This window comes from Eschrichtius robustus, chromosome 2 (assembly GCF_028021215.1).
Source record: "Eschrichtius robustus isolate mEscRob2 chromosome 2, mEscRob2.pri, whole genome shotgun sequence".
Lineage (NCBI taxonomy): Eukaryota > Metazoa > Chordata > Mammalia > Artiodactyla > Eschrichtiidae > Eschrichtius > Eschrichtius robustus.
In genome coordinates, this window is record NC_090825.1 from 162005918 (window position 1) to 162066865 (window position 60948).

The 60948-nt window shown below is 57.7% G+C and overlaps 1 protein-coding gene across 1 annotated transcript; it reads right to left on the reverse strand.

Moving 5' to 3' along the window:
- Nucleotides 1–34227: 34227 nt before the first annotated feature.
- Nucleotides 34228–60717, reverse strand: WNT9A (Wnt family member 9A). Its single transcript, XM_068536550.1, has 4 exons — nt 60554–60717; nt 41104–41360; nt 39744–40006; nt 34228–37457 (listed from the first exon to the last, which is right to left on the reverse strand). Exons 1-4 carry the CDS (start codon nt 60646–60648, stop codon nt 36975–36977), a joined length of 1098 nt encoding a protein of 365 aa, XP_068392651.1. The 5' UTR covers nt 60649–60717; the 3' UTR covers nt 34228–36974.
- Between the last annotated feature and the right edge of the window lie 231 nt (nt 60718–60948).

The following is a 60948-nucleotide window of genomic DNA, read 5'->3' on the forward strand; positions in this document are numbered from 1 at the left end:
GGAAGAGGGAAAAGGGGGGGGAGAAGGGAACAGAGAGAGGAAGAAAAGGGGAGAAGAGGGGAAAGGAGGGGGGCAGAAGAGAGAATGGGGCAGGGAGGAGGGTCATCAGAACCAGCTCCCACCCCTGTGTGGTCTGTCTCTAGGGGCTAGGGGAAGCAGAGGCTGCCCAGGTACAGATAAAAGAGAGTGATGAAAAGGTTAGAGGTCAGGAACCTGCTCAGGGTTGGGAGCTGCTGGGGCAGCATGCGGGGCGTGGGGGGGTGCAGGCCCAGGTCTCAAAGTGGAGCGACACAGGTCTCTCCAGGACTTTCTGGCCCGTGATGACTAAGTTAAGCTACCTCTTCCCCTCAGGTCCATCAAAATCAAGGATTTGAGTCCTCATGGTGTACCACCAACCCCAAAACGCAAAGCTGGACAAGCCAGAGGACCAGATAAAGTCTTGTGTCCTGCCCGTACTTACTGAGCAAGTCAAGGGTCCTGGTCACGTTGCAGCCAGAGTGCTTCTTGACCACCATCCTCACACCTTCCAGACATGGCCACTGGGAAAGTTCTGGGCCCCAGACCAGGCCAGGAGCCAAGCTGTGGGCAGGTGGGCCACCTGGGTGTGGCAGGGAGCTTGCCCAATTCTAGCTGGACACATAGTGTCTAAGTGTTCCATGACCATGCAGGTGCCGGGACAAAAACAGGCTTCCCCTGCACAGATGGGGTGGGAGAATTGCAGTCTGAAGGCTCCTCTGCAAGGCTGCACATGATGCGGAGAGGGGGCGCTACAAGGTGGGAGGAAGGGGAGGGGATCTGAGTCCACCCCTCCCTCTCTCTCCAGCACCACCTCCACTGTGGCCCAGGTTGACAGCTCGGCCTCTGAGCCTGTTATCCACGTGTCTGGTGGGGATGTGTGGAGAGCATCTGGTGTCAGGAGCCTGGGGTAGTGATAACTGCTGACCCCTTGCTCCCCTCCCAGGTTCTGCATCTCACACAGTAGTGTCGAAGTTTTGGAGGGGGGGGCAGTCAGCAAGACTCTTGTTCCTCAGAAGTTCTCACAGCTCAACAGAAGGGATGCTCTCAGGCCCTCAGATCCCAAAAGTCAGACAGCCCTCCCATCCCCCAACAAAGACCTAGCATTCAACTTGACGAATGACACAGCCCCACGTGCCAGCCTTGCCTGCACACACTTGCATCCTCACAGCCATGGCTCTGCAGGCCACCTGCCCATACTTCACAGGTGAGGAGACCCCACAGGGAGCCTGAACCTGGTTTTGTCCCTACCTGGGTGTAATGAGCTATTTTAACCTTTCTGAGGTTGTTTTCTCACCTGTGAGATGGATCATAACAGGCTGCCCTCCTGAACAGCATTCAAAGCCAGTGTCCGTGGGTGGTGCCCCTCCCCAGCCCCCGCCTGCTGAGCCCCGAACCAGGAAGGGCCTGGCAGGTACCTGGGACAGATGTGTCCTTCCTGGAGGGCCAATGCCCAGATGGACAAGCAAGTGAGGGGACAGAGCAGGAAACAAGAACAGGAGGTCTACTCTGGCCCAGCACAACCCCTCTCCACAGAACAGCCCGTGAAGGCCCTCCATCAGGCCCAAGGGTTCAGCAGGGACAATACCTGCCAGCTGTACCTGGGTCAGGGAGAAGGCTGTGCCCCACCAACCTCAGGGTCAAGGCTATGACCTCATGGGGAGGCGTCACCCCTTCCCCGCCTGCTCAGTGATAAGTGTCCAGGCCAGGCCTGCTCCTGCCCCTGGCTGGAGACAGGAGGGTCATACAGACCTTGCCAACACAGACCCCAGTCTGTCCCTTTGGTTGTGCTACCTGTCTAGGATTCCATCATGGCAGTCCCCTCCTGGAGTCATTCCTGAGACAAGGGTCATTTGATCTCCTGCAGGGCCCCTCACTTCTGAGTGGATGGTTCCTCAGGCCAGTTCAACTGCGGTTCCTGGAAGGGGCTGAGGTCTCTGGTACCCCCACCCAGGCAGGATCTGGGGCATGGGATGGCAGCCCCTACGAGGAGAGCTCCAGGGCACAGAAGCCCTTTCCCCTCCGCATTAAGCAGGACATTTGTTGTTGGGCCTGGGAGACGACCTCCCAGCCCCACCACAAGCCCCTCCTCTTCCAGGGTCTCCAGGGGCCCCTGATCTTCGAGGCAAAGGACCCCTGCCCTGCAGCTCAGCGCTGAACTGGCAGGCCGGGCCGGGCTGCGGCCCCACCCCTACACCGCGTCCCAACGTACCGCAGAGAATATTTGAACCCTGGCAACCAGTCCCACTCCCGCCCCTGGCGCTCTGCGGTGGCCACCGCTGCTTCTCAGGTCACCTCTGGGCTTGCGGGAGCCTCCGCCCCTTCCCCTTCTTGGAACCCACCCCACTCCCCTCTGAAATCCCCTCTCCTCGCCCGGCCCCTTTCCCAGGACTCTCCCCCAAGCCCCTCCCCTTGTCCCACCCCTCCCTCTTCTGGGGACTTCAACCCTCTGACAGCACCTCGTCTCACCCCGCCCCCTCCGGGGGGACTCCCCACCACCACCAAAGGTTTTTCCCTTTCTCCTTCCCTTTCAGGCTCTCCCAGGCCAGTTCCGTTGTGAGCTGCCGGCTCCCTGCTCCAGGGATGTGGGACAGAGAGGATGCGGTTGCTGTGAGCAGGGTAGGCCTGGAGCTGCAGATTTAAATTTAATGTATGTCTCTGTGCAAACCGCAGGTGGAGTGCCTGCTGCTGTGGTCGCATTCTCCTGCCAGCCCTTATGCTGAGGAACTCTGTCCCAGAAAGGCGCCTGTACGCTCCAAGGCATGCACCCTCTCCCCATCTGTGAGTTAACAAGCGGGAATGCAAACCAGGACGCTGTCTTAGACCCCGCCCATTCACCCAAGGACCTCTCCCACTTCTCCTTCCTCCCCCTCTTCATTACTGGGTGCTGCATACTGTCAGTGCTTAATAAGTGCTGGGGACTGACACCCCACTGTGGCCTCCGGAGGGGTGGGAGTAAAGATCTTCACCCCAGGAAACGGGTGGAGGGGGCAGCAGGGTCCCCTCACCTACCCACTGTGCCTGGAATCCCCACCCCACCCCTTCTACCCTTGACTGTCCCAGAGCTTCAAGAGAGAGGCCCACTTTAAGTGCTGCACCCCCAGGCTATGTCCTGGTCAGGCCGGCCCCCTAATCCACAGCCCAAGGTCTCGCTGACCACTGAGTCCTCAGGAACCCCAGGGAGGGTGGGGCAGTTGAACCACCCCCTAATCCCCCAGCCCCAATCCTAGCTGCTCTCTACCCTTCTGCCTGGCCCATGTCCCCAAGGGCAAAGAGAAGACCCAACTGGACAGGCGCTGTGGGGGTCATGGGAATGTGGGCTGCTCTGAGCTCCCACCCCACCCACCCAGGCCTCAAGGTCGGGGGACGCTCTCAGGCTCCTCTTCCCCAGTGATCCAGGCACACACAGGCCCTGGTGATCACGAAAACAGCACTTCACCCGCCCCATGTTCCCCACCCCCCCTCTACAACTCTCCACATAGCTTAATGCCCAAAACAGACTGAGGCCACGGGTGCTTGGAGGCTGGGGCCACGACAGAACCCAAGAGCGGATCACACAGTGTTCCTTCCCTCCATCTCCATCTCAGAGAGCTATGAGTCAGCTGGGGTGGCCCTGATGGAGGTGGGGGGCTGTTCTCATGTGCCACCATCTCCCCAGCCCTGGCCAGAGCTGGCAAATATACATACATACATGCAATCTTTAAGAAAGCAGCCGATATTTCTGTATGGAATTACAGCATCAGCTCCCAGCTCCCCCCACCCCACGAAGATCTCTGGGATGCTCTCCCAGGACAGAATGAGCCCAGCCCCTCTCCCTCCAGGAACAGGAGAGAACTTCTCTCCTGTGAAGGCCTGGGAAGGGAGGGGACTAGGGAGGGCTGTTCTGCAGCAGCAGGGAGCATGTGTAGGATGGGAAGAAGCGGGGTGGAGGCCTGTGGATATCCAGATCTGAGGAGAGGCTGACTGGATCCCCTACAGGACCCTTCTCCCCAGGAAGCCCTTCCCCAGAATCCCCCTCCCCCAGGACACCCCTCCTCTAGAACCCCCTCCCCCAGAAGTCCTGCCTAAGCCTCCCTCTCCCTGACTGGGGAGCCAGCCCAGCTCTCAGCTCCTAAGTGGGGCTCTCGGTTCTTTATGAGTCTCCTACCCCATAAAAGGATCACCGCTGTGCACAGTCCAGAACCTCTGGAAATAGCTGACAGAAGCCCTGCAGGCCCTGCCAGGCCCCTGGCAGCCCTGGGTTGGGCGGGTGGGAGAGGGGCTGCTCTGAGCGTGGGAAGTATGGGCTCACGACCCACAGAAGCACTACGGTTGCTTTGTCTCAGGTCTCGGTCTCTCAGCGGGCCTGGTTCTGGTCTCTGTGTCCTGGGGAGCTGCAGCCAACCTGGCCTTGAACGTGGGACAGCTGCAGCCCTGCCCTGCCTCAAGCCCTCCCACTGACCGAGGCCCAGGCCCCTCCCAGGAATGTCCAGAGGGACCAGGTGGGGACTGACAGCAAATGCCTCCGATTAATAAAAGGTTTGATGGGAATTTCATATGTTGATGTGGATCCTAAACATTTTCCAGGAACATCTGGCAGAGGTGGAGCCCTGTTTATGCTCACAATGAGAGTGTTTTTTTCCAGGTCCTCAGCCTGTCTCCTTCCCTGGGCCCCAGTGGGGTCTCTGGGTTGCCACCCACTGCCTCGGCCTGAGCCCACCCCTTACCCGGGAGCAGAGAGTCACTGGAATGGGAGCCAGAATCCAGGCCCACCCCTGGGAGGGGCCTCAAGTCTGATTCTTCCCACTCACCTCTGCCTGCCTCCTTCCTCCTCCTACCAGTACAGGAGAAGAGTCCTTCCTGGACGCCATCAGCCCTGCAGGTGCACAACCTGGGGAGGGGGGCAGCCAGGAGGGGGCTCCAAGCCTCTGCAGTATGGGTTGGGTTGGGTTGTGGCCCCCTCTGGCCCTTACCCACGGTGGCTGGCTCCAGCCTACACTCACACACACACGCACATGCACACACACGCGCACGCGCGCGCACACACACACACACACACACACACACACACACACACACACACACACCAGGACCTGGGGCTTCTGCGGTCCCTGTGGGAAGGCTCCAGAAAAGACAGGGCAAAGCAAACCAGGGTCTGTCTGAGGTGGTGACAGGAGAGAGCTGCACTCCAGGGGTAGGTTGGGCCCAGGGTAGACCTGGAGATGAGAGGTGGGGTGAGGGGTACCCAGGGCAGATCTGGAGGTGACAGGTCAGGGGCGGGTCCCTGCAGGGGTCAGCACCACCCCAACGCCGCTGTTTGACAGGCTCCGTGGCTGCCGGCGTCCTCAGCAAAGACCTCATTTGAGGCTTTGTGGGGCTCAAACAGATCTCGTGACAAGTCAGGCTCCAACCAGAACTATGCCAAGGGGGTAAGGGCCAGGCGAGACTCGTCCCCTAACCTCCCTCGGCCTTAGTCCTTAATCCCAGGGCAGCAGGTAGACAGTGAGCGTGGAGTCCTGGACTGAGGCCAGTGGGACTCATAGGTACTAATCCCACCCCTAGGCCCCCCGTGGGGGTTGGGAGCCAACGTCATGGGGTGGGGGGGCTCCTGTCAGCGGGGCACAGCCTGTGCCCCCGGTTCCCCCAGCTGCCTCATGCCATCTGTGTGGCCCTTGTAGGGGCCACTGTTTATCTGTTTTCTTCTCTCTTTTTTTCTAATAAAATGCAGCGGAGTGGCGGCAGACGCCACATCCTATCCCCTTATAAAATGCATGTGTATGTGCTGCGGGCCCGTGGGCAGCTCCAGCCCAGCAAACTGCCCCCACTGCCCTGGGTCCCAGTGGATCTCAGGGCCGGCCCTGGAGACCCCCAGACACTTGCACATGGAGGCTGGGTCGGCTGGAGAGCAGACCTGACTAGGAGGGTATGGGTGGCGAGGTCCCCCTCCACTTTGGGCAGCCTGAAGGACAGCCCTGGGCACCCGAAAGCAAGATGGGGCCCACCGTCCTGGGCCCTGACAAGGTGCCCCTGGGGCCTGGGAGCACAGGCCCACGCTTTGGCACTGGGGCTCAGGGATTATTCCTGCTTCCCGTGGGAGTGACTAGATGGGGAAGGGGACTGTTCTCTATCCCCTACTGCTGGGCTTGCGGTGTGGAGTGAGAGGGGCATGTGTGGGCCTGTGTGAGGGTGCCCGGCTGCTGTGGGGCGTGGTGGGAGCGTGAGGCCTCCCTCAGGTTGGGGCGGGACCCCATCTAAGCCTCAGCACCAAACATTTGCTGCAAATCACAGCCAGTGTGTCTCTTAATGTTTTATGCTTTTCCTACAGAGCTAATCTCTGCTACCTGCAACACCCACCAGACAGACACCCTCAGCCAATCCTGTGTGAATAGGCCCAGCCCAGCCCTCCTGGTCGGGGCCCGGGGGACATGCCACCCCCACCAAACCACAGTGGCGCCTGGACTAGGTAGACGCATGAGATCACCTTAGGCCCAGATGTTCCAGGCCCCAGGTGTCCGCAACCCAGATGGCCATGACCCAGATGATGCCCACAGCCCAAAGAACAGGAGGGTGGAGGATCTGGGGCCAGCTCTCCGTCTCCACCTCAGCCCAGCAGCAGGGCTGCGTTATCAGGTGTCACCTTCGGCTGCCTGCCCCTACCTACCCGGGAGCCTGTCCTTCTGCCCGCACTGATAGGACCTCCTCTCCAGCACTCGGCGCAGGTAGCTTACCTGTCAGCCCAGTGCCCCCCACCTGCCTGCATGGCCCCACATGCCAAGGAGCCTGGGAAGGTGGGGCCTGCCCTCAGCACCTCATGTGGGGGACCTGCTCCCATCACCTCCTCTCTGTACCCACCCACCCTGGGGCCCAGCCAAGCTGCCCCTGAGGCTGGCTGTGTCCTGGCCACTCTCCTGCCAGCTGGGCCAGAAGCCACTTCCCTCCCCACTTTCCCCTCAGCCATCAACCCTCAGGGCCAGCACCTGTCAAAGAGGCCCCTCCCAGGACCCCCACTCAGGAAAGGCGCCTCCCAGCTTCCAGCTCTCACCCCAGAACTGTCCAGCCATACACCCCCCGGCCTCCCTCCAGCCGGCAAGCCCCCTACAGTCCCCGCCTGGGCCTGCCTATTAGGTCTCAGAATCCCCACCTCCATCCTGCTCTGTTTACCTCTACGCTCCCCTCCCCAAGGGCACTGGAAGTTGCCCTCCTTCTGTTACCTCCAAGCTCAGCAAGCTCCTGCCCTGCCCCAGGTTCAGCCACACTCACCTAAGGTTTCCTAGAAATGTCATCCCAACCACTCTGCTGCCCCCTGGGTGGAGGTGGAGGGAGTTGGCTGTTTCTGCTACCCAGAACGGCTTCTGTCTACTTCCTTCTCGTCCTCAGGAAGGACCTCTGACTCCACCCCTATCCTTCGGAGAGTATCTGGGAGTGGGCTGTCCCTGGGCCCTCCCCCAAGCCCCTCAGCATCTCTCAGAGGCATTGGTCAGCGCCTCTTGGCAAGAATCCTCCAAGGACACCTTAATCCGCGGCCTGGTTTCCGAGGCCAAAGGCCCCAAAGTGCCTCCCTTGCATTCCAGATGAAGGTCAGTGACCCCAGGAGGGAGGGAGGGTAGGGAAAGGAAGGACCCACAAAGGGTGGGGGCACAGACGGGATGCAGCTGGACCCCGCACCCTACGATGCAGCAGGGGGTTATCTCCATAGGAAGGTATCTTCAACATTTCCTTCCGTGGGCCCCAGCCACTCCATGTCTGTCCGTCAGTCTGTCCTCTGTACTGGGCCTGGGGCTTCCATCTGCCCTGCCTGGGGTCAGGGTCACGACTGGGAAGAAATGAAACCTTTTCTAGGAGACTGCAGCTTACCTGGCCCTGAGTCACAGACCATGCTCAGCATCCCCTTGGTGTCAGTTGCCTGCTATTTTCGCTAAGCCATCTATAACGAGCCTTCTCCCGTGTGAATGCAGCCATTCTCAAGATGGACCTCCGGGCCTTCATGCCCTTGGGGGTTATTTTAACTGTGAGCTAAGGGTAGCTGTGCAACCAAGCAGCTCCTAAGTGAGGTGAGCACTGCCGAGGCCCCTGGACCACCTGCTCTGGGGACAACCACCACTGTGTCGCTCAATCAGCACTGTGGAGAGACCCTCATGAGAGACACTGAGGCCTTGGCCACCAGCCTTCTCCAGCCCAGCAGTCACAAGTCAGCCCTCTTGGAGGACAGCTGCTAGTGAGAGGCCTCAAGCCAGAATGGCCGGACAGACTCCAAAAAGAGGCAGTAAATGATTGTTGATTATTTTGTTGGTCACTCAGTTTGGGGCTATTTCTTATGCAACCAGAACACATTCCCCCTAAAGCCACTGCCGGGTGGTTTTCCGGGTGTCCATGTGTGTGATCTGCCATCCTGAGGGTGAGTCATGCCAGGCCCACCAAGGCATGCAGCACATGTGTGCCCACAGAGCTGCTAGGTCCCAGAGCTCCCGGTATTGTACCCAATCGCCCCCTGACTGTCAGTAGGGATATCTGTCCATGTGTGTCATGGCCAGGGTGTGACATGAGGGCCCCTAAAGGGTGCAAGAGAGCTGTTTCCCAGGCAGATGGAAGAGGGAGGACGAGGATGCACCCACTGGGGCAGGAGGCCTAGGACCCAACACTGGATGCCATGGCTCCTGACCCCCAGGAGCCCATAGAAGGTGCAGAGGCAGGCAGGACCATGGCAGTCAGCTGCCCTGCCCTGGGGCCTCGGCCTGATGCAGTGGATCCCCGGGTAACCTACAAAGTCCACAGTTGGGGGGCAGGTAAGGAAGGCCCGAGGCCCTGACCTGTCATGTGCACCACCCGTGAGGAAGGCCCAGTCATTCTCAGGGCCCCTCCCCTGACAAAGCCGCACATCCATCCCTGTCTACCTCTCCAGCATGGCTTCTCCAGGCTCCTGGTTCAGAAACGGGGCATTATTCCCTACCCATCCCCCCTTACCTCACCCACCCAATGCCAGAGCCAGTCCTGTGTGCAGATAGAGAAACTGAGGCCCAGAGGGCTAGTGAGGAGAGCCTGACTCAGTATGGTCCCCTGGGACCAGAAGTCACCCCAGCGCTTTGGGGAGCTTCCGTCCATCTGTCTGTGCAGGGGAAAGCCTGTGGCCATGACCCTGGGAGCTGGGGGCTACCCTGAGGGTCTGGGGGCTTTGTCCAGGTGGGCCAGGAGGAGAAGGCCAGTCCTGGCCCATACAGGCAGAAGGCAAGGCGTGCAGAGCTGTGAAGGCTGGCCTGGAGTGAATGGAGGAGCCAGGCCTTTGTTCAGCCACACTTGCACACACACACTTGCACACTCACACACTCATGCTCACATATGCACACAGCCCCAGGAGAATGCACACACAGAGTGTACACTCGTATTGATATATGCATGCACAAACTCCCAGAAGAATACACACCCCCCCCCAGGAGAACACACACACTCACATACACACCCAGGAGCATGCACACTGGCACACGCAGGCGTGCATGACTGCCAAGTGCACCATGGGCGTTCCCTCAATTTCTGGCCTGGAGCTGGTTAAGGCTGTCACCAGCTGCCCCCCCCCCACCCCGCCCTGCTCCTGTACTCAGGGAAGCTTTATAGGAGGCAAGGTGGAGGCAGCCATCAGCTGGACCCTACACCAGGCCCAAGGATCTCAAGTGCCAGCCCAAAGGCCTGGCTCCCGGGAGGCGGCCGCCGGGTCAGAGCACCTGTGAGAGGTGCGGGTGGTGCCCTGCGTGTGCACATGATGGACCCAGGGGCTTGATTTACGATGGGGCTCCCGCACATAAAGGCGCCGTGTTAAGCACCGGCATAAAAATAATATATAGGTTACCGCAACATTTTTATGACCTTCCCCGGCCCTGCCCTGGAATGCTGGGATCCAGCAGGTGAAATAACACACATGTCAGTGGCTATGCGGAGCTGAGTGCATGGGGAGCCTGGGCAGCCAGGACGCTGAATCTGGGCCCTAGTCCTCCTGGGGAGGCAGAACCAGGATGGTGTCGGGCACGCCTCTGAACTCCAGAGAACCCGCAGCTTGGACCAGGGTGGTGCAGGGGCATGCTACAAGAGGGGATGCCCTTCACGTACTGTGGGCAGGCTGCAGAGGAAGACTGCACTAGAAGAGCCTGTAAGGGCTTGCAGCCACTGTGGGGACCAGAGAAGGGTGAACCAATGCAGGTAGCCTTGTGACAGGGAAACAGGACCCTTGCATTCATGACAACCTCTGGCTGCAACAGGGACAGAGAGCGATGTGGGTGGTAGGACAGCAGCAGACATCCCCCCCATAGGGGAGGGGCATCCCCCCGGGGACACTTTCCTTGTCTGTGAGACAGGAAGTTGCAGAGTCTGTGAGCAAAGCCCTGTAAAACACCTGGTCCTGCACAAATCTCACAACATCGTCTGTCTTGGTGTGCAGGCCAGCCCAGGTCTTGGAGCCAACAGGAATTGCCCTTTCCCTCCAGGGCCAGGAGAGCCTGAAGACCTGAACTGACAGTTGATAGGGTAGCCAGCCCATGTGCCCACAGCCCATGCTCCCGAGTCCACTCACCCACCTGCACACCGTACCTCTCCGGGCCTGGGGGCCCCTCCTCTGAAGCCTTCCTGAGCTGACCACATAGATGCCAGGCTGCAGCCTCTGTGGCCACAAGCAGACTCTGCTCAGCTCCAGCCAGTTGTCCTGAGCTCCCAATGGCCAGCAGAACCTGAATTTGGAGACCTGCCAGGCTGGCGGGAGAATGTGGCCAGCAGGGGCAGGTGAGGCTCAAGAGGCTGCCCCTCACCCTGCCCCAGGACCTCTAGCACCCCAAGCCTCCCCACTGGGGCTGGTTGCAGATGGGCAGAGTCCAGGCTCAGGCCTCTAGCTGGGAGGGCCCTGGCTTGGCGTGGCCCTGGGGACTGGAGACCGATCCTGGAGAGCCCCCCATGAGATGTCCCTGACACACGTCCAGTCCCTGGGGCCGTGGCAGCCTGGGGCCACACACTACAAGGCCCCAGAATTGCCCTGGTGTCCTCCATCCCTGGTGTCCTTCAACCTCTGCCTGTTGAGGGGCTCCAGGTGGGGGAGGCCTGAGTGTGAGGCGCCATTAAGGAGGCTGGGAAGGGAGGTGGGGTCAGCCTGCCCCAGGCCACAATGGACTTTTTGAGGGGGGCCTCCATGGGGCTCCCGAGCACCCCAGGGCCCGGGGGACCAGGAGTGGGGGGACCTGTGGGCAAGGCAGGCATAGTCCGGGAGTCTGCACACCAGGACAGGGGTCCATAAAAGTGGCTACGGGAGGGCCTTGGAGGGAGTCCACAGAAACACACATGTCCCTGCAAGAAGCAGAAAATGCCAAACCCCCCCCGCCCCCGGGATGGCCCCTCACTTGAGCAACCTGGGCCACCGTGGGCCCCACAGCTGCTCACCAAGCCCTCATCCATGCCAGACCTGCTGGGGTCCTGGGACTGCAGTGGTGACAAAGCCAACTGGAACTTCAGCCAAGATGGGGTGGGGCCGGCCGGGCCAGTCGGGGGTCAAACAGCAGACAAATATGGAATTTTTATAGGACATCAAATAAATGCCAAGAAGAAAAAACCAGGACCCCGACAGAAAATACTGGGACAGTACCCTCCAAGGGTGGGTTGGCTGGGACAGGACCCTCCAAGGACAAAAGAACAGAACTGCCTACGAGGCCCCTGCTACAGAGTGGGACAGAAAAGACAAGTATGAAGGGCATAAAGGTCAAGGAAACCCAGCAGAGCTTACCCTGGGAGCAGGGTCTCTACTGCAAGAGGGGGTGCAGGCAACAGGATTTCGTGGTGTGGAAACTGAGAGGCCAGGTGCGGTGTGTCTTTGCACCCACTTTGCCCATTGAGTTTTCCACAAATACCACCACGATATTATAAGCTCTACACACTGTGCTAGACCCTTGCATACCCCTGCCAGGAAATGGGGGCTCTCCCGTCAGAGCTGGGGACTGTGTGATCGCTTGGACGTGGATGTGGGTGCTCAGAGTGACCTCCAAGATCAGGCACTGAAGGGGACACGGCCTCCACCTGGAGCCCGTGCTCTCTCACTCTCCCTCTGCCAGGACCCCAGCCCCACCCACGCCATGCTGTGAGGAAGCCCAGGAGTGGATGCGCCCCACAGGTCCCAGCCTGGCTTTCCAGCCCCTGTGGCCGAAGGGAGCGGGGATTAGCTGTCCACCAGCTCCTGCCCAGTCGAGAGCCCGGAGTAGGACAAGTGCTGCTGCTGGCAGCAGCTGTGTCTCCGGGGTGGGGGTCATGTAGCCCCCACCCTGGACCGGATGGCCAGCAACAGGTGCTGGGCTCTGAGAAGACTATGGGCACCACTTAGGGAGCTGGTCTGGACCTGAGCCTGGAGGCCACAGGGCAAGGACTCAGAGAGAAGTGCTGTGGTTCTGGATCACACCCAGCCAAAAAGGAGATCGAGAAGGAATTCTGGGAATTCACGGGGAGATGGGGATGAAAGGGGGTGGGGGGAGAAGGAGGCAGAGGGCGCCATAGGACTCTGGCGTGGGTTTTCTGGGTACTCCAGACTCCCCAAGGAGGCTGTACAGGACTTACCTTTTTTCTGCTTTTCTGAAGTCCACAAGAGCTTGCGTCACATTTATGAGCAGAAAAAAATTATTAACCCCTTAATGGCTCCCTGCCCTCAGGCTAAGGCCAGACTCCTGGTCTGCTCCCAGAGCACTGTGGCTGCTGCCGCCCCCAGGCTTCCTCTCTGTCCTTGCCCACGTCTTGTCCCTCCTCCCCAAAGCCTCCCCGCACTGGCCTCCAGGCAGTGCCCCCCATCCAGGTCCACAGGGAAGCAGGAGAATGGGGGTAGGACCCTCACAGAGGCCTGGTGAGGGAGAAGTCTTGCCCCAGAAGACGTGAGACTCAAGCATCAGGCAAACAGCCAGCATCCAGGTGCAAAGGTGAGACAGGACAGGCAACCCAAGGCCACATCTCAGGGTCCAAGGGCAAGTCTGTGGGGCCAGGACCCACATCCAGGGTCAGGGATGCTCTTGGCGGCTAGCTCAACAAGTTACACCACAGAGTCTGGAGAGGGCAGTGGGCCCAAGGGCCATCAGAAGTCTCAGGGCTGTCCCCTGGAACCAAGGAAGGACCTCGGTGACTCTTAGTTCCTGAGCATGGCTTCTGGGTAGCTATGTTGCCCCAGGACCCTCGGGGCCCAGGAAGGAGAGAGTGATGTCCAGGAGACACACAGCTGGGGGGCGGAGGTTGGGGGTATCCTTCCCTGCAGAGACCAAGTGGTTGCAAAGCCAAGACCTCACGCAGCACGCATGTGCCATCATGAGGGAGATCAGGCCCCTCTGGGGTTTGATACCACGGGAGGAAGGTGGGTGTGCAGGGTGTGCTCTCAGACCTGGGAGAACAGAACAGGGGGGGCATTGCCCCCCACCCAAAAGGCCATGGGCTGCCTCCCAGTGGTCCTGTCCTCCCAGGTTGGTGGGCAGTGGTTTGGCTTCAGCCCTGCCAGGTGGTGAGCCCATAAAGCTGGGAGAAGGGAGGAAGCCATATCCTGGCCTTGCTGCCCTTTCCCCCAGGTGAGCCTCCCTGAGCACATGCAGGCTCAGGGTGAAAGCCTGAGCAGAGGTGACCCTGGCCAGAGCTCCGGCCTCAGCCACAAAAGCCTCCACAGGAGCAGGAGATGCCATCAGCACGGGAGCCCTGAGGAAGGTGTGCGAAGAACCCGCGGAGAGTAACGCAGGGGCAGCAGGGGGTGAGCCTTGAGCCTCCCAGTCTGGCATTTGGGGCCTTCCAAGGATCGCTCCTCTCGGCCATGCTAACCTCCACAAACCCAGGGGGCATTGTCCCAGCCCAGCCAGCACCTCCCCCTGCGGGAACTTCCCTGGCCACTCACTTCTTCCTTAGAGCAGCCACCCAGAGGTGGGGAGACACCAGTGGGGGTGCAGGGAGATTCTACAATATAGAGCCCTGGGGGCGGGGTGAGGCCAACCTAAGAGCCAGTCCATGTTGGGGCATGTAGGGGGTCCCCAAATGCCCACCCTTGCAGCCACAGTCCAGGGGTCCTCCAGCATCAGGGGTGCTGGTGCTGGTCCCCCCCCGCCCCAGCCTCTCCACCCACCCCGCCCCACCCCAGCTCTCAAACATTCACAATCTGGAAACAGCAAAGACAAAACAGACAAAACACAAAAACAAGGCAAAAGAAACCACTTGTCCCCTGGAGCATCTTGGACATGTTTCTCCTGGACATTAATAAAATAAACCTATGCCTTTGAAACATGGCTTGGGGAGTGAAATTCTTCCCCGTAAGAAGGGGAGAAAGTGGTTAGGGTTAGGCAGAGCAGCTACAGCCTAGAGGCTCAGGACAGAGCACGAGCCAGAGAGCCTGGGAGCACAGACACCGGTGCCAGCACACGGGACGCATCCAGGGTGCCCGGCACCCACGATCCACTCAGGAGACACTGCACCCACACGCACACATCTGCTCCCACGGGTTGCAGAGCCTGCAGCTGCGTGCACACATATGAGGCCCTTCTCTCTGCTAATTGGGAAGGGAGCACAGTCCCCTCCCTGCTCATGACACATGGGCACACAGAAGTCCTCCTGGAGCCCACGCCAGCCACCTCAGCGACATGGGGGACCCCAGGAGCCTGGAGGGCAGGAGAACCTTGAGGACCCCTGGACCACTCTCAGCTCCAAGGGCAGTAGACCGGGCTGCAAAGCACTCCAAGCAGGGCCTGAGGCTCGCCCCCACAGCCCCTTGGATTCCTGGATCTCAACTTTCTCCAGTCTCAGCTGCCTTTCCCGGGAGGGACTCTGTGGGCAGTGGTGGGCACGTGGGGCCCATAAGGAGAACCAGCCCAGGACTCCAAGCCTTTGGCCCCTCTGCAGTCTCAGCTCTGGAGTATGGCTGGCCGGGAGGGCGAAGTCCAGCTGGGTCTCCAAGCCCTCATTTCTTACGTTCTATGCAAGGGCCAGATCTGATAGGCAGGATTCTTCTCACTGAGTGCCCCTGGGCCAGCCACTGGTCCTTGCTGGGAGTCTCACTGGGCAAAGGAACTCGGTGTCTAGCTGCCCCCCCTAAGCCAAGTACCCCGGGAACAGTGTCTGAGCTGTCAGCCAGCAGAAAGGAGAGGATGAAATATGTTTGTCTGTGGGTTGAGGTGAGAGGAAGGGCATGGAAGGATTCTGCGTAGCCTCAGCCTGCTCTCTCCCCTGTCAAAGCCTCAGTTTCCCCACCTGGATGTCCTCCTGGCATCCATCGGCTCAGCGATTCGTTCATTCACTCAATGGTTCATTCACTCGACCCCTGCCAGGCCCTTGGGGCTGGGACCCCAGCCTCCCCTGGAGGACCCACAGTCAGGCCAACCAGCAGGGGGCAGTGGGGGCCGACCAGGGTGGAGCAGTGTCCAGGGACCTATCAGCATCTAGCGGCGAGAGTCTGCCCTCCCTCCAGGGAGTGTAGTCAGGGCAGGTAGCCCAGGCAAAATGCATTTGAGGTGGGCTTTGCAGTGCAAATAGGAGTTCACAAAGCCGGAGGGGTGCTCTGGGCAGTGGGGGACTTGAAGGAGGGTGGTGCCTGCGGGCCGGGGGCTCTAGGGTCCTATGGCTGAAATCTGAGCCTGGGAAAAACGAGCAGGGCAGAATAAGGGCCAGAAGGGTTCGGGCAGGTCCTGAGGGTGGTGAGAAGGGCAGGGTCTGTTCGACTCCATTAGAAATAATCCTTCCTCCTCCTCCAAAGCCGTGGCCCCTGTCGCACCCACCCACAAACCCCACATGGGCCAGCCCTCACCGTAGCCCACGGGGGACACAAAGATGCTGCCCGGTGTCTTGACCCTGCCCCACACAGCCTGTCCCAGGGGGTCCTCCCACATCACCCCTTCAAGAGGAAGAGGGCTTCTGCTCAAGGACGGGCCTGGGGACCACTGGAGTTCAGGTGGTCCTTCTTGGCCTTTGGGGCAGCTTCAGGGATCCCAGCTGCTCACAGAGCCCCCCACTGCCCTCGAGGGAGGCCAAGCAGAGCTCTGAGTCCCACCTGCACAGCCTGTCCCTTGGAGCCCCCCTCACCCTGAAAGCTTCAATGTCCTCACCCAGGAAATGGGTAAATGAAGGCCACCACACAGGACTGCAGCAAGGGCGACATGAGGCGCTGGGTGTGAGGTCCGTGCCCCTTCCATGTCCACCCTCCCTCCAGGGGCCCAAGCCCTCCTAGGAGGGTGGATGCACATGCGGGGGCCCTAAACTGCTCAAAGTCAAGAAGAAGCAGAGCCAGCTCCGAGCTCACACTCCGTTTTCATTTATTCCCTTTGGATTCATGTTAGCACTTAGAACAACTCCAATTCTCAAGTATTCATGAACTACATTAATTTTTTTCTTTAAAAAGTACTGGAATTGGATTCTTAAAATCTCCCTTACACAGTGGGACTAGAAGGAAGCAGAAAGTCCTGATTCACGGGGGCAGCACATCCCCGTGAAGGATCTCCAATAGAGCACCCATCCTCCACAGGCTAGGAATGACGCAGAAGACAGACCACAGAGCTCTCTGCGACCCCCACCCTGGGCCTTTGTCAAAAGACAGATTCTGACCCAGCAGGTGTGGGGGGAGCTGAGAGCCTGCTGAGGGTGATGTGCAGCCCACACTCTGAGCAGCAGGGGCCACAGCAACACACATCCAGTCTCGCTAGAGAGGATGGAGGTGGCTACTATGCCAGGCCAGGCGGGGCCCAGGTCAGTGCAATAGTTTAGCCCTCTCCTCATGGTCCGAAGATGGCTGCTGCCCTCTGAGTCTCATGTCTCTGTCCCAGGCCAGAAGAAGGGAATGAGGACAAGCGCCAGAATGGACCACAGGGCCTTTCTTCTCTCATAGAAGCTTCACCCAGGCAGGTGAGCAGGCCTCCTCCCAACACCTGCCTTCATCTCTTTGGCCACAGGGACTCCACCAGGGGCCTCATGGCCCAAGGTGGGGTGGATGGGACAGTGTCACTCCTCAGTGAGGCCCGGGGCAGACCAGGGCCAGGACTCAGAATGACACTGGGGTTTGGGAAAACGTCCCTGAGAAGACGACACCTGAGGGAAGGATCAAAGTGGGTGCTCAGGGGGAATCGAACCAGGCCTCATCCTAGGGAGTCTTTGGGGCCACAGACCTGGCGGAGTACTGTAGAGTCCCAGGTGGGAGCTGTGCGAGGGCATGATGACCTGGATTTGAATGGTGCAAGAGCTGGGGGTGGGGGGGCTTCATCAAGTGGCCAAGAGGAAGGGGCATTCCGGGGTGGGCAGGCGGGGTCCACCTGAACAAGAGTTTGGCAAAACTACCCACTGTGTGCCTGAGGCCAAGACAGACACCCTAGTTGTAACGTGTGCTTTTTCTGCCAATATGCTGCACAGGAAGCTGGACCCCAGGCTCCAGAGGGGGAACAGGCAGCAGGAAGCCGGGCCTTGTCCAGGCCCTGAGGCACCCACTGAGGTCCCAAGTGGCTGGAGCCAGGACCTGGGAGGAGTGAAGGAAGCAGGCCAGGGTCTGACCATGCAGGGCCAATGCTAGTGCAGACATCCTTCTGCAGGCTCAGAGGCCCGAGGCTGGAGCAGACGAGCCAGGGGTCAGAGCAGTATATGCCCACAGGGTCCTCATCCCAATGTGCAGGGGAGAGAGGGTCACAGTGCTGGACCCTGCTCTGAGCACACAGCCCTGCGGTTTGAAGAGGGGGCGCTGGCCACACATATCCCCTCCGCAGGTTTCCCCAGCCAGCCTTGGAGGCCAAGGGTGATGCACGCCTGCCCTGGCAGGTCCCCGTGCTGCCACTCAGGGCCAGCCAGATGCTGGGGATGAGGGCCTGCCAGCTACTGACAGGTTATAAACCATCTGCCGTGCAGTGGGAAATCCCTTACTTCCTGGGCTCAGGAGTGAGGGGCTGAGAGCAAGGAGAGGAAGTGGGGGCCCTTGGGTGGGGACACACAGATGGATTGGGGTGTGGGCTCAGCCGAGGACTCTGTGTCCAGCTGACCCTACCCAGAGATCCCTGCAGTGTCCTCAGCCATGGGGAGCTCCTTACTTCCCAGAGCAACCCACAGTTCTGGGGGAACCATCCCCCACTTCAGCTCTGCCAGGACTAGACCCACACAGTGAGCCTCAGATGGAAACAGGGCCACGTCCTTCCTCCAGGCTGAGTGGCCCCCCACCCTGGCTGTTCCCTCAGTGTCAGCCTCATAGCAATCTAGAGGATGAATGAATGAGTAGATGAATAAATGAGTGGGTGAAAAAATGAATGAATGAAAGAATGGATCCATGGATGGATGGATGAATGAACAAATGAGCAGATGAATGAATGATTGAATGAACAAATGAATGAAGAAATGAAGCACCTGCTCAGTGGGGAATGAAACATCTGTTCCTTAGCAAATACCTCCCGGGACAAGGGGTCAGGGTGGCTAACAGGTGCGGGCCAGCAGGAAGCCCAGCTTCTTTTCTCGGGAGCACCCAGGGACACGTCCTGCAGGAAATCTGAGGCCCCGCCTGCAGCCCGGCCCACCCTCCTCCCAGCCCTGGACGCTCATGCATGCCCATGGGTCTCCTTCCTCACCTGTTAACCCCGAAGTGGGTGGGGTGGCAGGAGGTAGCAGAGCCAGCCATCACCACCCCTGGGACTTCATGCGTCACAAACCTCCTGGTGCCTTAGTTTCCCTACCTGTGAAGTGGGTCCAAGTAACTGTCCTCCTCTGGGGTCGCCTAACGGGGGTAGTATACACACACAGCCATGCAGCCACACATAGAATCATGAAACTACACACAGAACTACAGATGCACACTTGGAACCACAAAACCACACACGGAAACATGAAGCCACGCACGGAAACCACACATGGAACCAGGCAGCCACATACAAAACCATAACACTGCACACAATCACACCTTTTGTCAGTCACGAGAACCTTGCACACAAACCACACTCTCGCACGCACACACGTCAGAGAACTCAGGGTTTCTTCTGCAGCTCCCAGAGCAGGGACCCAACAGGTCCCAAAGAGTGTGGTCAAGCCTCCTATGGTGTCCTCAAATCTAGCCTGACCCAGCCAGTTCCTTCTGCCACGCCTTTCTGGGGCTCACCCCTCTGTGAAGCTGTTCCCTCCTCCGGGAAGCAGTCTCTGAAGGCCCAAGAGGAAGTGAGATCTGGGCCTCCCAGATGTAGATGGTGGCAGTAAGCAGCAAGGGAACTGGGGCAATGAACACGCCCCTCTGAGCTTCCTTGTCCTGTGTGCACAATGGGCTGTGCAAGCATTCACCAAGGTACCCTGCCACCCACAGCTCCATGGCTCTGCCCCAGGTGTGCAGAACTGCCCTGTGCCCTCATGCAAGGTGGGCGAGGGGGGTTCCCAGGGGCCAGGATGCTGGACCAAGCAGCGTGTGGCCACTTGCTCTCTGAAGCAGACTGAGATCTCAGACCTCATGGCCTGTTCCCCCAGAATCTCGGGATTTGAACCCCCTCAAAGAGCCCTCCCCAACCTCTAGGCCCACAACCAAGACAGGGCATCCCAAGTTTCTAGCCTCTCCCAGGACCTCTCATCTCTCTAGTACCCTCCCCCAGAAGCATCACAGGAGGCCGCCAGGCCAAGGGGGATACTGGTTGAGCAGAGGCCCAGCTTATCTGGGGAGCCTATCATCTGAGGGAGGGAGAGCCCTGAGGTGACAGGAGAGACACTGAGGCCGCCACGCTGGGGGGAAAGGTGTCCTTGAGCAGGAGGATGAAAACATTAGGAGCAAGACCCTTCCAGCACGGAGCTAAGGAGCAGCACGGAGCACCAGCCTGCATGGAGCCTGTGACAGAGGCCTCTCTGTCTGCAGTCAGCCCAGATCCACTGACCACATCCTGGGTCCCACAGCAAGCCAGGTCTGGGCGCTGAACGGAGGATAGATGGATTGTCAGGTGGACTAGTGGGGTGATGAAGGCTTAGTGTCTGTATGGCCAAGTGTAGATGACTAGGGTGGGTGGAGGTGTGGACTGGTGGGGTGGCTGGGGGTGGGAGCTGGGTAAGGGGGTGGGGGTGAGGATGGGGAGGGGGGGTGGACAGATGGAAAATGGACTGATGCGGACTGTTGGGGGTTCCCACCCTCTGGGAGACCACAGAGCATCAAAGCTTCCACAGGAGGCTGGCTGGGTGGGCAGGGGCACAGAGGCCCCTCCTTGTCTTCCCCACGGGCACAGACGTGCTTGCCATCTCCCACTTTGTTTGCCTCCAGCTCCCTTCAAAGCTTTTGGTCCCATATCAGTATCTGACTCACACTGTTGTGTGCATGTCGGCTCCTGTAGCACGTGCACATGCTCACACACACACACACGCTCCCCGTCCATCTCAGCTCACCACACTGCTCCCAGACCCAGCCTCTTCGCCTGTCACCCCCTCTGCCTGCCTTGGGCACCCCCCACCCCGCCTGCCCAGCAAACTCTACGAGCATCTATTATGCTAACTTCTGTGCCAGTTCTCCTTTTACTGACTCTAGTGAGTGGGATGGGGTGGGAGAGCAGGAGAGGGGGACACAGAGACTCACAGGGGAGGGACCAGGCAGGGGGAGGCTGCCGGTCTTCAACTCCCACATGCTGCATGAACAGCTGGATCATAGGACAGCACCACCCCGGCCTGAGCTGCTGACGCAGGGAGACAGGTTGGGGGATACAAGGACCCAGTCCTGGTGGGAAGAGCACAGGCCCCAGGTCTCCCAGACACCCCTCTACACACAGCAGCTCCCACTAGGCCCAAGAGTGATGGACAGACCCTCACCCGACTCAACTCTCCCCAACCGACCTCCTTGGGGCCCCTCCCCACATCTCGATGAGGACCAGGCCATTGTCACCACCCTGTCACCTCAGCTTCCCCTGGTTATGCTTCCTGGGTCAGCAACACCTGACACACATTGCTTGCTTGCTAGGTCTGTCTGACCCTGTCTCTCTGTCTCTCCCTCTCTCTCTGTCCGTCTCCTAAAATTCTTCTCCCCGCCGAGGGTGCGGGGAGGGGTGACGAGTTGTAGCCAGCAGCTCCCACAACTGATGCTCTGTTGTTGCAAACGTCCCTTCAGGCAGGGCCCAGACGCCAGGGGTTCAGCACAGGCGTAGGGCACAGTCTGCTACCCATCATGCCCTGGACATGAGAAACCCAAATTCCACTCCAACAATCCACCCACGGCTGTGGAGAGGAGAGCCCCTCCGTGGTTCCCCCACACTGAGGCCACCCTGCCCGACTGTGGGCTCCGTGCCACCTGAGAGCACAAACCTAACAGCCATATACATGGAGTGCTCATGGGGTGACCACACGTCCCCGATTCCCCCATCCCAAGTGTCCTCGTGCATGTGAGGTGACCAGCCTTCTCCATTCTTGACATTTTTCTCGGGTTACTTATTCCTTTGCTCCTGGGTCCCAGTCACTGTCTAGAACATTCTCCCCTGAGGTTGGCTGGTACCCATGGCTGGGGCTGGCATGAGGTTAGTTATCTGGTCTCCCCTCCACTGAGTTGCCCTCAGCTGATCACCGTGGTCTTCATCCAGTCGCGTGCCTATGTGGCGTTGGGCCTCAGTTTTCACCTCTACAAAATGGGAACAGAAACCTCTGATCTGCAGCCTTGAAAAGGCCCGTCAGCAGCCAGGCAGTAAGAAACATGTGCCCTGGCGGGTGTGGCCAAGTCGTGGGTGGCCTCAGGCCCCAGGCCCCTCCTGGCCCCTTCCCAGCACCAGAGCCTCGTTACTCACACCGCCAGCCTTCTCACTGCATCAGCATTGAGGTCCCTCACCAGTTCGCTCACTCATTCATCCTTGTGCAGTTGTGGAGCACCAACAACATGCAGGTCCCTCCCTCTGGGCTCACAGTCTCCTAGAAAAGAACCAAATCACACAGGAGGCTGAGTGGGCCCGGAGCGGGCAGCAGGGCCTCGGCCACCCTGGTGAGCGACCCTCTCTCCTACAGGCTGTGGGAGAAGGTCTTGGGCCAGGGAAGGGGCAGGTAGAGACCCCCACCCTCCTGGTCCCTCTCTGTCCTGATGTCCCCGTTGCAGGCTGCCTCTGTGTGTTTTCTTCTCTAGTTCTGCCTCTGGCACTCCAGGTGCACCAATGCTTCCCTTGCTGGACCCCATTCAGGGTGAGCCTGGTCCAATCCCGGCCCCTCCCCAGCCCTCCTGGCCAGCTCTGCTCCCCCCAGCTAGAGGAGGATGACTTCACCCTGCCAGAATCCAACAGCACGCAGTATTTACATAAACATTCCCCCACCCCTGGAACTGGAGTGCGGAAAGGCAGGCGGGCGATCTGTGGGGCTGCTCAGCCCCCTACACACTCTGAGCTCCAGGCAGCCAGCCCAAACTGCTGTCCCTCTCTGAAGCTGCTTCTCAGGCTGTAAATGGGACCAAGGAGGCTTCCCCCATGCACAAGCCCAACTGGAGAGGCACCTTGATGGGCAGGAAGCCAGGATTCCCGTCGCCCCCCTCTCCTCCAAGGCCAACTCACCCTGAACCCAGAAAGTCCCCTTCTCCCCGTAGGCTTGAAGGACAGACCCACTAAGAAAAGAAACATTCTCGCTCAGAGGGGCACCTTGGCCTGGGGCAGGCAGTCCAGGAAGACTGTCTGTTGGAAGTAGCGGCAGCCTTGAGTCTTAAGTGATGAGAGGCAGATGAGAGGGTGAGGAAGGTCCAGGCAGAGTTCAGAGGTCTTGAAGGGGCAGGCCACAGGAAAGGAGGGGACACTGGCCACCAGGACCGGGCAATCAGGGCAGGCCTTACGATCCAGCCGGGTGTGGCCCCAGGCTGACCCACAGGGGAAGTGGCAGCCCCTAGCTTTCTGCATTTGGGGCCTTGAGAAGAAGACTGGGTGGGGAGAGATGGTGGGAACTAGCCTCACAGGTACGGCTGGCCAGGGAAATGGTGGCATGGAAGGGGTTGCCCAGGAGAGAAGCCCAGTGGGGGTTGCAGATAAGGGCACCCAGCTGCCTCTGGGCCTAGCTGACTGACCCCTCTTTCCAGCATCCCCAAGGAAAGGAAGAAGAGAGTCCTGGTGGGAGGAAGCCCCTGCTCTGTGGCTGCTCCCCTCTGTTGACCTTTCCCAGCCACCATCCAGATCAGGACCCCTGTCAGATCTCAGAGCATGTTTCCCATCAGTTCCAAGCTGGTTCCTCTGCCCCCTGGTTGCCATGACATTTGATGTGGATGCTGAAGAGGGCAGCTCTGGGTGTTCCTTGCTGACACTGCTCACCCGGGGTTGAGGGCGCTGAGAGCGTGTCTAGGCCTGGGGCCCGAAGGGCTGAGGCACCCCGGTCTTAAGCCTGGGAGGGCTCCAGCCCTTTGGGCCTGAGTTTCTCTACCCATGCATTGAGAAGGTTTAGAAGGCCCCTCCTGCAGGTCCAAGGCCAGGTAGGTAGACAGAGGGCTCTGTTTGTCCTGGAACCCACAGAACTGCTCCAAGACAAGGGTCTTGGGCCAAAACGGAAGAGAGGCCATCACTGCAGCCCCTGCCCCACCCAACTTGAGGGGGCAAGAGTCCCCCCCAGGGCCCTCAGAGATCAAGGCAGCTGTGGTCACTGGACGGAGATAAGGTGGGAGAAAGAGCAGAGAGAGAGGAGCAAGGGGGCTCAGGCGGCCTCAAGTGCTCACTGCCAAGTACTCCCAGGGGGTAGAGGCTGCCAGCAGCAGGGGCTGTCCTGGACCCTACCCAGAACTCCTTGCTGCAGCTACTTGGGCTGAGACAGTAATGCCAAGGTGCCTGGGACACCTTGCTGCCCCAGGTGAGCAAGAAAATCCTCCCCCACACCTCACAGCTGTACCAGTCTGAGGCTGGGGGCCTAGGAGACCCGAGACATTGTGGAGTGAGGGGAGGTCCGTCTACTCCACCCACCCTCCACCTCCCCAAGACCTCTGGGGTCTCAGACACCACGTGGGAGGGCTGCAGATTCAGGAAAAGCTAGCCTCAGAGAATATAGAACCTGTCCTTAGGTCTGGGGATATGGGAGATGTAGCTCTCCCTTGGGGACTGGTCTAGGGGACACAGCACTGCCCTGGGTCTGGGGGATATAGCCCTCCCTGCACTGGGGTCTGGTCTGGGGCCCCGACTATGATCATAATGGCAGACTGGTCCAGATACCCAGCTGAGCCAGAAGCCAAGCCCTTTCCTGGCCATGACCTGGGCGGCTCCCACCCTCGGGGCCTGGGGAGGGGCAGGATTCAGCCAGTGTACAGCTGGCTGGTCTGCAGGCCCTGCATTCCCAGCACCCACTGGAGCATGTCCCTGCTGCAGTCCAAGCTTCAGCTATTCAAGAACATTCCACTCAAGGCTGGGACCCACCCTCCCGACATCCTGGACCCCAAAGTCTGCAGGACTGAGCCCTCGCCTGACCTGCTGATCTAGAGGGCCCTGCCACCTGGGCCCATAGCACAAAGAGGGGGAGACTGTGGGGAGCTGTGGCGGACTGTCCCTACCAGCAGCCCCTCGCACAGACCCAGCCTGAGAAGGTGTGTCACTGCCACCAGATGTGGCCCCAGGATTCCACCCAGCCGTGTGGGCAGGGCAGGCCAGGCACCTCAGGGGGCCCTCGAAAGGCACCTTTCATGGTGCACTCCAGCTGCATTCAGTTCTCCCTTTAGGAGCATGCATGGGGTCGGGGGGCTGAGGGACTCTCACAGCTGCCTCCCAACAGGAGGACCAGCTTCCATGGGGCCTGCCTGTCTTCTCTGAGTCTATTCTATTCAGGGTTTGAGCAGGCACTCACCACCACTGTTACCGACCGGCTCTGTCAGTCCCTCTCAGCAGGGTCAGGGAGAGCGGAGGTATGGCCCCAGCTCCCTCCTGGCCCTGAGGCGGTACAGGAATTCCGCCCAACCTCAGCCACTGAGACATTCCCCTGCACGACAAATCACAAACTTGGTAGATATCAGGCCCAGGCCACAGCGGAAGACCACGTGAGCCCAGACGCCCGGTAATAAAACGTTTACAGCCTCCGTGTCGTCCTCGGTGTCATGTGTTCATCACATGTGGCCCCAGTGAGCTATTTGGCATGGAAATCGCCCTTCCCCTTGGGGCCACAGAAATGTCACTGGCTGTGGCCACCATCACCAATGACAGTGACCAATGTCCTTCCTGGCTAGGGCAGGGGTTTCTCCACTCCACCCATCTGCTGTGTGACCTTTGGGGAGCTCTCCAACCCTCTGTCCACACCCCAGAAGTGACTCTGAGACACACGCAGGGTGGGTAGGGAGCAAACACTGTAGGAGCACCAGGATTGTGGATCTGATGGAAAATCATGGCCACAAAGAAAAACCAGTCAGGGTGACACTCAAGGCCCCGCCCCTCCAGGACCACCGCCCTCCCCTGGGCAGGAGGCTTCGTGGGTTGAGTGCCAGGACTCTGAGCTGGTGGGGCTGGCTCTTCATTGCTTTCTCATGCTGGTCCACACCACCCAGCCCCTGGGTAACCCTGAGCGTGTGGCCCACAGGAGGCGGGTTCCCCAGCTCCACATACCGGAAGCTTCCAGGCCCAGAACCCGTGATCTGCTGAGAAGCATTGACTTAACAGTAGCCCTGGCCCCATGTCCCCTGTCCCTCTCAGCCCCATGTCCCCGTGTCTCTGTGTCCCAGGTCCCTCTCAGCAATCTCAGCTCACTCACACACAGTCACACGCACCCAGTCACACATATTCTTATACACATTTACATAGTCACACAAGTTCACAAGCTCAAACATCAGCCCTCTTCACCTCCCCTCCTCCTCAGCTTCCCTCTCCCTCCCTCTCCCCCTCCAACGATGGGTTCCCACTGTCCCTCCCCTCCTCCTCTCCCTTACCTCTCCCACTTCCCCCTCTCCCCACAGCTGGGTCTGCGGGAATGCCCTCTCTCCTGCACCATCAGTTGCTCTCTCTTGCCCTCTTGTTCCCTCTCATCCAGAACATGGTATGGGGGTGGGGGCATCCTCTCCCTGTGCTCTTATCTCTAGGCTGCTCTTACGCTGTGTTTGCCCCCGCACGTGGTTATGGATATGGTTATCCTCTATCCGTTTGTGTATTGCAGTTCAGACCTTGCTCTGCACCTGAACTTTTCCTCCAGTCTGGGCTATCGGGCTCCGTGGGGCAGGCTCTCTGAGGACCTGCTTGGCAAAGCACGGACCAGAGAGGCAACAACACCATTCACTCTCTGCCCCTGCAACTCCTTGCTCGCCTGAGTTGTGACCAGTATTCAGGTGTGAGTCCTGCCCTACGGTGAGCAGCAATGGGGAGGTCACTCTGCCAGGCACTCTGAGCAACTCTACACCTCGCACTGCAAGCCGATTTCCTGCTGGGGGGTGTGTTTCCTCAGGCACTGGCTGGGGCTCCTTTGTGGGCAGAAAGTGGAGACATCTTTTCCCCTTACTCTCTTCGCAGTGGCCAGCAGAAATACTTCTCCAAATATAATCAACATCAGTGGTCTGGTTTTTCCTTATGGTTTGTGCTCTTACGGTGTGTTCATAAAGTTTTTCACATATATATTTTCCTCCATTAAGCTGATAGTTTCAGTTCTAAAGTTTACATCCTTAATTTCAGCATCTGCATATATCAGGTGCTCAACAGGTGTTTGTGAAATGAGTGAGTGAATGATTCTTTAAAGAAAAGGTCTCTGGACTGCACAACCCTGTCCCTTCTCTGCCCCTTTCCAGCCTGGCTCCCCAAGGGGTCCACATTCCTGCCCCACTGGTCCTCAACCTCCCCCAGGAAGCCCTCTGTGGCCTGGCCACTGACTTGCTGGGGCCAAATCCACCTGCTTGTCCTTCCTTCTTTCTCTTGGTCACCTCAGAGCATTGGTGACATTGTCCGCACTTCCTTCACTTTCAGAATGACTTTTTAAGGAGGTGAAATTGATTAAAGCAATTTACCTTTTTAAATCAAGCAAAACTAAAATGTACCATGAGAGTAAATCATTACCCCAGACTCCTTCAGTCAGAAGTAAACCTTGTTTACAGGAATTGAATTTTAATCCAGGTCTTTTCCAGGCATCACACATGGTCCAGGGATCAACACATAGGCAGAAGAAAGGAGAGAGCGGGAGGGAGGGAGGAAGGAGGAAGGGAAAGAGGGAGGAGGGAGGAGTCAAGTGAGGCAATGAGATTCAAAGATTTACTTGCTGAACTTGGGATAAATGTCTCTTCAACACATGAGATACATGCATGTTTCTAAATAATCCTTCTAGGATTAAAAGAGAGAGAATATGCGAAATGAGGACATTGGGCTGGTCTCCATTCAGCCAGCACTGGTATCTGAGAATGGATCTGTCCCTCCTCCTGGCCCTCTCCTCCCCCGAATCCAGGTGTGCCCTCCGCAGCCTCCTGACTTGGCAAGCTTTCTACAATTTGCTACAATTCCTTCTCTTTATTTCAGTGGGCTCAAAACTCACTCCTTCCCCTCAATCCATGTTTTCTACCGAAAACTTCCCCATTCTAAGCTTTGTACTTTGATCTGTCTTTCCAGTGGCTGGATCTAATCACAGGGAGAGGACCTGTTTTGTATTGTTTTTCATGAGGACCCACACATCCTGAATTTCATCAATCCTGGGACATCTGCCATCCTCCTTGCACCCCACCCTATTCACACCCCTGGGGTCCCCCCGCCCCTGCCCCAGCCACCCCAAGGTTTCCTCCCCACTCTCTGGGTGGAGCCTTGTTCTCTGCATCCCCTGAATTGCTCTATGCAGCACTTCAAATAGTTTACCAGAAAGGGTGTGTAACAGAAGTGAACTTTCTGAGAACTCGCCTGCCCAGAATGCCTCTGTTCTGGTTTTTTATGCAAGCTTGGCTAGGCGTGGACTTCTAGGTTGGAGATGACTATCCCTTGGAGCTTGGAAGGCATGGTTCCGTTTTAGTCTAGTATCCCCCCATTGCTGATGATGTCCAGTATCTGTTCAATCCTCAGGGCTCCATGTGCACATGAGTTAGGAATGATCCGGGTATCAGATAATAAAACCCAACCAGTGGGAGCCTAAGTAAACAGACGTTCATTTGTTTTATTTTATTTTATTTATTTTTACTTTTTATTTATTTATTTTTGGCCGTGCCGCATGACATGCGGGATCTGAGTTCCCTGACCAGGGATTGAACCCATGCCCCCTGCAGTGGAAACGCAGAGTCCTAACCACTGAACCGCCAGGGAATTCCCATGTTCATTTGTTTTAAATCACATGCGCACAACAGAAACAGAAGAGGCAGAGTGGGATTAGAGCAAGAGCTCTACAGGGTCACTGGGGACCTAAGCCTTTTCTATTCTTGCCCTTTCATCCTTCATGTGTGGCTTCTGTACTCATGACACCAGGATGGCTGCTGCAACTCCTCCATCACAGCCTGTGTTTGAGGCAGGAAAAGGATGGAAGGGTATACAGGTGATGAGCAAAATGGGCATTCTCTTAGCAAGCTTTACCTTTTTATTAGAGAAAGGACACTCTCCACAGGAATTTATCACCACATCTCCTTGGCCAAAACTGTTAGGTGACCACCATGGCTGGAAGATAGCCAACAAGAAGTTGGCCTATTTTTTTCTCCCTAGATTTCTTGGGCTTTATCTTTCATTTTTTTATTTAAAAAGAATTCTTATTCCACCAGACATATTTTCATTTCCAATAGTTCACTTTTGTTTTTATTGTTCCTTTTCCATAGATTCTACACTTGTTTTATGTAATTCCTCCACAGATCTTTCTAATGACACTGATGAGTTTATTTAAAACTCCTTTCTGTGCCCTGAATTGTTTCTGTTTCTTCCAATGTCATTTTTTTGGGAATATCTCCCTAGAGTTCCCAGAGTGACTCTCTGAACACTTTCATTCTGTCTAAAAACCCTAGAATCCAGAAAGCAAGGAAATCTGCATAGACTGATGGGACAGAAAAGCCAACTTGGTGGGGGCGGGGGGGTGGGGTGTTCCTCCTAGCCAAATTTGGAAAAATGTGAACACTTGAAGAGTAACAGCATCATTGCATTGTAACATTTTGAATTAAAAAAAGAATCTGTGTGTCCTTGGCAATGGGAAAAAGCAAACAAAAGTTGGGGAGGGAAATTTTCTTCATAGAACAATGACATGTAATACATGTAGCAGAAATGCTAGAATTTGGAAATTGCCCTTTCACAGGCACCTGTGCAATCACTGCTTGGAGCAGAGTATCCATGAGCCCCAGGACCACTGATGGAGTAGATTTCTCACCAGTCACAGGAAGACCACGTGCCTGCACGGCACAGAGAAAGGGCAGTCACCACTTCGCCCATGACCTGCCTCGGTATCCCTGAAGGGGCGAACAGGTACCTCCTTGATTGGCCCTGGATCAGAAAACAAAAACCAAAAACAGCTACGCAGTGATGTTGTTCCACTGATGTTGAATAGTCAGTGTGAAGACAATAGGGAGTTATGTGGATGAGTCCTCGTGTTCCTGGAAGATACACTGGAGAATTACGGGGCTGAAGTGTCAGGATGTCACCAACGTACTCTCAAAAGGTAAAAATAGATGTGTATGTTTTTAGAGAGTAAACAAAGCAAATGTGACTAAATTAACAACTGTGGAATCAGTACAGGATACATGGGAGTGTGGCAGGTAGACTACCAGATGTCCCCGGGACCCCTGGCCCTGTGGCTTTAAACCACAACTACTGATAATCTGTTATGCAACAATACATGACTGATGCTCATCGTTGGATGGTCACAAGTTCTCTTTCAAATTTGGGGAGAAAATCATGTGGCTATGCACAGTTGCCCCTGTGATAAAATCCGCACTGAGGTCTTGTAGGCTGGTCCCGGCCAGCCCTGCCCCCAGGACCTCGCCCCACTCTAGGCCTTGACCCTTACAGTCCAGGTTTGGGACATCCCAGCACTTCCCACACAGGCTACGAGGGCTGTTCCACCTGCCTGCTGTGCTGCTCCTGTCTTCTCATCCCCCATGGCATCAGGGCCCCCCACTGTCCACCCCAGTATCATGAAACCCCAACTGCCCCTATGTTCCTCCTCTGTCCTCCTCCATCCCCTCCCCCGCCTTCTCCTTCCCTTCCCCTCCCCCAACCTTCTTCCTCCTCTGCCTTCCTCCCTCTTCTCCCTCCCCTTGCTTTCCACCCATCTCCTCTCCCCTCTCAGCTTCTCCTCTCCCTTCCTCTTCTTTTTCATCTCTCTCCTCCCCTCTCTCCTCCTTTCTCCCCTCCCCTTCTCTCCCCGCTCTGGAAGGTGGGCCTCTGGCTGCCCAGCTAATCACCACAGCAGGAGCCTCCCAGCTCCGCTCCCCAGCTCCAGCCGTTTCCATGGACGAGGGCCCACACAAACACAGGATGCTGCAGCTCCCCCTGCCAGCCCAGGACCCCCCGCAGCACAGGGTTGGTGGCAGATGAGGTCATTGCCACAGGGGCCCCACAGGCCTGTTGGGGGGGACTATTTGTTTGGCCTTGTTTCTGTGGCAACCTGCTAGACCCCTCCTTCACTCCATCCACGGGGGTGTTTGCTGGTGCAAGGGACGAAGCTGCCCCTGAGCCCCCAGCTCCACCTCCAAGGTATGCACAGGGAAACTGAGGCGCAAGAGCCAGGCAGAGGCAAGACCATGCAGGGTCAGGACACTTGTCCCCAGACCGGGGTCTCCCTGTGCCCGGGAACTCAGGCGAACACAGGCCAAGTGGGTCCGAGGCACACAGCCCGTCGCCCAGAGCAGGGGTCCTGGCTCTGCCCAGCATCTGTCCTGCCCAAGGATCAGGCCCCTGACCTATGTGCTGGACAGTGGGCCGAGAGGGTCCTGTCCCAAGAAAGGAGGCCCTGGGCAGGGAGCGAGGAGGGGCTCAGAGGGCAGGGCAGTTTCCAGAAGAGGCACTGTGGCCAGGCGCTGGGGAGGAAACCATGGGCAGCCCAGGTGGGGAGGAAAGAGGCACAGCCACAGGCTGGGGTGGCTCTAAGAAGAGGGGGGTGGAGACAGGAAGCTGGAGGAGGAGCTGAGAAGCAGGAGGGCAGGTCAAGGCAAGGCTGTTTGCCCAGGGCACCAGCACATAAGCCCACTGCATGCTGTTGCCACTGTTGTCCCGTCTGTCCAGAGGCCTTTGCAGCAGCCAAGAGCCTCCTTAGATGGGGGCAGTCCCAGGAGGGGTGGAGTAGGCTCAGGCCAAGGGCATCAAGACCCCCAGAGCAGGGCCAGCAATGGGGGCTGTGTGCTCGCAGTAGTGGGGTCCAGGTGGCCCTGGCCCGCCCACAGCCTCCCAGCTTTCAGTACGTCAATGCTCTGGGCCTTCAGCCCTCCTGGGCAACCTCCTTCTCACATCCCTCATGGGCTGCCCCCTGAGCACCTGCTGTGCATGGCCTGGCCAGGCCCTGACAGAGCAGCAAGTGCCACTTCCTGTGGTTCCTATGGTCCCGGGGCCTCCAGGGTCTCACAGCAAGAGGCAACAGGGCCCCACCATGGCCTGTCTGGGCTCTCTGGCCATGGTGAATTGGCCTCACTTTTTCCACCCTTTCCCTCCCCCTCATCTTCCTCTCCCTCCTCCCCTTTCTCCATCTCCTCCCTCCTCCCCTCCCCCTTCATCTGCCTCTCCACCTCATCCTGTCTCTGAAGTCATCCTGGAAGGCAGGTGGGATCCAGCTGAATACCTTCCCAAAGTGCAGGCCCGTCTGAGACGTTACCTAACCGCACCTTCTTACCTAATCCCCCAGCCATCTCCTGCTTCCTGCGCCTGCCCCCACCCCAGCAGGGCCAACCTGGGCTCCAGCCCAGACTTGCCTCTGGCCACCTGTGGTCTTGGGCTGCCTCCCCAGGATGTGGTCCTACAGGGCAGGCCTTCCCCTGCCTCAGATTCTGGGCGGGCCAGCACGAGCTTTTCAGCTGGAGGAGGCCAGAGACAGGGGCAGGAGAGACTACAGTCACTGGGCAAAGCGGGTAGCTGGAAAGGAGAGTGACAGCCCAGCACTTTGTCCTCACAGCGCGCACATTCACGCATACACACGCACAGACACGTGGACCCAGCGCCCCCACACGTTTGCACACATGCACACAGACACAGACACATGCAAGGTTAGCCAGGTGCACAGAGCTCATCCACCGCGTATGGAACCCAGGATCGAGGGGAGACCTGGGTGCCCAGATAGCGATCCTCGGCAGGGGGCTGAGTGCCCAAGTAGGAGGAGGTTGGCCCTGGCAGGAGGCTGTGCATAGTGACCTGTCCAGCCTGGCCTGCCCGGCTGGCCCCTTCTCCCCTCTGCAGCCCCCACCCGCTTGCAGCCCGCAGCCTGCACCTGGGTTGGTTTCAGCTACAGTTTCAGCCACCCGTCACCCAGGAAGAATGGCCACATTCAGGCTGCCTGCTCTCTAACCCAGGCAGCTCGCAGCCCTCTCGCACCCGGGGCACAGAGGCCTGAGCCCTCTGCCTGCCCCTCCATAGCGGTGCCGGGGAGGAGGTCTCGGTTTTCACAACGTGCGAAGACGGGGAGCTGCCCCCACGGGCCCCCCACGTGGCGAGAGGTCCCTCAGCCCTCCTCTGCCCTGTTGCCACCCACCCCCATCCCTCTCCTGTGGATCCCGGTGCCTGGCTGAGGTGCCTCTCGGAGCTGCCAGCTCACCTTCGGCCTGGCAGAGGGTCTGGCATCAGGAGGAACCATTCGGTCTCCAGTGGCAGTGCTCAGGAGGGCAGAGAGGGGGTACTGTAAACCTTCCGCCTGAGCACGGTGGTTAGGCAGATAATTCCACATTCCTCGTGCAGCAGCTCCTCTCCTGGGTATCCAGGGGGACTTGGACAAGACCCGAGGTGGCAGGGAGGTGGCCTCCCAGGAGAGGGGCCACCAGGGGTCCAGCAGGGCACATCACAGCTGTGGGGGAGGAGGACACACGAGATGGGCTCGAGGGAAGACAGAGGCCAGCAGGGAGGGTGGAAGGGCTAGGGACTGGGGACAAACTCGGTGGGAGGGGCTTGTGTTGGGCCCAGAGGACCCCAGACTCAGAGCAGGTGGACGGACAGATGGACAGGCTGTGTCAGGGACTCAGCGCTGGGATGAGGCACAAGGAACCTGCTTCTGGAAGAGGTTGCAGGCTTAGAGTGAGGGAGAGAAAGCTGGGGGTCCAGCAGGCATCCTGAGAGGAGGCAGAGGGCGCCCTCCGGCTAGCCAAGGGCCCCCACACACAATGGGGGGTCACATGCCCACCTGGGATAGAGAGAAGGTGGCCAACACAGGGGCCTAATGCATGTACCGCAGGATGGGCTGAACCTCCAGCCGCTCTCTGAAGGACACAGGCCTTGAGGTGATGAGGGAAGAATTGCCAAGAAAGAGAAAGGCTTCTTTCCTAACTGGGCAAGAGAAGGAGATGTGCTCTGTCCTGTCCAGCACAGCGCCTGGGCCCACCCTTGCTCCACACTCCTTTCCCCGCTCAGGGACCAGGTCCCAGGTCCCCTGGACTGCAGTGGTTGGGGCTCTGTCCCCCAAAGTTCACAACCACCTGAACTTCAGGATATGACTTTATTTGGGAAAGGGTCTTTGCAGATTATGCTTAGTTACTTGAGTCAATGATTTCAAGATCAGAGCATCCTGGACTGTCTAGGTGGGCCCTATGTTCCATGGCAGGTGTCCTCATCAGAGACAGAGGGGAGAAGACAAAGAAGACACGGAGATGGCCACATGAAGATGGAGACAGAGACGGGAGTGATGTGGCCACAAGCCCAGGAATGCCTGGGGCACCAGCACCTGGAAGAGGCAGGAAGGATCATCCTCCAGAGCCTCCCGAGAGAGCTCAGCCTGCCCACCTCTGGCCTCCACAGCTGGGAGAGAACAAATTCCTGTTGCTGTAAGCCGTGGCCCTCACCCTGTTTGTGGTCATTTGTTATGATTGCCCCTTGACTAATACAGGGGACAAAGCCCCCCAGCAGTCCCCACACTCCTGTTCCAGAGGAGAGAGTGAAACGGCCTCAGCAGGCACTCTGGTAGAGATGAGGGTTTGGAGGCCCACTGAGAGCACTGCTTGAGGGTGTGCTGGGACAGAGGCCAAGCTAGAAGGAGCTGGGCACGTGGTCCTCCAGTGCCAGCCTATGAGAGGATCCATGGGGCCACTCAGTGACGGGGGACCTGGGATATGGTCCCTGCACATGAGAGCTGCTGCATCTCCAGGTGCTAACAGGGAACTACCACCCCTCCCACCTCTGGGGAGGGCTGGGCTGGACTTGGTCTGTGAGAGACCTGTAAACCCTCTCACCTCCCTGGGCCCTCCTCCCTCAGGCCTCCTCCTCACACAGGCCCTTCTCCCCAGGACCACTGGAACCCCTCTGAAGGCAGCCAATGAGATGAGGCTATAATTTAAAAATACATTTATTTAGTGTTTCCATTTGTTTCTGTTCTGTTACACAAGGCCATTAAATAAATACATTCTCCAAGTCACTCGAGTACACACCTACTCGCTATACAGATGAGGTAGAGAAATCAACAGGCTCACACAAGACTTCTCTCGTGTGTGAATGCCCCTCTCCTCCCGCCCGCCTGGACCTGGACCAACCAAGCTCGGAGTCACGTCTGTGCACGCTGAGCAGAGAGCAGGTGGCCGGGACCCGCCTGGCCCTCAGCATGGCTCTGCTCCTGCGGCCCTGGGGGGGTCGGGGGATCTGGACCCCGCCACAGAACATGTTTTCTTTTAGAGATCCTCTGCTGCACAGAGAGAAGCATGTTAATGAGAGGCTCCGTCAGCGGGAGTTGTTTCTTTGCTTAGCAAGACATTCTGATATATATTTATGTATAAACAAACCAGCCAGCAGACGTTTTCAATCTGCCTTGTTTAAAAAAATACTTTTCTTAATATTTATGACATAGAGCTAAATGTGGTATTTGATTAAAAAAAAATCCTTCCTCTGACTTGCCGCCTTTCCAGACCCAGTAGTGACCGAGCTACAGTCTTGTCATAGAAGCATGGCCAGCTCTGCCTGCTCCAGGCCCCAGCAGGTGGGAATGCTTGGGGACAACTGGGACGCACCCCAGCCTATCCTCACCCTCTCCAGCCAGGCGTGAAGGAGACCGAGGGGCAGACCCACATCATCCACTGTCCCCTCCCAGGGGACAGGCCTTGGCTGCACCACTCTGTCAGCATGCAGTTATTCATGGGGATGTTCTCTGAACCACAGGAGAATAAACTTTACTATTTACACTATAAAACAGGGACAAAGAGACCCACATCCACATAAATAGGTTTTCTTTTAAAAACAAAGTCCCCAGGGTTCCTGAAGCCCCCCCTGGACTCCGAGGAATCCCTTCACTCAGTAGTTCCCGTGTCCACGCTGCCACCCGGCTCTGTGCTTGCCCAAACCCCAGCGCACACCCTCGGAGCACAGTCATAGAGCTCAGCAGGATGGGCCCAGGGCTGGAGGCCCCACCAACATGGGAAGTAGAGCTCCACACCTAGGAAGGGCACAGGGCAGAGGCCACACCCCAGCCAACCACTGACCACACCAACACAGTGTGCATGAGCACACACACCACACACATGCACAGACACGCTTACGCACATGCATGCACGCACACACGTATGCTCACACATGCACATACAAGCACAGACACCACACATGCACAAACATGTGCACATGGTTACACACATACATGCATCCGTGTACGTACATGCACACCCATGCACAGATGTGCTCACATTCTCATGAACACACACCACATGCAGATACATACACGTGCTCACACACAAGCATGCACGTGCACTTATGCATACACACATCACATACTCACACACATGTACACTCATGCATGCACACAAACATGCTCATGCACACACACCACACACTCATGCATGCATACACACATGCACACATGTGTGCACACACCCTCAAACCAAATCAGGTCAGTGCTGGCCATCCTTTTCCCTTCCCTGCAAAATCAACAGCATGGCCAAGGAGAACAGCCTTCCGTTTGCCATATCCTAACTTAGACTCTCTCCACCCATGTCTGTCCCCACCCTGCCTCCCCCACAGTGACAGAGAGCAAGCTGTGCCTCCCTCATGAAATGAACCTCCAAGGGGCTGGCCCTGCCCCTCTGCCCATGCCCACCTCTGGAGGAGAACAGGCCACCTTCTGCCACTCCCAGCCCCAGAATCTGCATTGAGGAGGCTAGAGCGTGGAGCCATGTGCCTGCAGGGTGCAGAGCAGGGCCCGTCCACTTCCCAGGTCAGCCTTGCTAGGGGTAGCCGACCTGGACCATGGGACCTGGCTTCCAGAAACCCTGAGGGTGGTGGCCAGACACAGCCTGCTTTACTTCTTCAAAAACAACGACAGCATGTCTCTCTGGATTTAGTGGTTTCAAACGACAAAGCAGATCAGGCGAACAGTTTAGGAGGGGGCATGGAGGGGAGGGAGAAAGGGGTCCCTCCAGGGCAGGCTCTGCTGAGAGGGGGAGGAGCCACAGCCTGGGAGACTGCAGGGATGGAGAAAATAATAATTATATATTAGTTAAATAAAAATAACTTAAAAGTCACTGATATCACTCCAAAGAGAAGTACTCGATGTCAGAGGGGGCCGGCAGTATACCGCCTGCACCTGGGCAGCCAGGCATCTGCTCTCTCTCCTAGTGGTTTGACTCTCTAAGCCAGTGCTGGTGCAGGACAGGCCACAGGCAGCTCACACAGAGGCCGTGTGGTCACGAAGGTGTGCCCGCTGCTCCTCAGAGGGCACCCAGCGCAGGAGGGGCACCTGGTGACTTAGGGGGACACAGCTTGGAAAGCATCTGTGCAAAGCTCTCAGGTCATGGGGAGGGACAAACAGAGGGGATGCAGAGGTCAGACTGGGCCTTTGAGATGGGGAGACAAAAGGGCGGAGATGGCCAACCCAGCCAACCCCCTGGCCTCTGCCCCTGCCTTGTAACCAAGTATACTGGGGGCGCCCAGGTCAAGGACTCAGCCCCTGCAGGTCTAGACCCCTCACATGGCACACACCACCTGTACCCCTGCAACAGCCTGGCCAGGCCCAGGGGCTCAGCCCCTGCAGGTGTACACCCCTCACATTGCACACACTGCCTGCACCCCTGCAGCAGCCTGGCCAGGCACAGGGGCTCAGCCCTTGCAGGTGTAGACCTCCTCGCGCTGGGTACACTGCCTGCACTCCACATAGCAGCACCAGCGCACCTGGCACTGGCAAGGCCGGGTCACCACCCGACTCTGTGTGTTGTGACCACGCCCGCAGCAGATGCTCTCGCAGTTCTTCTCACGGTGGCACCTGCGGCCGGCAGTGCCTGGGGAGAAGCGGCCGGCCAGGCAGAAGCTGGGTGAGTCGTCCAGGTGCACTAGCTCCGGTGTGCGGGGCAGTGGGTCGCCACCACCCGTCCCTGTGGCGCGGCCCCGCGGTGGTGAGAGGGCGCCGGCCTCGCCGGTGGCCTCATTGGTGGTGCTGCCCACCTTGAGTGCTGTCTCGTACTTGTGCTTCAGGCGCTTGCCCACCTCGTGGAAAGGCGCCAGCTGCCGCCAGCACGTCCGCACAGTGCAGGAGCCTGACACGCCGTGGCACTTGCATGTGGTCTCCACCCCGGCCTTGATCACCTGGGAGGGAGGTGGGCATGAGGGCCACTCTGAGCAGACTGGAGACCAGTCCCCAAGCACCACCCTCAGAGGGGCTGGAACTGCCATTCACCCCAGGGTCAGACCTCATGGCCCCCCAGACCCAGGCCCAGGCAAAGGGGGTCACCACTGCTCATCACCCAGGCTCCCTGGCACCCACACTGTCCCTCCCTCTCCAAGCCATGGACCGCCCAGGACAGAAACCCCATAGCCAGCACCACATCTTCAGAGTGGCCACCGCAGCACCCTGGAGCCACCTCCTGCACCATCATGGCCCTCCCTTCCCATCCCTGCATCCCAGGCTGCCCTCTGCAAGGCAGGGCACACCTCCCCACTAGCCCCCCCCCCCCCTGTCAGCAACCCCCCAGGACCACACAGTCTGTCCTCAGCAGTCTGTTCCTTGAAAAAGTAAGGACAAGCAAGTTTGCTTGCCTAGTGGACAGAACTGGCCACTAGAGTCTACGTTTGAGCTGACCATGCCCCTGTCTGAGCATAGGGATCAGATGCTACTGCATGGGCAGGCACCATCCCCCACCCTGCTAAGAGTAACCTGGGAAGTGGGAGAAAGCCTCCAGAGAGGTCCAGATGGGAGGGGGTTGCACCCACCCCACACATGCAGGCAGGAGCAGGCATGGCCCAGCACCAACACTCCGCTTGGGATCTGGGAAGCTGCCTAAGACCCAGGCTGGGCCCTTCCCCTCCCAGGACTTGGGTCCAACCTGCAAAGCCGTGGAGTCAGCCCAGCTGTCCCAGGGGGCCTCCTGCCTGACTTCCCACACTGGGGTCCCTAGAGGGACACGGGGAAGAAGAACAGCAGGGGAAGGGGAGGTCCCTCTCCCAGTGGGCCCCAAGCCAGGCCTGAACTCCCACGCTGCCCCCAGGGAGAGTCGGCTCAAGGGGGATTAAGAAACATAGCTGCCCTCCAGCCAGGCAACAGAAGAGTCACATTTAATGATACTTTGCTGAGAAACCCGGACAAATTTAATTAAAACGAGGCTTACCCAGGACCAGTGGAGCTAATGGACCACTTTCATATTCTGACTTTTCATTAATAGCTTACAAAAGGGCGAGTGCAGAGGAAAAGAAAGGGCCTCCCATGGGGGATTTAATCAGCCTGCACCCCTCCCCAGAGGGTGGAAGGAGAGGCAGAGCTCCTGTGGAAAAGGGGGAAATTGATTCTTTAATAAGCCCACACCTCAGAACTCTGGCTCCCAATAAAGAGGGCCTCAGAGTGAGGCTGGCATTAATTACCTCACGCCCCCCTCCAGCCCCCAGGCTGGGGCTCCATATCCCAAGGGCTGCCCAGCAAGCACGCAGATCCCCCTCCCAGCCCCTGACTATCCCACAGCTCAGGCTGAGCCTTGGGAGGCGTTTGATTGTCCAGGTTGTGCAGGGACTAAGAGGGTGGGGTGTTCTGTCCACAGTGAAGGTGGCGGGACCTGATGCCTCCTCCAGTGGCGTGGAGCCAAGGGGCTGGTGGGTGGGGTAGAGAGCGGCTGCAGAGCCAGGTCCCCCAGGCCCAGCCATGCCTGCAGCCAGCAGCTCCCAGAAGGGCCCAGCAAGAGAGCTTTTCACCTTGAGTCTTTTGTTTCAAGTTTCCTCGGAACAGTCCTGGCCACAGACAGGGCCCCTGAGGTAGAAGCAGCCTCCACAGCTTGAGCCAGCCATACCCCCAGCTTTTCCCCGGGACCCCTGGACTGCACACTTACCCGTTTGCTGTCCACCTAGGTCCCTGGTGACAGGACCACCCACCCCTCAGCCCTGGCAAGTAGGGCCCAGTCCACTGTCCTCCTGGTTAGATGGTGCCCAGCAGGGAGACGCTCCCTGTGGCCTTGACCACCCAGGACCCACCTGCCTACTCCCCAGCCAGCAGCAAGTAGGCCTTCTGGTTCCACCCAACCATGGAGACCATGGGGCACCCCTCCATGGAGCTCCGCACCATGACAACTAGTATCCCTGCCCATCCGGTGAGTAATGAGTCTTATAAGCAGAAGGACTGGAGGCTCTGGCTGTCACCAGTGGCTGGAACAGAGCCCCAGAGGCAGCTGACTTCACCTCCTCCCAGCCCTCTCCCCCACCAATGCCCCTCCCTCAGCCTCTGCACCCCAGCCCTTAAACACATATGCACCCTGCCCACCCCTCTGCACTTTCCCGCCCTGCTCCCCAACGCACGCCACCTGCAACCCCACACCCACCCCATGCCCTGCCCTGTGCCCTGTGCGCCCCCCACCCTGCACCGTTTCCCACTCCGCACCCCACCCCGCTTGCCTTCACACCCACGAGGTTGTTGTGGAAATCCACACGGGCTCGCAGATCCTTGCTAGACCGCCGACCCAGGAACTCCTTGACGAACTTGCTGCTGTACTTGAGATTGTCCCCGCAGCCACCCCACTGCCAGGCCTCTCGGTTCTCCAAGTCAGGGGCCTCATCACAAGTGCAGCGCTCCATGCGGCCTGCACTGCACGCCTTGGCCAGTGCATGCGTCAGGCCAGCAGAGGAGATGGCGTAAAGGAAGGCTGTCTCCTTGAAGCCTGGGGTGGTGGGGGCAGGGGCAGGTCAGCAGGCCACAGCGGCCCCCGTCTCACTCGGGTGCAGCCAAATCATGGCCTTCCCAGGCACACATTCCATATAGAGCAGGGTCTGCGGGAAGCATCCTTCCTGGTGTGTTCCACGCAGGGAGGGGCATACCTGCCTGGGCTGCCATGTGCACCTGGGGACAGGAGGTGCTCCCTTGTGCCCCAGACATAGGACTGGTCAGGGGCAGGAGAGAACCCAGAGTGTACTGGGCCACAGGTGTGCCCAGCAATCAGAGACCCTATCCATCTGGGTCTCCAACCTACTAGACTGGCCAGGGCCCTCTGTGAGCCTTGCCATGCCCTGGGCCTCAGGTCCCTAGTTTTGTTTGCTTGTTTGTTTTTGTTTTTAACATCTTTATTGGAGTATAATTGCTTTACAATGGTGTGTTAGTTTCTGCTGTATAACAAAGTGAATCAGCTATACGTATACCTATATCCCCATATCCCCTGCCTCTTGCGTCTCCCTCCCACCCTCCCTATCCCACCCCTCTAGGTGGACACAAAGCACCGAGCTGATCTCCCTGTGCTATGCGGCTGCTTCCCACTAGCTATCTATTTTACATTTGGTAGTGTATGTATGTCCATGCCACTCTCTCACTTCGTCCCAGCTTACCCTTCCCCCGTGTCCCCTAGTTTTTAAAACAAGGCTGTTGAGAGACTCAGATGAGAGTCCCCCCCGGCACCCTCATGCAGAAGGAGACACAAGAGAGGAGGCTCCGTGCTCAGGGCTGGGGCACCAGCTGGACCCCTGCTCCTGTGCCCAGGCACTGGGCCTCAGCCACTGCCACGTGGCAAGAGCCATCAGAGCCGCCTCAGGCCCTGTCACAGCTGCCCACATGCGCCTTGTGCCACCAGCAACTGTTCCATGCAGGTGTGAGAAGGGACCGGGCATGGGGGAGAGGGCAGGAGGAAGGGGAAGCGGGGAGCAGGGGGGTCAGATCCCACCCACCGCCCAGTCACCTGGAACTCAGCTGAGGTGAGGCACTAGGGGCGCACACCAGGGCTAGGAGGTCCTGCCTCCCTGCTCCGGCCCGGTGTCCCAGCACACTCACCTCGCTTGAGCAGGCTGGCCCGGTAGCGACCCTCCAAGGTACAGTTCCAGCGCTCAAACCGGAACTGGTACTGGCACTCGAGAGCACTCATGCTGACCGCTTCCACCAGCGTCTCAGCCACACCGGGGTCCCGGCGGCACATGCGCCGCTGCTTGCGCTCCAGCTTCAGCCGGTCGCAGGCCTTGTAGTGTGCCTGGGCAGCTGCTTCCGGCTCCAGGGTCAGCGGGAGGATGGTCAGGGGCTCACTGCCCGTCAGCCTGGGCACAGAGAGGCCAGAGTGAGCCCTGCCCCAGAGGCAGAAGGTGGGCGCTGGGCGAGGGCTGCAGATGCTGGGGCAGCAGAAGAACCTGCTCGGCCGGAAAGCATGGTGGCAACTGGACAGGAGCCCCAGTGGGCCCACCTGGGGGGCAGGAGGGGCAGCAGGCCCAGGGACAGGTACAGAAAGGCCACAGAGAACCTGGCAGGGGAGGGGTGGTTCGAAGGCCGTGGGACCCTTGCCCACCAGGCATCCTCTCTACACCCGCTTGCCCCCATATCCATTCACGCCCTGCCCTGCCAACTGCTTGTGGACCCCTGCCTGGCCCCCCGAATGCCCTGGGTTCTCACACTGGCTGCCCAGTGAGCATACCTCAGGTACCCACATGGATGCTGACCCCTCCCCAACAAGCCCCTTCAGGGAGTCACACCCCAGCTGACACCAGCCTCACTGCCCAGGTCTGATGACAGGGGAAGGAACACACAGCTAGAAACTCATACACACACACCTGGGAAGACTGCCCAGCCCGGGGTATTGGCCAAGGGCAGACAACCAAGGCAGGGAGCGGGCACAGTTGCCTCAGGCCACATGAGACGTACATCTACCATACCCTCCCCGACCCACTCCCATGTCTGCTTACCCAGCTCGCTCCAGGACCCCCACCATCTGCCATCCCCAGCTAGGGGTGCCCCCCACGGCCCTGTGGTCCCTTGAGGATGGCCCTGGCTCACTCCCTGTCCTCCTGCAGCCTGTGCAGACGGCCCCCATGGTTCCAATGGGGTCTCCTGGAATATGTGCACCAGAAGGGGCCTCCCAGCCCAGGACCCAGGTGCCACCCAGGAAGTGGGATCCTGGTTCTTGTGCATCTCCACCTCTCCTCTTGGCTGAGCCGAGGCCCTGGTCTGGGTCCGTCTTCCTCTGTCTGGCCTGCCTGCCCCAACTCCTTACCACCTGCTCCATCCAGGGACTGACTGGCTCTGGCCATCTGCCTGCTCTGTGCTCAGAACCACGGGCCTCAGTGTCCCCAGACAGACAACTGCACATCTGGGCTCCAGGAATGTCCAAGCCCAGCCCCACCCAGACCTTCAGCCCTCGGGAGGGAGAGGTGCCCACCTGGACGTGAATGGGGCTCAGAGCCCACCACTAGAGCATCTTTAGAAACAAGCCCCAGCCCCCACCTCTCCCCTCAGCCAACCCCAGGAACCAGGGGTATCAGGAGTCCACAGATACTGGAGCCCCACACCGTGCCCCATCCCCTTTCTTGCTGTCCTTCCAAAGCCCCCTCAGGGGTACGGTGGCCACTGGGCTGACAAGGAGAGCTGCAGCTTTCTGCAGGGGAAGGGATGTGGGCCGGGCCTTCTAGAACCCCACCCTCTAACAGACTCCAGCAGTAATGCTGCAGGTTGAGGTTCCCCTGGGGACAACCTGGGGTACCACATTTTGTAGCTGCATGCACACACTCCAGCATGCCCTGCCCTGCCTAGTGGAGAGGGGAGTCGCTGCATCCACCCTGGTAAGGGTGGGGCCCGTGCAAAGCAGAATCAGCCCTACCCTGAGGCCTCTGGACCCCGGTCCCTGAAGGAGTTGCCCCTGTCTCACCCTCGCTGATCAGCTCCCTGAGAACAGCAAAGCAGGGTGCTGAGGCCCGGGAACCAGGCTGACAGGAGGCCCAGGCAGCACTGGGCAAGGAGGCCACCAGAACACCAGAGCAGACTGGTCAGGCCTAGGGGTGCAGAGCAGAAAGGACCACGACCCCCGACCTCTGCACACTTAGGTGCAGCATGAGTGAGGCCATGGTGGGCACTCTGAGAAGACCCACCCCAGGCCTTGGCCCTGCTCTCCACAGTGCTCAGAGCTAGTGTACCAGTGAGCTGTGGGAGAGCAGAGGTGGCAACTGCTCCCAACCCTGAGACCAAGGGTGTGGGTGAGCAGAGCCAACAGAGGCGTCCCTGCCAGCTCAAGTCTGTGCAGACATTGCTGAAGGACCCATGCCCCTCTCCGTAAGCAACACTCTGAATCAGGAGGCCCCTGGGTGTGCAGTGGGAGGCCAGCGTGGGTGCTGGCTAGAGGAGAAGCTCCAAAGGTCCCTGAGACACGGACAGATCCTTTGTGGGCCACTGAGCAGTGGGGATGCAGAGGCAGTAAGACCTTCGGGGAGAAGACACATGAGCTTGGAGCTGGGACAATGCATTGGAGGGGTAGCAGCACGTGCCAGCCCCAGTTACCTGCACCCCTTATCTAGCGTTAGGACTTCATGCCTCAGGACATGGGGATGTGGCAGAGGCTGACGTCAGGGGGCAGTTTTGTGGACTTCCAGGCCCCTGCCTGAGGACAGCTGCTGCGCTGGGGCAGGGAGCAGGCAGGGGCCCAAGGACCCTGGGCTGGAGGCCGGAAGAGCCACACTCCTCACACAAAGACAGCTCACACAGTGGAGACTTGTCCCCAGACAGGAATGTCAACAGCTGTGCCCAGAACTGCGTGCCACACGGCTGAAGCACTGTAGCCTCCAACCAGCACATCCCCCAGGCAGGATTCAGATTAACCAAGCTCCCACCGCTGCCAAAACATTCCGGTATCCAAGAAGACCCCTACTGTAAGGCCATCCTGGGGAGACCTGGGGCCGGGCTGGAAAGGGACGAGGAAAGGGAGACAAATGGCAGGTGATGCTGCCTTCCAGTCTTCCAGGAGGCATTGGGGGTGCCTGTGTCCAAATTCTGCACATGGGCACTGAGGACAGGGCCCCCCCCCCACCTGGTGCCAGCCTGTGTCCACACTGCACATGAGGAGCTAACTCAGGGGTCCCCCACACCCAGGGCCAGCCCACGTAGCTATAGGTAGTTTCACTCCCACCTGGCCTCAGCATGTCCACCAGGGTATCAGAGGCAGCTCCATAAACACAGCCACAGGCAAGCTGACACTTTCCTGAGGCCAGGTGGGGTCTACATCTGTTCTGGGCAGAAGGATGTGGAGGAAGGGTCAGCTCAAGTCCAGGAATGGCCGTCTGAAAATCGTGTGGCCACATGGCTGAGGCCTGAGGCCCAAAGGCCAGGCCTTTCCCCTGAGCCATCACCCAGCTCCCATGGTAGGCATGAGGCTGAAACCCAAGAGGGCAGCACTGCTCTGCCCCCCAGCGTCCCTCATCCCAAGGTGGCATGTCCCCACCTCTCTTTTACGGGGGCCCAGCTGCCCCCTGCCCAGGCCCCCTTAACAGTCAGTGTGGGCTCAGTGCAGCCAGCCTGTGAGCTTATGGCCTGGAGTGCAGCGACAGAGGACAAACCCTCACGGAGGTGCCGGGGTGAGACGATGCATGGGGTACAGGGAAGAGGGTGGCCGTCAGGTGGGTCCGGGCTCAGTGGAGAAGGTCCCAGGGACAAGAGGCAGAAACGACAACACAAAGAGGAACCCACAGAAGTGCTGGAGGAAAGATGAGAGGTTCATAAAACATTCTTAGAGTCAGGAAGGCTTTTGTCAGAGTGACTCAGAATCCAAAATGCCTTGAAAATTTAATAAATTAGACTATCTAAATGTACGAGAATCTCTGCACAGCAAAAAGTAGCATAGAATCCAAAGACCAACAGACAAAGATCAGAGGAAATGCTGCAATTCAGATCCCAGGCCAAGGACCACGTTTCTTTGCTTGTGTGTGGGCATGTGCATGTGGGCACGTGTGCATGTGTTGCAGGTACATATGTGGACACAGGTGTATCTTTTCCTCTAGATCAATAACAAAAGAATCAACTGTTAATTGGATACAGGATATGAACATACAGTTCAAGGGAAGGGAATATAGCTGGCTGTTAAAAACTTATTTGCATTTCACCCAAAAAAATGCAAAATAAAACTATATTGATAGGTTATTTTTCATTCATCAGAGGAGTACAAATCAATGTCTGATAGGATTATTGTCAAGGACACAGGGAAGGAGGTGTTCCTCCTTGGCTGGAATTCTGGACTGACATATCTATAAAAATTCACCCACCAATTCTCTTTCTAGAAATACAGACTACAGATATGTTATCTTAAAACATATAAGCAAAAAAAAAAAATTTTAATGTCAGCAAGAAAAAACGTACAAGCGTATGTCACTCACATGTTACCCAATGCAATGCTGTCATGCAAAAACACTGGAAGCACTGTTTGTTATTCAAAAAGACTGGAGATTGGCTGAATAAATGGGATCCATCCACTCCAGTATTCAGCAGGCCTCAGAAAAGCCGCAGCCCACCTGCTGTGTACACTCAGTGCAAGGCACAGGCCTACCTCTGCAGAGTACCTGCGTGCACACCCGTGGGTGCACGGGGCAACCCAGGATAAAGGCGGCCTGGGGCAGAGGAAACACGTTCTTCTCCCTACGGCGTGTGAGCCACTCACACGTTGTCCCATGCACATGTGGCCCATTCAAAATGACAAAGTTCAACATACAGCCAGTGGTATGGAGAAGCCCCCTACAGGCTCTCAGCCCTGTATGCCAGCCTGGAGCAATGGGCCTCTGCCCACACAGCCTATCTCCAGGGGCTGCACCTTCCAGCCCAGAAAGCGCCCAGGCCACCTGGCACAGCACAGACCCTCCAACCGCCCAGCTGCCCACACAAGTGCACCTGCCACTGTGCTCAACACAGCTGCCCCTCCCTCTCCGTGGGCATCTGGTCTGAGACAGGCGGGTCGATGGGCACATAAGCCTGCCCGGGAAGCCCATGGAGGACATGAGTCCAGGTTGGCTACCCTTGCTCCACCTGGCTGTCCTCTCCCAGCGCTGGACCCATTTCCTGGGAAGAAACGAGATCTAAATGTTGGTCTGGCACTTTACAACACTCAGGTGTCTTCAAAAGATATAATACACACATGGAAGTGAGCAGCACAGCTGGGAAACACAGCTCTCACCCAGCTCAAGAAGCAGCCTTGTGCCCAGGCACTCTCAACTCCCACCGCTAATGTCATAAACAACCTCCTAAACATCCTCCAAAAGCTTCCCCACCTTGCTGTGCACATCCAGATCTCCATCCAGCTGACACCAACATCTGCCCATGAAGTTTGGTGGGGCCAGCATCCCTCCCTCAGGATCCCAAAGGTTCCATCTCCTCGCTGCTCTGTGATGTCACAGCAGCCTCACATGTGGCTCATTTCCAGGCTCCACCCTGGGATTCCGTCAGGAGCTCCTTCCAACAGATTCCAAGGGCACATGTTGGGTCTGCATTTGCACACACATGACAGGGTTTGCTGGGGTGGTCATGACTGCTCTGTGCAATTTTTTATATAGATTTATTTATATATTTTTGGCTGCACTGGGTCTTCTTTGCAGTGTGCGGGCTTTCTCTAGTTGCGGTGAGCGGGGCTACTCTTTGTTGCAGTGCACGGGTTTCTCATTTTGATGGCTTCTCTTGTTGCAGAGCACGGGCTCTAGGCGTGTGGGCTCAGTAGTTGTGGTGCACGGGCTTAGTTGCTCTGCAGCATGTGGGATCTTCCCGGACCAGGGATCGAACCCGTGTCCCCTGCATTGGCAGGCAGATGCTTAACCACTGCGCCACCAGGGAAGTCCCCTGTGTGTGCAATTTTGAATCTCTCCATTGGTGAGAACAGCGTCTCTCTCCATTTACTCAGAATTCCTTCCTGCCTCTCTCTGAAGTCTTACACGTTCCCTCACTGAAGTCTGAAGTCTTACAGCCTCCCACAGGGCTGCCCTGTATTAGAGTCAGTCTGTGTTCCAGAGTGATAGTGTATAAAAATAAAATAACTTTATAAAGTCAGTCTTCCCTCTGTTGCTGACCTACAAAAGTCCAACTGACCCAATGCTGATTTAGTATTTGGTGACCTTGCTATGTGTTATAATTCATCTCTGATGATTTTCAGATGTTCTGTGTACAATCATGCAGTCTGCAGAGACACCAGTCTATTTTCTTACTAAGCGGTTCTTCCTGCCTTCCTACACTGGCTAGGGCCATCGGCATAATCGTGCAGAATCTGCCCGCTACCCTCTGGGACCCAGCCTACTGACCCCCAGCTCCACAGCCACCAGCCAGCACAGAGCTGTCCAGTGCCCTTGCCAGCATGCGTGGCCATGAAGTGAAGGAGAGAATTGTGGGCACCCCCACCAGAAAGTGGGGACCCTCATCCTTGCTCATCTCTGCTACCCAGACCCACCCCTCCAGACGCAAGGGCGCCCTAAAGACTGGCACTACAAGGCCAGAGACCAGGAGTCACTGCACTCACAGAGCCAGAATGTGATTGCTACATGAGACAAACGACTCCCATCATGCTTGAGGGTCTGTTAAGACAATTGGCATCACCCAGATTTAGACAACGGTGACGACAGGCATTCCTGTCTGACTCTTGGTCTTAAAAGGGAAGCTTTTGCCATCTCACCGTTAAGCATGAGGTTTGCTGTGTGTTTTTCTGGACACCCTGTATCAAGTTAAAGAAGTTCCCTTCTGCTTTTAGTTTGCTATGAATGTTTTTAAAATCACAAATGGATGTTGAACTTTATCAAATGTCATCCCTGCATCTTTTGATGTGTGATTTTTCTCCTTTAATCTGCTAAATTGAGGAATTTTACTAATTGATTTTTCTAATGTTAGACATTAAGCATTCCTGGAATAAACCCAGTTGGCCATGATAGGTTTTATCCTTTCTCTGTATTGCTGATGTAACTTGATGATGTTTTGTCTAGGATGTTTGCATCCGTGCTTGTAATATTCTTCTCCCATGCTCTTCCTGCTGAGTTTCAGTGCCTTAGCAAGAGTTTTGTTTTGTTTTGTTTTTAATTTCCTAGAAGAGTTGTGTCAGATTAGAATTGTGTCTTCTTGACTGTTTGGTGGAACTTGCCATGAAGCCATGCAGGCTGACCTTTTCTTGGTGGAAAGATTTCCTTTCTGATCCAATTTCTTTTTCTTTTTTTTAGAACACCTTTATATATTAAGATATAATTCACTTACCATAAAATTTGCCCATTTAAAGTATATAATTCAGCGTTCTGTAGTATATTTGCAGATATGTGCAAACACCACCACAATTTTAGGATATTTTCATCACTTCAAAAAGAAACTACAGGGGCCTCCCTGGTGGCGCAGTGGTTGAGAGTCTGCCTGCCAATGCAGGGGACGCGGGTTCGAGCCTTGGTCTGGGAAGATTCCACATGCCACGGAGCGGCTGGGCCCGTGAGCCACAATTGCTGAGCCTGCGCGTCTGGAGCCTGTGCTCCGCAACAAGAGAGGCCGCGATAGTGAGAGGCCCGCGCACCGTGATGAAGAGTGGCCCCCGCTTGCCGCAGCTAGAGAAAGCCCCCGCACAGAAACGAAGACCCAACACAGCCATGAATAGATAAATAAATAATAAATTAATTAATTAATTTAAAAAAAAAAAAGAAACTACATAGTGTACTCTTTAGCTATTACCTCCCTATTCCCCTCCCCCAACTCCTGGCAACCACTAATCTACCTTCTGCCTCTGTGGATCTGCCTGATCTGGACATTTCCTACAAAAGGAATCAAACAACGTGTGGCCTCTTCTGACTGGCTTCTTTCACTTAGCACAATGTTTTCAAGGTCCCTCGATGTGGTAGCATGTAATAATATCCCATTGTATGGATATACCACATTCTATTTTTCTACTCCTCAGGTGATGGACGTTTGAGCTATTCACTCTTTTATTTTATTTATTTATTTTTTGGCCGTGTCCTGCGGCATGAGGGATCTTAGTTCTCTGACCAGGGATGGAACCCGTACCCTTGGCATTGGGAGTGCAGAGTCTTAACCACTGGACTGCCAGGGAAGTCCCTGAGTTGTTCACTCTTCAGCTATTGTTCATAATGCCACTGTGACCACTCATGTACACATTTTTTTGTGAACATATGTTTTCATTTCTCATGGGTATATACCCAGGAGTGGAACTGCTAGGTCATAGAGGAATTCCCTATTTAATTGTTTGAGGAACTGTCAGATTGTTTGCCACAGTGGCTATACCACTTTACATTCTCAATGCCCCAATTTCTTTGCTTACTATAGTACTAGTCAACATTTCTATACCTTGAATCTGTTTCTGTTACTTTTTTGGTTTTCTCCATTTCCTCTGAATCTGCAGATTTATCAGCATGGAACTGTTCATTACATTCCCTTGTTTTTCTTTGCAGAATCTGTGACGATGTTGCCCGTAGCTGGACACTAGCACTCTAAGCCGCCTCTTCACTGGGTTAGTCTCCTCAGATGTTTCTAAGACCTTCCCAGAGAGGGATCAGTTCATCTCTAACGCACGTTTTTTTGTTGATTTCTGCACTACTTCTACTTTCTTTCGGTTTACCTTACTTCTCTTCCTCACTTTTGTGATGGACACTTGTTGAGTGCTTCCAAGTGTCTCTCCACTTCTAAAATATGCATTTAAGCTACCACTGTGGCTGCTTCAGTCTCTCCGAAACTGCAGCCTCAGGACACCAGACTGAGCCTGACACAGCCCCAGGTCACTGACTAAAACAGTCACAGCTCAGATCACTGTGCTGAGTCTGAGTCTCTCTCTACTCTCATTTCCCTCTTTACCTTATGGCCCATTGAGCTGGTGTGTTCTCTCTCCATCCTCTTATGTTCTCTATCCTTATATCGTGTGTCTCTCACCCAGAGCCTATAATTAGACTCAGGACCTGACCACAACCCCAATCACCTCAGCCTTATGCCTGGAACATTTCATCCACTGGGGTCCTGGGGTCTCAGTTTATCCATTCTGCTGGCCATGCCTCTTCTTTTTCTTTTCTCCTCTCCTGCCTTCTTTTGAGTTATTTTCATTATTCTGCTTTTCCTTTTGTTAATTTGAAGTCATATATTTCCATTATTTTTATGGTTACCCTCAAAATTACAACATGAGTCTATAAGTTACCCATGTTCAATGTTGGTCAATACCACCCCCTCCTCGGTAATATGAGGCCTGAGAACACAACCTTGCTGACTCCCTGGAATTATATGCTGTTGTGTATTTTAGTTCTACATTTAGGACCCAACAGGAAGTTGTTCAGTGTTCCCTTATCCCCTCCTTCCCTGTGACCTTCTCTTTGCTGTTCACTCCTTTTTGTGTCTGGAACACAGCAGGGGCATTTCCCATGCCTAAGCTGCGGCATCAACATTTCCTTCAGAGCAACTCTCAATTTGTCTGAAAATGTCTTTATTTCACCCTCATTTTACAGTAATCTTCACCGAGCGTAGAGTTCTTGGCTGGCAGTTATTTTCTTTTCATGCACCAAGTGGATGGTCCCACCACCTCCTGGCTTTGCTCTCAGTTCTGAAGTTAGCTGTCAGCCTGACAATCCTTGGAAGGTAATCTGTATTTTGTTTTTTGGGATTGCTTTGGTGTTTTGCAGTTGCAATCTGTCATGTTCTGGCATGAACATTTTTTTTTTTTTTTCTGCTTAGAAAGACACTGGGCCTCTTGAATCTTCTTGATTGTTCTGATCAGTTTCAGAAAAATTCTCAGCCATTCTCTCCATATATCACCCCATCAGTTCCTCTTCTCTTCTACCTCTGGGCCTCTGGTGAAGCATGTGGGACCTCCTCACTGTGTCCCCAGGTTTCTCACCCTCTCTGCTTTCCATGTATCTGCCTTCCCATGCCACACTCTGTGTAATTTCTCTTGACCCATCTTACAGTTTGCTAATTCTCTTCAACTGTTTATAATCTGCTTTCAAATCAGTCTACTACTTAAAATTTTTCCCAGTTCTATTTGGTTTTTCCAAACTTGCTGGGTCAGTTTTTGTGGCTTCTCATTCCTTACAGATATCCCAAGCTTATCTTGCTCCTGAAAGCACAGTGAGAGTTGTTTTATTCAGTGTGGGATGCTCTGTTTACTGGTCTGCTGCCATCATTTCTGCAAGTCCTTGGCTGCATTTCCTTGCACACCAAGTTATCTCTGACCATATGCTGGTCGCCGTATTTGAGAAACTGTTTGCAGGAATAATCTGAAGCACAGGATAAAGATCCCCAAAATTCACAGCCACCTGGAACCTCAGAATGTGCCTTCTTTGGAATAAGGGTCTTTGCAGAAGTAATCAAGGTAAGGATCTTGTGACCAGATCATCCTGGATTAGGTCTCACATTGCTGAGGGCTCACCCCCCTGACGAGCTCTGCAGAGAGCACACTCCAGCCCTGGGGCAGCAGGAAAGAACCTAGGACAGACAGAGCCAAGTCTGGGGAGGCCCAACCCCCTCTATGGACCAGGCCTGAGGCTGTCATGCCTGACTGCTTGGGGACTACTAGCGCAGCCCCTCTGAGCACCCAGCCAGAGGTGCTCACATCCTCACATCTGCCCCAAGGACAGCCAGGTAGCAGGACGGGCATTGTCGGAAGAGGGTGGGTGCAGGTTTGGCCCACGCTGGTACTGGAGCCATCCTTGTCCCACATCACTCAGCCCCTAGAACACCTCACCCCTTCCCACTCACAGTTGGGGTAAGGGACAGATTTCGATTGCCCTTCCTCCTGCCTACAGGCCCAGCCACCCCAAGGGCCACCCTGCCCGCAAACCCAGCTCCCCGGGCATGGGGAGCTGAGACCCTGGGCTGGGCGGAAGGAGAAGAGGCTGGAGTTCCAGAAGCCACAGCGCCCTGCCAAGGAAACCTCAGCCCCACCAGACGGCGTTTAATTTCTGTGTGAATCAAATTCAAAACAAATTCCAGTGCTGAGAACTGGTTCTGAGATTAACCCTCCATCCTCCCGCGGCCTGCAGCCTCCCACCCAAGCAGGCGGGTGTGGGGTGGGCATAGATGCCACCAGAGCCTGGGGCTCCCCGAGAGCTCCACCATCACTTGGTGTCCTGCCATGCCAAGGAGGAGGTGAGGGCCAAGGGATGGGGATGAGCAGGAGAGGAGGGCAGCTCCCTGTGTACAGGTCACACTGTGGCAGAGACCTTGTGTCTATGACAGCTGTCACCTCCATCAGCTGTGAGAACTGCCAGGCCCCGACTTCCCCACCCCATGGGGCCCGAAGATTCCAGGGCCCGAAGATTCCAGGGCACGAAGAGCTCTTGGTCAGTCCGCAGATCCATCACTGTCCAGGAGACTGCCTAGCGAAGGCCTGGCCACCCTGGGGGTCAGCTGGCAGACAGGACTCAGCAAACTCCACTACACTGGGACCCACAGCACTGCCCACCAGGCCTGGCATCCACAAGCCTAACAGAAAGGTCCTCGCCCACACTTGGCCCCTGAAGCGAGCAGAACTCGTGGGACCCCCAGACTCTGAGGGCCACCAGCCAACTGCCCCCTTTCCAGAGCAGGACGATGGAGCCCAGATTGGACAGTGGCATGCCAAAAGCCCCCAGGAAGGTGGCTGAGGCTGCATGGGACCCCCAGATTCACTGACTGCCGCAAGGAGACGACGGGCTGCAGTGGCTTCATGGAGGAACCACGGTGACCAGGCCACCTCTGTGCCCTGGTCACCACACCCCCAGGCCTCAGAGATGGCTGTGGACCCACGACGGGGCTGCCACAAAGGACAGGCAAGATGCAGGGCAGGTGCTCGGAGAGCCACCGGACCCCACCACCACTGCCGCCACTACCAGCATCACCTTGATATCTGGTTTCCTTCCTGGAGCTGGCCTCCCAGGGGCCTAGCACCATGCCAGACACAGACGGGGGACACTGGGACAGCCTCAATCAACACCCCACCCTGGGGTGGCCTGAGGCAGCCACTGCTGCTCCCTCTGTCCAAGAGGGAGCCAGGTCTGGTGTGCTCTGGTCTGGGAGCCCCTGGCAGCTTCCACTCTCGGGCCAGACCACTTCCCTGGCCACGTCTACCTCAGGTATCGCTAAGAAAAACAAACGCAGCTTGAGGCTTGCCTTTTTCCATTCCCTCGTCCGGCTGCCGGTCTCGAGGTGCAGGGCCTGCCAGCTGGGCGGCCGGGTTTCCTCCTGTGGCTAGGGGCACCAGGCCAGCCAGGGACCTCACTGGGAGGAGCAGGGGAGCATGGCGGGCCGTGCCCGCAGGTCACAGAGCCAGATGGCCAGCACACCACCCAGGTTGACACTGTCCAGAGTGGGGCTGCCCTCCTCTGGAGACCCTGGCCCAGCCCACAGATGTCTGTTAATGATTCGCCCCTGCAGGAAAACAGGCTGGTCATCATCCAGCCCATGCTACCAAGCCCCACTCCAGAGGCCTGCTCAGACCTGCTATGCACCATGGGCGGCCACCTGCTCCCACCTCCCCGACCCTCGCTCAGTGGGGTCCTCAGCCCCCGCCTCCCACCTGCCCCCTGGGAGCTCCAGCGGAGCCCTCTGCCCTCAGCACGGCACCCACAGCAAAAATGCCCGCAAAGCCTCTGTCCAACATCCAGGCCCCATTGTCTTGTGTCTGCTGCACCTGGCCCACCATCCGTGCACTGGAAGGTGTAATGGCCCAGCCAGCAAGTGTGGGTACAGCGTGGTGGAGGTCAGGGCCAGGGGTGAGCAGGGGTCTGGGCCACCTGGTGAACGAGCACCTCAGACCCCACACCAGGCTCCTGGGTGCAGAGCCAGGAAGCGGAGGGGAGACAGGGTCCGTCACAGGCCTCGGAAGAGCCAGCCCAGCGCAGTTTGGAGGAGACATCACAAGGGAACCTCCTGGCTTCCCCAGAGGTGAGCTACAGGTAAGGAGCGATACTTCTGGGCTATGCTCTGGCTTCCTGGAAGAGGCAACAGCTGAGGCAGACCCAGGAGGATGGGCAGGCCCATGAGGACGGTGGCCCTGTTCCCCACCCACCAGAGGCTGACCTTCAAGCAGAGACCTGGCCTCACCCACTTCCCAGACAACTGCGCCTCCTCTGAAACCTCCTGCAGTCTGCTGAGCCAGGGTGGGCACTGCAGGGGCACCCCCACCTCTGGGACAATACACAAAGGGAGCCGGGTGCCCCCCAGGCTGGGATTAAGGGGGCTGAGTGCTGGCCCTGCTGACAGGTGTCATTTTTCTACAGCCAGGAAAGCCAAGCCAGGCCCCTTATCAGCTCATCGCTCCTCCCCGAATTCAGGGCCCACAGCCCCCCGGGAGGAATCGTGTGTGTGCATTCTTTTCCAGGAGAAAAAATACCCACACACTTCTATTGTCCTCTATATCACAAGGCCCCTGGGGTGGGTGGTGGGCGCCACCCTCAGTCTGGGGCCACCCTGGGAGCCTGGGCAGGATCATGCTAGCGCCCATGGCTCTGGAGTCAGGTCCTGGACCACAGTGGCAAGGACGGGGGTGAGATTAGGCCAGCTGTCCTCCCGTCCAGACGGCCGCCGGCTGTGGCAGAACATCTGCTCACACAGCTGAGGGGAGCCAGATGGCGGCGGCTTCCTCCTCACCTCAGACCCCACCAAGAGGCCGCCGGACTCCACGGCCTGTGTGCACGAGATTCCCAGCCCAGAGGCCCAGTCCTGGCCTGATGCTCCCACCTGCCTCTATCCGGTCTCTGTATTAGGGGGCCAGGGCAGGGCCCCCCCAGGAGCCTATGGAAGGGGACAATAGGCCAGGCAGGGGCCAACGGTTTGGGAGTCCACAGCCCCCCCCCAGAGAAGACTGGCCAGGAGAAGGGGGGAGGCAGGAGGGACTCTGGAGACGAGAGATGCAAGGGGCAGTGAGCTCCCCAAGGGATCCCCTCTGCCTCCCCCGCCTGCTCTTTCCAACTGCCTCCCCGTGTCTGCCCTGGACCCATAGGCTGGGAACCTGGAACACCTCGGTCCCTCTGCTGGCGACAGAGGTCCTGGACCATGAGTCCAGGAAGAATCCCCTCTCCTTTGCAGGCAGGAAGCCCAGGCCCCTCCACACACCACCCCTCTATCCTCTCCTGTCCCTGGAGCTCCCTTCCCTGACCTGAAGCCCTCCCCACATCCCCAGGCACCTTCCCTCAGTCTGCTGCCCCTGCCCTGCATCCCTCGTCACCTGCTGTTCTGAGGTCTCACCCGTAGGGCTTCCAAGGGGCCTCAGCAATCTCCCTGCCAGCCCCTCAGCTGCCCTGGACACTGTGGATAGGGCCCCATCGCCTGGGCCCTCCCCCACCTCAGCTGCCAGTGCAGGCCTACCCTCTCCTGACCCTCTGAAGCACACTGCTCTCCATGGCCTCTCCCTCAAACACCAGATCTGAGGCCTTGCAGGACTGTTTCGGGCATGTCTGTCCGGAGGTGGGTCTCCATGGGTAGCACCTGCCCTGTTGTCCAAACCCACGTGACTCCCCAAGCTCCTGCCTGCTTAGCTCACAGCACCACCACCCCTGGCCGGGGAATCCCCTGGGACACCTCCCACTCTGTCAGCCCCTCCCTAGCCCCAGTGGACTCTGGGTCTCCCCAGCCTCTCTGTGAAAGGCTGACCTCCCCTACAGGTGAGCCCAAGCCCTCAGCCCCATACTCAAGCCCCCCAAGCCCCTGTCAGAGCTGTCTCATTCTCTCAGCAGGGCTCCATCTTATCCCTTGCCCACTCACAGGCTCACCGTACAGCCTTGTCATTCTACCATTAGGCTCGCTCCTGCTGCCCAGGAAACCTTCCCTCCTTCTTTCTACTCTAGGGACCAGCTGGGAGCCCCTCCTCCAAGCAGCCAGCAGGCACGTGGCCACACAGGACCACCAGCTGAGCCCCAGGCTCAGTATTCAGAGAAGCAGAGGAGATGCCCTCACCTCCTGGCACTGGTCAGTCGACCCTCCCTGACCCGCACTCAGAGCCCACCCTCACCCCAATGACAGCAGCCCCTCTGGGGCAGACCTCGAGCACAGTGCCAGGGCCCTCAGCTAGCCCCAACCCCAGACCAGGCTCCAGCAAATGAACAGCCACCTGCACCCTGGCCCTCCCACACAGTCCACTGGGGGCCAAGCAGGGGGAAGATCTGTTGTGAAGACCCATGGGTGCAGCCCCTGTATCAAGGGGTGAGAGCATGCCAGCTCACAGGTCAAGAAAACAGGTTCTCCTCAGTCCAAGAATAGATCTAGAACATTTAAAGAGCTCTTACAACTCAACAGAAAGACAAACAACTGAGCCAAAAAGTAGGCAAAGAAACTGAATAGACATTTCCCCAAAATAAGACATTATAAATAGCCACTGCGCACATGAAAAGATGCTCCACATCACTAGTCATCAGGGAAATGCAAATCAAAACTACAATGAGATACCACCTCAAACCTACCAGGGTGGCCAGGATTTAAAAACAAACAAAAAAAAATATGTTTTCTTTAAAATCAGAGCATTAACAAGCATTGGCGAGGAGTGGAGAAATTGGAACCCTCGTGCATTACTGATGGGAATGTAAAATGATGCTGTGGAAAACAGTTTTGGTGGCTTCTCAAAAAGTTCAACGTAGCATTACTATATAATCCGACAATTCGACTTCTAGGTATGTACCGAGAAAAACTGAAAACATACAGCCAAAAAAAAACCTTGTACACCAATTTTCACAGGAGTATTATCCACAATAGCCAAAAGGTTGAAACTACCCAAGTGTCTATCAACAGATGAATAGGTGGAAGAAAACTGCCATATGTCCAGCTAGTCAAATATTATCTAGTCACAAAAAGGAATGATGTACTGACTCTTGCTACAAAGGTGAATAAATAGTGAAAACAGTATGCTCGGTGAAAAGAGCCAGACGCGGAAGGCCACATATGGTATGATTCCATTAATATGAAATGTCCAGAACAGGCAAATCCACAGAAACAGAAAGTGGATTAGTGGTTGCCAGGGGCTGGGGGAGGGGGGGACGGGATATGAGGTTTCTGGGGCGATGAAAATGTTCTGGAATTAGATAGCGGTGCTGGCTGCACAGCCTCATGGATGTATTAAAAAACCACTGAACTGTATACTTCAACTAAGTAAATTTACAGGATGTGAGTTACGTTTCAATAACAAAAAGGCCTTTGGCCCTAAGGCCAATTGCCCCCCCCCCCATTTGCAATGGTCCAGAGCACCTCAGCTGGCTTTCAAACTGGTTCCCAGCACCCCTCATGGGCTAGGGAAGCCCTTAGTGTCACGCCTGGTGCTGCCTCTTCCACGCAGGCCTCCAGGCTACTTGGACCAGAGAGTTGGGACAAGCCCAGACCTCGCAGCAGTGCCCCACTCCCCCACATCACCCTGCAAATGTTTCCTGTATAATGTGGAGTGCTGAAGCCAACACCATGAAAGAGCCTCAGGGCTCACCATGCCCCTTCTTACTTCTCTAGAAGATTAATCACGTTGGAAGCCTCAGGCCTCCGCTGGCCTGTGCAGCCCCTGGATGCCTGTCTAGCAGTTTCCCCAGGAGCCTCTGCTGGGGGCTGGCTCAGCACAAACACGGGACCTCTAAGAAAAAGGCAGCAAGGTGCTGGGGAGCCCAGACCCTGCTCTGGCAAGCACAGATCCCCGAAATCCCCAGATCCAGCCCCTGGCTCCAGGCTCAGAGGAGCACAAGGGTGGCTTGCCCCAGGGCCTGGGGCATCCCTTCCTGAGCAGGTTTCAGCACACAAGGCCCACCCTTTAGCTCTATATTCTCACCTGAGGATAACGCCAGGAGAGGAGCAAAGTATGGGAGAGCCCACCCAGATCTATGGGGTGGGGCAGGGGGCTGGTGGTTGGCAGCAGGGAGGCGTGTCCAAGTTTGTATCTCAAACTTGCCACAAGACCTTGGGACAGCCTCTTCCTGCTTAGAGCCAGGCTCCACTTCCTTCCAAGAGAGCATCAGGCCAGCTGTCTAGGCCCCCAGAGCACAGACATCTCTGTAGCCCCAGGAGAACCAGATGGAAACACCACCTGCTAATCACACCAAAAAGAACGGTCAGGCCAGGGAGGAAGAGAGGAGAGCCCCTTTCCCATGGCAGGCAGGTGACCTGGAGGGCCCTGCCTGGTGGCCAGAGGCTGAGCAGGACAGCAGGAGCAGGGCGGGCGGGTTGGGTTGCAGCCTGGGGGGGTGGGGGGGGGCGGGGCAGGGAGGGCTCCCACCACCCACGTGATCCTCCCCCAGGCCAGCCTCTCTGGGTTTCTGGGCTGTAACTGGAGCTGCCCTGCCTGTGAGCCTCTGTGCCAGGCAGAGCTTTCAGAGTGGGGGAAGGGAGAGGAGGGCTGGATCCCAGCTCCTTCCCCCTGTTCCCTCTGTACTTGGGGTGGGGAGGGAAGCCCCAGCACAAGGCACAGAGAGGCCCCCTGGCTCCAGCCCAGCCCTGCCTGCCTTGGGCCATCTCCTCCTCCCCCTCCCCTCTGGCTCCTGCCCCTTTACTAAGCCAGGAGAAAGGGCCCCAGACCCAGGCTCAGCCAGTCACTGCTAGCCAGAGGCTGGGCCTCCATGCCTGGTGCTATCCTGAGTGGACTCCAGCACCAGGTCCCTTACCTTCTCTGCCTGTGGGGTTGGCACAGAGCCTGCCATCCTCCAGGACCTCCGTCCACCAAGCTGAGTCTTGTCTCTCTTGTCTGGTGGCAGGGGGAGGGGGGAAGTGGGGTGTACCCCCAGCAGAGGCAGCAGAACTGCTTTCTATGCTACCCACGGGGCAGGACTTGGGAAGCCTCACTTGAGGGGGCCTTTGGGATTAAAGAGCAGGGCCAGAGGGCTAGCTGAAGAAGCCACAGGGGCTCCAAGCCCTCCTGACTTGCCACACAGCCACTGGCCACACTTCCCTGAAGGTACAAAGTGCAGAGAAAACATGGAGAAAAAGAGGGATGCTACAGGGGTTGGGATGGAGGGCGGGAGCCAGGACCCTGACCGCCACCCTGTGGGTCTGATCTTCCCAGAGAGAAAAGGCCAGCAGCAGGGAGACTCCAAGCAGAGCACAGCGTGGCGCAGACAAGCCTAGGGTGTGTCTGAAGCCTGGTGAGCAGACCCATGGCTGAGTCCGGACAGCGAGAAAGCACAGCTGGCTGACAGGCCATCGTGACTCACCGTGGACCTGCAGCCAGACAGCCAGCCTCTGACCCTCCCTCTGCCCGAGAGGGTGAGGCAAAGGCTGCACAGATGGCATGCAGGGGCGTGCCAGCCTCTGCACAGCCTGAGCCCCAGGCAGGCCAAACCCACAGCCACAGCTCTGGCTGCGGGGTGGGAGCTCCAGGGTAAGGAGACAGGGAGCTGACCCTGGAAGACAACCCAGGAAAAAAGAACAGGAGAAGGGGGAGGGGGGAGAAAAACACAAAGGGAAAGTTTCCCATGAAAATATTTTATTTTCTTTGAGAACAGGATACACCTGCAGGGCTTCTCGCCCAGTCGGCCTCTCCCCGCCCTGGCAGTGCCACATTTCTGGACCAACGGGGCCCTCTGCCGGCCAGGCCGCTGCGCGCCGGCGCCTGGTCCACGGAAGAGGGAACAGGTGACGACGGGTGGAGGGCGGCAGCCCGGGAACGGCCGCAGGGCACGCAGGACAGGGACTGGGCAGGACGCGAGGGTGGCCTCGGCTCCAGGAGTGGCACGGGGTAAGGAGGCGGGGAGACTGGGGAGATCCGGAGGGCTGCCCACACGATGCCACCCAGACCCCGGTGTGCCCATCTGCAGAGTACAGCGAGGGTCCCCAAAGCTCGCCCGGCTGGGCATCCCAGATCTGGGAGCGAGGAACGAGGAAGGGCAGGAAGGAACGTCGGAGAGAGACGAGCCCAAACCACACTAACTGCTGCTGCGGAGAAGCGCGCAGGGCAGCGACCCTGGAGGCGGCGGGAGGCAGCATTCACGGCTGGGCTGGGCCCTGCGCACCGGAGAGGTCCCACAGACGCGCTCCCGCGGGCCGGGGCCCGAGCGAACGTCAGAAGCAAAGCGCAAGAAAAATAAAATTCCTCCAGTCTGGAGTTTTTTTTTCCCTTTGGAGCTCAGAGCAAGGAACATCTGGATTTTGTACGTATTTTTTTGTTGTTGTTAAATTAACTTCTCGAGGAGAGAAAGGAGGGGGAAACTGCAACGGGGGGGTGGGTGTGCAGGGGCCAGGGAGGCTCCAGACGTTTGGCAAGAAATCCTGGCCTAAGGGAGCCGATAACCAGAGCTTGGTCCCGGAGCTCCAGGGAGCCTCACGCACGGCCGCGGGCGCGGCCGCAGCGACTACGGCTCCGGGGTCACGGAGGACCGGGGCCTCACGCCAGCCCGTCGGGTACGCCGACCCCTCTCCGTGCTCCGCGCCACGGGGACACCGACTCGCGGACCCAGCGTCGCGGGCTCCGCAAACAAACAGCTCCAGGCAACCCGGGGGCCCTCGCTAGCCCGGGCACCGCGCCCCGCGCACCTGGGTCGCCCCCGCCCTCGCGCCCGCGCCGGCCTCGGGCCCGGCCCGCCCGCCGGGCCGCCGAGGCACCTACCCGAAGTAGGCGGCCGAGGGGCGCAGCGCGGCGAGCAGCAGCGTCAGCGCGAAGGCCGCGGCCAGCCAGCGCGCCAGCAGGGGCCCATCCAGCATCTTGCCGCGCCGCGGCGGCTGACCATCGCGCTCCCGGCCCCGCGCTGGGCGCCCCGCGGCCGCCGCCCTCTTATAGCGCCCGGAGCGCCAGGCCGGGGGCGGGGCGCCGGCCAGCTGGCCCGGCCCCGCCCGCGCCCGGGGAGGGGTCACGCCGGCGCCGGGGGCGGGCCGAAACCGGAGCCAGCGCCCCGCCCAGCCTCGTTGCTGCCCCGCCACTCGGGTCTCAGGGCGCGCCTCGCGCGTGGGAAGGGAGGCACGCGAGGGGGCGGGTGGGAACCGGGGCGGCCGGAAGGGGCGGGA

Coding starts and splice junctions, on each gene's coding strand:
- WNT9A (XM_068536550.1), bottom strand. CDS start 60,648: ATGCTGGATGGGCCCCTGCTGGCGCGCTGGCTGGCCGCGGCCTTCGCG. Junction 41,361..60,553: donor CCCTCGGCCGCCTACTTCGG/GTAGGTGCCTCG, acceptor CTCTGTGCCCAG/GCTGACGGGCAGTGAGCCCC. Junction 37,458..39,743: donor ACAACCTCGTGGGTGTGAAG/GCAAGCGGGGTG, acceptor CCTCCCTCCCAG/GTGATCAAGGCCGGGGTGGA.